At 41.3% G+C, this 72,089-nt stretch overlaps 1 protein-coding gene across 1 annotated transcript; it reads left to right on the top strand.

Moving 5' to 3' along the window:
- The first annotated feature begins 13,744 nt into the window (after window positions 1-13,744).
- Window positions 13,745-51,047, top strand: LOC126086721 (aromatase). Its single transcript, XM_049903307.1, has 9 exons — window positions 13,745-13,953; window positions 17,567-17,717; window positions 31,646-31,800; window positions 38,856-39,032; window positions 43,443-43,557; window positions 44,596-44,710; window positions 45,248-45,410; window positions 49,176-49,417; window positions 50,799-51,047. Exons 1-9 carry the CDS (start codon window positions 13,809-13,811, stop codon window positions 51,045-51,047), a joined length of 1,512 nt encoding a protein of 503 aa, XP_049759264.1. The 5' UTR covers window positions 13,745-13,808.
- Window positions 51,048-72,089: the final 21,042 nt, after the last annotated feature.

Here is a 72,089-nt window from a genome sequence, read left to right as displayed (position 1 = left end):
ACTTGGGCAAGTTACTTAATCTCCCCAAGCCACATCTGTAGAATGAATACAAGAATAGAACCTACTTTATGGGACTGCATGTGAAGTTGAGATGTAGTAAAGTAAAGCTCAGCACTCAATAGAAGGTAGCCATTATAATTAACAGCAACAACCACCATTGTATTGATGCTGGAGCAGAGAAAGGGGTGGCTGCTGCTGAAAGCACACTCGAGATGCATATATCATTGAAGCAAACATAAAGTTTATTGTCTAAACTGGGACACCTTGGATAGTGAAGGGGATGCTATTAAAAATGGCTCCAGGACAACAGGCATAAATTGAGGCTGTCCTGGGCAAGCAAGCCCATGACTCCCTACCCATCCCATCCCCTACCCCTCATCTCTAGAGCCAAGCCATCTGACTACACCTCTTTTTTTCTTCAAAAAAGTAGCTCTTACTGGAATATTTTTCTCCTTCTTGACATCTTTATCTTTTGAAATGTATTTATTTTACCATTAACTTTAGCTATCACTTATTAGGGAATGATGAGGTGTCAGCCATTCTACTAGGCACTTTGCCGAAATGAGCTCTGAAATCCTCACAAAGACTTTGAGAGGTAAGTGTTAGCTCCATTACAAGGCTGTGGAACCTGAGGCTCAGGAAGGTTAAGTAACTTGCCCAACCAAGGTTATAGGTCTATTAAACAGTATATTTGGGGTTTATCACATGTCATTTTTATGCCAAAGCCTATGACTTTTACCTAGACAAAATGTTTTAGAGGTAAGCCTTAGAATGATTTATGTGGGTCCCTCATTCCCACCTCACCTGCTGGACTCATGGGGTGGGTGCCAAGGTGTATATTTTCCTCCCATATATACACCACCAATGCCCAAACCCTCAGTGGGCTGAATAATCATTGGCTGTCCTTTGATTTCCAGAGAAATGGGAGCTCTACTAGCATAGGTTACTAAGTCTGCTCCTGGTCTCTTTGTAAATGGAATCTTGTGTAGTGTTACATAAGACCTAGATATTGTCTATACAAGCCTGCAGCAGATTTTCTCCTTATTTTTTCCATTTCAGATATTCCTAAGGTGGGGGGAGGGGTGAGCAGTCTCTCTAGCCCTGATACTCTTTATTGATAAGAGGTACAGAAACATTTCTTTCAGGAATGCTCACTTCTGATTCTGCCATGGTGACACAGATACACTGCCTTGCCCAATAAGCATTTGTTGGTGGAAAAATTAACTCTGAATGTGTGGATTCATGTGAACAAAACTACCTGTTGCCTTTGAGTTGATTCCAACTCATGGTGACCTCATGTGTGTCAGAGTAGAACTGCATTCCTTAGAATTTCCAGTGGTTGTAATCTTCACAAGTAGATCACCTGGCCTTTCATCTTCGCTGTCTTTTCGTGGATCCAAACTGCTAGCCTTTCCGATAGCAGTCAAGTGCAAACTATTTGTGGCACTCAGGGAACCAAGCAAAGCTAGGGCTTCCATAAAACTGCGGAATGATTCTCTGAATTCAGTTGAACTATTTGGGCAACTTTATCATTTCTGGGTCGTAATTTTCAGGAGCATGGTTTCCATGCTGTGAGAAAATGACTGGTATGAGCAAGAAAAGAGAGCTCTTTGGCAAACACATTACTCATTGTTAAAGAGCTTGTCACTTCCATGGTGCTTGCCCAGAAGTCATCTCATTACTTACATCAAGCTCTAGCAAATGGACTGTTTCCTTTGCACCCCCTGATGGATGTCTTATGACCCCTCTTATAGCTTTCATGTAAAACCTGGAATCGGTAGCAGACAAGTCACAACCTTCGTTTCACTAAACTGGGGCATCAGGGTCAGTTTCCATTCCAGGGAGCTAAAGTATTCCAAACTTTCAACAACTCCAGTTTCGAGGAGTGGGAACACCGTAACGCCTCCCACTCTGCCCTCTTGCAAACATGCAACTGGTTTTTGTATACACTGTCCCCTCTCCCAGGAATGCTTCCCTCTTTGTGATTCCTTCTCCTGGCAAACACCTACTCTTCTTTATGACTCAGCTTAATGGGGTGCCTGGCCTCACCAGGGGGATCTGGAAGAGCTTTTCTGTTACATACTTCCATGGGACTCCACAGGCTCCCTTTGATAGTCCTCATCTCATTATTGCCAGTTCAAGGCCTGCCTTCACTACTGGAGCCTGACCTCTAGAGACAGGGCCTCTTCTGCACACTTCTCACACCCCATCACCTGACATGGTGCCTGGCACAGAGACCCTCCGTGAAGGAAGAGTTACTTGAGGAATATATCTTGCCCTTTGGCTGTTGAAGTTTGGGGCCTTGCAGGGACTCCTGGAATGCTTACCTGGGGCTGGAGATGCTTTCTTTCTCTCTCTCAAGGTACTCTAGATTGTTTGCTCTTTGCTTCTAAACTCCAGGAGAGTTAGAATGAGCCTCAGGCAAAATCATGCCCGCCATTTGTATTATAGCTTCTTACAGTTCATATAGATAGTTCATCTATGTTATCTCCATTTTACTGGCAAAGAAATTGAAAGCTCAGAGTAGTGTAGTAACTTGCCTCAAGTCACACAGCATGTAGCAGAGCTGGAAAGTGAATTATTCTCCTCTATGATACAAAAAAAAAATTTTTTTTTTTTTATGATACAACCATTAACAACACAATGTTATAAAAAAAGACTATAGCACTGAGTATGTCTTACTTTCATGTTCTAGTTGGTCACAAATCATTCAGAGCTTTTTTCAAACCATGTCTATCACTCGTTCAAGGATTTGCCTCTTGCCTTCTTGCAAGTTTACTCTGCAGTAGAAATTTTTATTATTTTATTGCAATTATCCGGCCTGGCCAAAGCTACCTGTGTCCTCTATTTCACCCATTCCCTGGGAAGCCATTTTAATGTGTTTGCATTTCTGCTTGCTTCTCTTTTTCCCAGCTGGGTCACTGACTACAATGCCTGGCCCATTTGCTCTTCTGTGTGTCCAGGTGTGTCTTCTTTCCTTATTCATCCACCTCCTATATTTATCATATTCATCTCTGGACCCCTCCTCAGATGAGATGTAGAGCACCTTCTGACATCAGCAGTACTTGCTTGCTTATCACAGGGCCTGCCTCAAAGCTATGTGACTGATGAGTAATAAATACATCAAACACTAGGTGCCCAAGAAGATGATTCTTCTGTGAAGCCTAACTGCTCATTTCAATGTTGTCACCAAAACATTACCAGAACTCCTTCTTTAGAATTGCTTTCAGAAATCTGTGGCATCTTATTTTTAATATCCCCAGTGAACTTCTGGTTCAAGATGGTGGATTGATTACATGCTACAGTCTTTCCTTTTCACCCCAAATCTCTAGAATTAACAATAATAAAAAAAAGATATTGTAAAAATCCATGACTGAACAATAAAACCAGGCAGGGAACCCTCGTTGGATCAAAAATTCTAGAAGCATAAAATCTGCTGGGGTCACTCTGGAAGCAGGTCAAAATATACATAGAAGACAAGAATATCACTACAAAAGTGCGACAGAACCCAAGACGGTTCCACACCTGGAAACAGTGAATTCTAGGAGCAGGAGGAGATCAGTGGCAATTACCAGGTTGGCAAACTGGATTCAGTAGTTCCTGCACTTGCTCCTTCCCCTGACCAAGTAGCAGTTGCAATGGGAGCTCTGCACAAAGAAGCTCTGTTGTTGAAGCTGGAGAGGGAGTGTGTCCCAAGCTCAGAAGCCTAATTGCTAATACACTCTGACTAGTGGCATGTCCTACCCTCTCTCTATCTCCCTGAAAGCAGACTGGAGCACAAGCTGCAGCAGAACATCCTGCTTCTCGTCCTTCTCTCCCAAAAGGTGGGCCAACAGAGGCCACCAACTGACAGAGAATTTCAGCCACAAAAATGAGCACATAATTAAAAATCACCAAACATTTGATGAATGCCAACACCTGGAAAGGGAGTCACAAACTGTAAACAAAGAATTTGCACCTGAGGAAACAGACAATCAAAACAGGACTCTAGAATACATTGAATTAATAACCTCAGGGACACAAGCAGAATTTACATCCATGAAAAAATTAGTAGATAATGAATATTAACATTTTGATTTTTGAAATAAAAATCTGAGTGGATAGCTGAAAAGCTAAAAATTTTAAAGAGCTGGGACATCAATTCAAGGAATTATCCCAGAACATGGCACAGAGATAAAAGAGATGGGAAATACGAAAGAAAAATTAAGAAATATGAAGGACAGATAGATAAGACCCAATATTTGTCTGGCTGATGTTCCAGGAAAACAAAACGGTGAGAATGGACAGGAAGCAACATTCAAAGAAATATTAGCCAAAGAAATTTCTACAACTAGAGAATAAAGACTGCCTGAATTCTCAGCAGTATAGGAAAATCACACACAGGTATCTTGGTAGAGCCAATTCTTCATCCACTGAAGAAAGACTTGTTTTAGGAAGCAGTAACAATTCATTTGAAGCTAAGTATGGTAGAAAAGAGGAATAATCAAAATCAGTTCTTGTTGACAATGAGATATAAGTTAAATTAGATGAAAATTTAAAATGTTTTCCTTGAGACTCATAAATGGTTCTAGAGATTCTTGCCTCTACAATTAGCACCTACAGGCAGATTAAAATATATATATATATATATATATTTTTTTGGCTGGTAAACTTTGCTGTGTTTTCTCGAAACTTGCTCTAGTTTCCTTGATTCACAGCATAGGAGGCCATGAACAAACTAGAAGCCAGGAGGTCAAGTAAGAGAGCAACACCTCGCCTGTATCCTCTCCCATCATTCTTATCCCTACTTACAGTTCCACCAGTAGATATTAACACTTCCCAACATGAATCTAGCTCCTTCATTCTCCTTATCCCCAACTGTCTTACTTATTGCTACCTGTAGGGATTTGCCTCTGCTGTTCCACCAGTAAGCCTTCACCTCTCCTCACCGTCAAAATCCCAACCACATTTCAAGGCCCAGAAACAGTCCCACCTTTGGCACAAAGCCTTCTTTAGTCATAAGTCTATGCTAATATCTCTTTGTACTTGTCAACAGTACCACACTTATAAGTTCTTCTCTCCTGCTAGACTACAGCCTTCTCTCAAGCTGAAAGAGTGCCAAACATTTCTTTTGTACTTTCCAAAGAACTCCTCCAGGCACCTGTTAAAATGAAATTGTCTCTAGGGAGGATAATAAGTTAAAGGATTAGCCCCTGGCTATGAATGATGAACGTGGGTGGACAGCCAATGTGGGGCAATGACACAGCAAAGGCAGTGGGGTGAGGAGGGGCACTGAAGGCAAACATCAACTATCACACCATTCTGTTCCAGCCACTTCAGTGTCTCTCACATGATTCCCAGTAACCCCTTGATAAGAGAGTCAAAGGATCACAGAACTTCAGGCCACTAAAGGAGTTTACAGATCACCCCACTTCACAGCCTCCTCAGAGTAATCAAAGAGGTGAGGTGACCTGCCTAAAAGCACATGGTTCTTTAGTGACCCCAAGGGCACTACTCTGGCGTGGAGACTCTGTTCCTCCCAGCTGTTCTCAGGGCTGTCTCATTGGAGACCGAAGACTGATAACAACAATAATAAGTTTTACTCAACTCTTACTATGTGCCAGGCACTCCGATAAGGCCCTGACATGCTTCCTCTCATTTCCTCTGATAGTAACAATATCAAGAAGCACTATTATTTCCCACAGTTTTCTGATGAGAAAAAACTGAGGCAGAGCTGTAGCAGTGAACACAGTGAGAAAGGGTCCATCCGAACATGAGAAAGTGAATGGCTCTTAGAGGGACACAAGAATAGCTTAGAGTTTCCCCTGTTGACTCTTTTCTCATTCTTTCAGGCTGCAGTATCTTTCCCCCAACTTGATTCCTTGTGAAATAATGCTCCTTCATTAAGGCAAACTCATGAAGCAATCCCAGACCTTCCCAGGACAATTACTTTCTCCTTTCCTCATTAAAAAAAAAAAAAAAAAATTTTTTTTTCCTCATAGGGTGGTTTAGGCTTCTGGTTGAACATTATTGCAATTTGACTTATAGTAATTTGAGTGAATCTGTCTTGCCTTAATGACTAAATCCTGGAGGGCAAGGAGCCCATTTTGTTCATAGCTATATCCCTAGTGCCTAAAACAGTGGCACTGTTGTAGACATTAAAAACGAATTTTGGAATGAACACAGTAACCTGTCCATGCACACGCACCCTGTGAGATGAGACTCTCCATTGCAGATGCAGAGACCCTGTAAGCCTTGATACCCACTGCAGGGCTGAAGTACAGCTGTGGACAGTGCCACCCTAAAGGGGCCACAGATGGGATTTCTGTGTGTCAGTATGCCACTCAACCCATATCTCCCCTCAATTTTTCTAATTCCATGGGCTGCGGAATCTACTGCTCTATCGTCAAGCCTTCATCTGTAGATTTGGAATCCAGTTAAAATACAAAATTCCCATGGGAAATTTTTTTCATGTCGAACCTGGAAACTCCATTCTGCTGGGACATTGGGCACCAGAGGCAGAAAGTGGAGAAAGGAACTAGACCCAGGAGTTGCTAATTAAAGTCTGTGGCTGGGCCCTAGAACCCAGTGACACGGAACTGTATTTAAAGCTCTGCACGTTGATTCTTGAGTTTATTTCTACAGAGTGAGTTTCCGCAGATTTCACCAGATTCTCACAATGGGTCTGGGCCTCCAAAGAAAATGAGAAGAACTGGAGCAGATGGCCGAAGCTGGCTGTTCATACACAAGGAGGATGAAGAGGGCAAAGGAACCATGGAGGATTGCAGAGGAGGAAGCTAAAACAATGGGTAAGAATGTTGGACACTGGTCCACAGTGCTACAAGGGGTCTTGTGGCCCAGCGTCCTTGTTTTTATAGATAAGGAAATGGAGGTCCAGAAAGTTTAGGTAACCCCAGCATTCCAGGGCCAGCCAGTGGCTCCCTTGTCCGAGACTGCCTGCCTGGCCCTGCTCTAGGACATCTTAGTGGCCTCGTAGTTTGTTTATTAAACAGCAGATAAGCTCGCAAGAAAAGGCCATTAATCCTGCTGTTATCTGAATGTTTGGGTGGTAGCTATAGGCCACTCCATTGCTGGAACTTGGCATTTGGAATCACAGATAGGATAAGGAAAACATTCTTCTGGGGAGTCATGGATGCATCATTCTTTGATGACTCCAGGCAGAAGAAGCTGAACGTGCTACTCATTCGTTTCATTCACTTCTCCAGCATTTACTCAGCACATACTAAGTACAAGGTACCTGTGGCAGCCACCATGGGGCATATAGAGAGGAGATAGATGTGAGTCCTTATTCTGGGTTCACTTATGGTATGGTAATGACAAAAGTGGTAAATGACAAAAAGTCCTCACAACTGGACCAATAAGCAACATCATGATAAATGGAGAAAAGATTGAAGTTGTCGAAGATTTCATTTTACTTGGATCCATAATCAATGCCCATGGCAGCAGTAGTCAAGAAATCAAAATGACCTATTGCATTGGGAAAATCTGCTGCAAAGACCTCTTTAATGTGCTAAAAACCAAAGATGTCACTTTGAGGACTAAGGTATGCCTGACCCAAGCCACTTCACATGCATGCAGAAGCTGGACAATGAACAAGGAAGACCAAAGAAGAACTGATGCCTTTGAATTATGATGTTGGTGAAAAATATTAAATATACAATGGATTGTCAGAAGAATGAACAAATCCATCTTGAAAGAAGTACGGCCAGAGTGCTCCTTGGAAGTGAGGATGGCGAGACTTGGTTTCACATAATTTGGACATGTTGTCAGGGGAGTTCAGTCCCCTGGAGAAAGATATCATGTCTGGTAAAGTACAGGATCATGGAAAAAGAGGAAAGACCCTCAATGAGATGAACTGACACAGTGGCTGCAACAATAGGCTCAAACATGGCAACAATTGTGAGGATAGCGTGGGAGTGGGCAGTGTTTCGTTCTGTGGTACATCAGGTTGCTATGGGTCTGAACCTACTCGATGGCACCTAACAACAGCAACAACACAATGACAAAATACATCCCTATGCAGAGCCAGCTGGCTGTTTTGTACAGGAAGGGGGGGTTGCTATTGCTGTTACAAGAGATTATCCTATCCAGGTAGATGAATGGAAGCAAGGCCACTTGAAACTTCACAGTGGTAAATCTTGGATACCAAGGCTTGAGCATGGCTGCAGGTCTTGCCACAACAAAAAGTTTTGTGGCCTCTCTGGCTGGCAGAATCTGAGCTGCCCTAAGATTGTGTATTCACTTGGGGACATTCCACTGTTGCTCCCAGAGTAAGGGAATCACACAACTCCATGATCACAAAGGCCTTACAGCCAAGGAGAGACAATCAACAGCAGTGATGCACAGCTCTGGAGGTTTCATGAAGCCCTTCTCTCAGTGTCCTGAGACAGAGAGAATTTGCTTTCTCAGCCAGGTTTCGGGATGTCTGAAGACTGAACAGAGGTCACAGGGCTGGTCAGCCACAGCACTGAGGCTTGACTCAAGTTCCCTGATCACAAATCCTGCTCGTGTTATGCCATCACTTCTTCTTGGTTCCTCCTCAGGATGAAAGCCAAAATTGGGCCAAAAAATTCCTTTAACTTGTCCCCTTTGGTGCCAGACAATGTGTGTTAAGTCTTGTTGAATTGAAAACTGAAGTGGTGGGAAACATCTTAGAGAAAGAACTGCTGCTGCTAGAGTGATACCCAACCTAGCCCCTCCTACTTCCACTATGAGAGAGGGTCTAGCTGGTAGTGAGAAAGAGTGTGGCTTAGGTGCCAGCCAGTCCCTATGCAATAGAATTTGAACTCCCTGTGGTAGGCCACTGGTTCCAAAATGCCCCCTTCCCCTTGTCTCATGGTCTGAAATGCCACAGTTAACAATCAAGATCTAGAAGACTTTTCAGGAGGTAACTGCTGACTGTATTTTTAGAACAAAATCTCCTGGAGACATTATCAGATACAGCCCATTAGGAAGACAACATGGGGTATGTATATGAGGGACAAAAAACCCCATCAGAGGGGCAAAGACAAAGCCTGAGGTAAAAGAGCACCACAGAAACTTCCCTAAGCCCCACCAGGTCTGTTGGTGGTTGGCTAGTAAGCTATTGAGAAGAAAAGAAAGTTTCCTTAAAATGCATCAAGCACTTGTGCCAGGTATTGGTCTAGAAGTCATGGGACCTCAAAGATGATTAAGAAAGCTTGGGCCTGCAAGCTCACGTTAAATGTAGGTTTGGGTGGCACGCATTTAGTGGGAGAGGGAATCTTGCCTTTCATGCCCTGTCAGTCACTGGAACTCTAGTGGCTCAGGTCTCGCAGTGTCTTGGGGTTTTTACTCATTCCACGTGTATGGCAATATGTCATTTTGATTTCTTGACCACTATTGCCATGGGCATTGATTGTGGATTCAAGTAACATGAAATCGTTGACAACTGCAATGTTTTCTCCATTTATCATGATGTTGCTTATTGATCCAGTTGTGAGGACTTTTTGCCATTTACCACTTTTGTCATTACCAGACTGTAAGTGCCCCCAGGACAAGGACAAAGACTCACATCTCAAGTTATATTTAGCACTTTCCCTCTATACCAATGGATTTAAATCATGACCCAGTCATGTCAATTCAACCTCCAAATATCTCTTGAACCTGCCCACTTGTCTCCGTTTTCACCTCCACCCACCTCCCAACAGCACATTCTCTCTCCCACTTGAAAAACTATGGTAGCTTCTCAGCTGCTCTCCTTTCACCAACTCCCACACCTGCCACCCCCCATCACATTCTTCCTACTGCAGCCAGAGTGTTTTAGATTTTCAAAATGGAAACATGATTTTGTTGACCCCCTGCTTAAAGACCTTGAATGGTTTCTCATTGCTATTAGGACAGATTCCAATATCTTTAATGCGGCATGCAAGGCCTTGCATGGGGTGCCTCCTACCTCTGTCTCCCATCCTACCCACCCTACAATGCCTCCTGTTCTCTGAGCCCAGGTCACTAGCCTTTCTGTTCCTTCATTCTGCTTAGCATGACAACCTACATACCTGCTTCCTCCTGGCCCTCCAGTCCTACCCCGGAGTACTCCCTTGGCTGGAATTCTCCCAAACCACAGCCCCCTGCAGTAGGAAGTTCTTGCACTCGGGGAACCATTCTATGAGGGTCTGTACTACCTCCAAACCCCTGTCTGTCAGCCCTCCCTCCAAGCCACCATATGCCATCTCCCCCTAAAACCCTTGTCTGTCAACAACCTCCTGGAGGCTGAGGTTGCAGTAGCCCCAGAGGACAGTCTCCTGTGGAAACTCAGATCAAAGGGCAATGGCACGGAGAACCAAGGTGGCCAGGTCATGGGAGTGGGGGCGTGAGAGAGGGATGGAATGAGTTTGCTGGGGAGGATAAGAGGGATAGGTAGGCTCAGCAAACAACACTTGGACCCAGGCTGGTTGGGTCTGTCTTCCTGCTGCACAAGTCCCTCCTGTGCTGCTGCAAGGTAGGTCCCAGACAGGCCAGGTCAGGGAGGTAATTCTGCAAGGCTGGGGCCTGCCTCCCTATCCTGCAGAGGGTCAGGGCTGCACCAGGGCATCCAGGGGTTTCTCCTGGCACTCTGTGGGGCCCAGGGTGTGTCCTGCCCCCAAAGTCACCAGGACAGCCTGGCTTTGCTGCAGGTCAAGGGTGTTAGGACCCGAGGCTTCACACAGCACAGATGCACAGGCTTCAGCTGCAGCCTGGCTCATCAGGTGGCCAAGCTCCAATTTGGTGCCAGGCCAACTGGGTGGGAGACTACCCTGCGAATAATAATGTCAGGACCTAAGAAGGAGACCCTCAAAGGGCAATGGAGAGTTCCTTGACTGCAAACGGGCACTTGCAGGCAGAAGAATGTGTATGTACATGTATGTATTTGTGAAGGTGGCGGGGGCAGGGTGGGAAGAAGGGAGGAGGGCATCCTTGGCAGAGGGGAGGAATAAGCAACCTAGATGAAGGTCTAGGGTCTTCCTGTGTTTCTGTACCACCATTCAAAGGCCAATATTCAGCCTGCCCACGTGGCCCATCAGAACGTTGTGCCTAGCAGGAAAAACAATGCTAGAGGAGAGAATCTCAAAGAAGCATTCCAGGCCTGGCATTCAGAGATTTGTAAAGCTTAATCCTTTAAAGAGAGTCATTCTGAATTGACCACAAATGAACATAAATGATTGAAAATACCTGAATGTGAGGACCAAATAAATTCCACAATAGGCAGCAAAATAGCATGATTAAGAGCATGGGCTCTGGAGACAGACTGCATGGGATCCAATCCCAGCTCTGCCACAAATAAGCTGGGATTGGCAAGCTACTTAACCGATCATTCCTGTTTCCCCATCTGTAAAATGGGTATAATTATACTTAACTCATAGGATCGCTGTGAGGATAAATGGCTTAATATTTTAAAGTACTTGGAACAATATCTGCCACATAGCAAGTATGAAAAAAATTTCTCATCCTGTAGGGAATTTAAATGGCGTTCTTGTGGGGGTCTTTATGACATACTTGTGAAGAAAGTGATGAACCAGCCTTCTTAACCCTATGAAATATTTACACACACAGGCACTAAATATGACCATGGAAGCTGAAACCACAAAAAAGCAATCAGTGAGAAAAATTACAATTGTTCCAAGACCTTTAGAATTTTTGCCAAAACATTAAGAACTCTCTTACTGTAGGTTATAAGTAAATAGGGAAATGAAAAAAAATAGTAAAACTAGTATTTTAGTACACTGTAATTCAAAACACTAGAGACATTGCAATTTTTAAAGTGATTTCTTTCTCTGTAAAAAAAAAAAAAAACTTATCGAGAGTAGTTGGAACATTTCTTGCCTTCTCCTTGTGTGACTTACAATATTGAGCAAGTGTCTTTTCTACACCTTGGTGAATTGTCACACTCCTTCCTAAGTTTGGATCACTGTCCAACATTTCATCCTTTGTGTTTTAAATGTTGTGAAAGAGCTCTGAGAGCTCTCTTAATGTGAAGTTTTTTGTCAGCATCACTTCCTCTGGGACCTCTTCATCCTTTTGTCATACTTTCCTCATTTATGTTTTTAACATTGGCTTCAGGTTCCATCAGTACAAATACAACCTCAGGGGCCCTGGTTGTCAGCAAGTCACAAAACGCATAATCAGAATGATGTAAAATTCCACTCTAGAAATCAGGAATCTAAAAAAAATCTCAACCAGTTCAAAGTAACTAGAAAGTTTTAGTATTTAAATGGTGGAATAATAGAATGAAGCAACAAAATAATAAAGCAACTGAATGAATTAAACTATATTGTGAAATGCCTCTAGTCATTAGAAACGAGCCTGATTGGATGTTTAAAATCTCACTTAGAGAAATATAATCACATACTCTTTAAGAATCTTATGAAAATTCTGGCCTCTCCCTCCCCTCCTTCAAAGAGGCACATAAGACAATACATTTTGTACATTGTTTTGGGGGAGTTCACAGAGCCCCTGAATCCAGTTAGATGCAATGGCTAAGAACCTAGAATTTTATTACTAGGTAAAACCCAGCCAAAGTCATGCTTCAGAGCTGTTGCAAGTCCTTAAAACTTAGGACGTGTTCTAAGGGAAGGCAAACCTTGGGGCACATCCCCTGACAACAAAAAATGCACTTAATGGTGATTCTTTTCTCAGTGGTTCAGTGATAGAATTCTCCCCTTCCATGTGAGAGACCTGGGTTCAATTCCTGGCTAATGTACCTTATGGACAGCTGCCCTATCTGTCAGGTTTCATGGAAACTTCCAGACTAAGATGGACAGCGCTTCATTCTGTTGTGCATGGGGTCACCATGAGTCGGCAGCCAACTCAACTTTCTTCAGTACCAAGTCCATTAGACCCAAGCCTCTTCAATTACAGATCACCATCTCTAAACTCTTTTTATGAGTATAGGTGTTACAAAGCCTAACCGGAAAGACAGACTTACCAGTTATATTGTTGAATAACACAGCAGAACCAGCAGATCAAGCTGAAAATTCACTGCCCTGCACAGTAGATTAGCCACTATTGGCACTGAGCCTATTGCCGCTGGCAATTCTACTCTTCCTGTTCTTTCTTCCTTCCTCCCTTTGCTTTCCCTTTCTCCTTTTATTCTTTCTCTCATTATTCTTTTCACACTACCTTTGATGTATAGACACTGATTAATGTAACCTGTGGTGCAAGGGATTTTAGATCCTCATTAAGGCCAATAGAAACTGTCCTAAGTGAGTCACATTGAATTCAATAGACAACCCCCAATGGGAGGCTCTGAGAATACCTCAATGATATCCAAGAAACGTGTTCTTGGTAGAAGCTTATATTTTGGGGATGCAGTTTTGAGCAAGAAAAAGAGTTTGGGATTTTTTTTTTTTTTTTAATTGATTTGGCTTCAAGGGAAGGAGATTGCCTAAACAAATCCTGCTAAGGAAGTACTGAAATGATTCCACCACTGGAATGAGCTTCCCTTTCTTGTGTTTTGGTAAGAAACTTGGCTTTCAGTTGGGAATGCAATTCACTCTACGCACTCAAGGGCAACATGATAAAGTTCTATCAGACCAAGTGTCTAAATGAACCTGAGACTCTACCAAGGTCAGAAATGCTGTACCTCAAGCCAAAAGATCTCCCCTGGGCTTGTTTGTTTTGACTTGTAACCACACATTTGTCTTGTCTAAGTGTCCAATCACGTTATAAAACAAAGCACAGAGTTCTACAGTACAGCATCCTTCAAAGCAACGGGAGTCATAGATTAAACTTTTAGGGGATTCTTTAATTTTTCTGCCCCTTTGATTTCCACAGGACTTTAAGTTGCTTCCCGTGAGGTCAAAGAAAGCGAGATGATTTTGGAAATGCTGAACCCAATGCACTATAACATCACCAGTGTGGTGCCTGAGATCATGCCTGTTGCCACCATGCCAATCCTGCTGCTCACTGGCTTTCTTCTCCTGGTCTGGAATTATGAGGGCACATCTTCAATTCCAGGTAAACAAGTCATTTATTTCTGTACCTAAGGAGATTGCTTACTGAGGCTTTTGGTCAGTGGAGGTGAAGAAAATTGCACACAAACACAAAAGAGGCAGCTTGGGGACATCTGTGAAGACAACCCGTGTCAGGAAATTAGGGTACAGGTAAATATATCTTTTATACTAATTGTCCACATACTTTAAATGAAAATACATTTTTTAAATATCTTTGATAATAGCTCCCAGTCTGCACTTTGCTTTGGTAAAGTAGACTTGGTACAAGTATCTTTAAGACAAGCTTGGGATGGGGTAGAGCAAGGTAAAATTAAATTCCAGGGTTTTTTCTTTCTTTCTTTTAATAATTCCAATTTTGCTCTGAAAGTGAAAATGTCTCTGGAATGCCTTCTATACTCTTCTTCTCCCTCCTACTTTGTGTCATCCTTGCCCTCTCCCTTCCTTGTATGTTCCTCTTTTCTGTGTTCCACTCATTTTCTTTTATTCCTTGGGGGTTTAGTGATGGTGGTGTTGCCATAAGAGTGGAATGGAATACGGGCAGCAGGAGAAAACGGGGACCACTAGCATTCTCTTTAAACATCAAACCCTGATAGAATCTTCAACAAGGTCTATAGGTCAATCAAAAGTAAAAAGTATATAGCATTATATAATTATACAGATAATTTAAATAGAAAACACTACCCCTACACCACTAATGCTAGAATCATCACATAATCACCTCTGTTTATTTAGTTTTCAGTGAAAACTCCTTATGGTTAGGTATCTGTCCTAACTCCCTTAAAATACTGATATGGCTTTATTTCAAGAGAATAATTACTGTGCAATTTTAAGTGTGATTGTCCTCGTCACAGTGTGCTGGGAGCATGAGGGATTGGTACAAAATGCCCTGTGCCTGGATTCTTTTTTAAAATTTCCCCAGCAATTGCCTGTGTCTCTATTTGATTCAATCCAATATTTTAGGTTACATTAATGCCCAATTTAATAAGAATATTTAGTTAATTTTGTTCTCAATTACACCCTCTCCCTCGCCCCCAGAAGTAAACACTTTCCTGGATTTTGTGCCTAGCACTTTCTTGCTTTTTTAGAGTTTTGCCACCTAATTCTGCATCTCCAAACAACACAGTTTAGTTTTGCCTGGTTTTAAACATTTTAGCAACCGAATCATTTGTTATCTCTTTTGGTGCTTTTGCTCGATATTGTGTTGGTAAAATTCGTTTCATCCACATTGTGGCATGCTGCTGTGGTTTGCTCGCTTTCATTGCCATGTTGTAATCAATTACATGAACATCTCTTGGTTTGTTTGTCAGTTCTATTATTTATGGGCATTTGGGTTGCCTCCACTTTAAGGCTACTGTGAACAGTGCTGCAATGAACATTCATGTGCATGTATGTTCCTTGGTGCCCACATGCAAGCGGTTCTCTAGGGCATATACCTAGGAATGGGATGCAACAGCTTCTTGATTATGACTGCTGGTATGAGGTCTCAGCTGTTGGCTTGAAGGAAGGGTCTCTGCACAAAAATATAGTATTTACTTTTTCTCTTGGGGTATGAAGAGTTTCGCGCAATCCCTGCATTCTCCTGGATAAGCTGAACAGTTTAGTGCAGATGCAACCAGAATATTTCTCTAATATTCTACCAAACTTTCTCCCTTCCTAGAGCATTCTTCTCCTCAACCAGGGTATAAGGTACACAAGTAAATGAGAAGGTAACATTGTATTACAATTATTTTATAATTTTTTTTTCATTTACTTCCCATTTCTCCTGCTCCGGGACTCTAATGAGGGCCAAGTTATACTTGTCATACCATCTCCAGTCCCTAACTAGGGGTTAGTGTCTGTACCTAGTAGGGTCTTAGTAAATGATTAACTAAATTTACATACAACTGGTCACTAAGACCTAAAACTCTGTCTTCTGGCTAGAACTCTCAGGTTCTCAAACTAAGCCCAGAGTTCACAGCAGCCACCCTCTTTCAGTAGCTAATGCTCTTTACTGCCATATTTTCAATTTGATGGTGGTTCTCAAATATTCAGACTTTCTACATGGCACCAAAATTTTAGATAAAAGATGAAAAGTACAGCTTTTCATTTGTACATCTTTTGTTTCTCATAAAAAAATAGAGCTGGCGTATTAGGTAAATATTTGTTGAATAAATGTATTTCTAAATAGCCATCAATTAAAAAAAAATACATTCAGGAAACACTTATTGAACACCTACAATACGCCAAGCTGTAAATATTCAGCAAAGTATTTTTTTATTATTTATTTTGTTATTATGAGTATCTTAGTTGATTAGAAGTTGGTATACCTGATGACAGTTTAAGGAAATATATATGTTCAACCAAATCTGCTTGTTTAAATCTTTTTAAGAACTTAATGAAGTTATGTTAATATAAAATCAGTCATCTACTTTGAATTATAGCATTATCATAAGACTGATAACTGGTGATGTTTTGGTTGTACAGATATTAACAAAAACCTTCTCTTTAAAGAAAAAATAAATATAAAGCTGACAGTCTCACAGTCTCGACCACATTAACTCAGTTATTATAAAGTTAAACCCAAACATTATTTGCTGAATTTGGGACTAAATATCCAATTTAGATGATTCAGGCGAAAGCTTAGACTATCTGGTACAGATTATCCAGCACAACCTTCCCGTGGAGTCAGAGTGCTGTCTCACACAGTTATGCATATTTTGGCTTCACAAAATTTCACTGACAGCATGGAATCATAGGAGAAAGATTTAGAAGCTACTTCACAATAAAACTCCTAAAATCACTCCAAAAAGTTTTTAATTAAACTTTTCACCACCACCAGTCAAATGAAGCTACCAGGTTTGTTCTTTTCTGTAAAAGCAGGAACAAGTGCCCCGGTGGCTCCTGGACTTCTATTCTCGACAATTCTGCCATCATCTATAAAGCACTTGACCACTGCTCTCAAGTAAACACAGAGCACTGCACTCAAACTCTAGTTTGACAGGACTCATTGCTAATTTATCAGTTCTTAGCTTTAGCTTGTCTACTGAGATTTAGCTTAAGATTCTTTTCTTAAACTGGGTCCCTTTGGAGGGAGAAAAGAATTGGATGTTCTTTGTTTGGACACTATCTTTACAGATCTTATTTGTCTCAGTTAAAAGGAGTACACCAAAACTACCATCCAGTTTTAACCCAACTATTCCATCAAAGACAAAAGTTTTCAGGCAAAACCAAGCAGCCAAGCAGATCTGTCAGCTTGTCACATGTCCTGGTTTCCATGCTTGTCACCAGACTGATGATTGACTTGTACCTGAAACCTACTGGCACGATTAACATGGCAAGAAATTAGCAGACTCATGTCTCAGTTAACTCAGACTGAGAAGATTGAGACCAAATTGAACTAATGTGTTGTGAGAACTAACCTGTTTTTTATTCATTGAGGGGTGAAGAGCCTCATGCTAAGCTCACCCTATTACTATTATTTATTTTTTTAGGGATTCACAACTATACATCAAAAAATGTAAACAAACAACAACAAAAAAAGAACACTTAAATATAAAGAACAAAGACAACAGCAACCAAAAGCAGTTTCTACATTTGATGTTGCTAAAATGCTGACTGTAATATAATGGTTTTCCTAGGTCCTGGCTATTGTATGGGAATTGGCCCCCTCATTTCACATGGCAGATTCCTGTGGATGGGGATTGGCAGTGCCTGCAACTACTACAACAAGATGTATGGAGAATTCATGAGAGTCTGGATATGTGGAGAGGAGACACTCATCATTAGCAAGTGAGTTTGTTAATGAGACACTAAATTTTAAATCAAGGTTGGGCTTTTTTCTGTTACAAAAAAAAAACATTTTAATATACTGATGTAGTTTCTAAGGCTATGTTTTTACCACTGAAATGAAGGTGAGCAATTTCCAGGTAAAAACCTAACACTGTATACAAAAGGAGTGAATCAGGCTTTGCTTGAAGCCAGAGGCACATAGGCAAAGAACTCTGGAAAGCTGAGAAATTGCACAGTCTCTCTGGGCGGTGAATGTGGAGACTTAGAGTCCAGAGGATTTGGTTTTGACAGAATTCCTTGAGGGAGAGGCATCATCTTTTCTGCTTTCCTAAGATTTTGGTCTGATCTCTACAAATAAGCATTTAAAAAAAAAAAAAAAGCTGAGACAAAGAAATTTTACCATACCTGGCTGCTAATGTGTCTCCGATGCTAGGCTCCTGAGCACCTCTGGACAGGCAGGTAGTAGAAATGAAGCTTCTCACACACTGCAATCCTGCCGTGGCGTGTGCAGTGTGCCCACTGAGGGATCGCAGAGAAATCAGGAACAAAATCACATACTAAAAAAATGATTTCCCGCTCTCTGCATTGTTCCTATTTCCTGGATAATTTAGCAGACTGAATTCACTCTAGGGCTAACCTAATATGCGTTATCTGACTGTGAAGAACTAGCTTTGTGAAAAACTAGTTTTCTTATTTATTGGTCATAGAAAATGGAGAATTTCAAAGAGAGCGTATGTCACTAGACTTTCAGCTATCTTTACTAGACTTTTAGCAAAGCTATCTGCCAACACTCTCTCATTAAGGAATTTTTATATTTATCATCCCTCACAGGGCTTTACCCACAAACTAAGGCTGACTACTATGGTTTATTGATTTATTAGAATTATTCATTCAGATACCCAGATTATTACTCAGATGTGACACAATTACTTCTGGAAGCTACATTGATTTCTTCAGACCAACAATGTACATGTCATTCCATGAATCACAGTGATATCCTTAGAGCTCAGCTCTTTGAACTGAGGGGACAGGGGAGAAAAATTTGTTATACATCCAAATATTTCAGACTATCCAGGAATTTTATTTTGGAGCTACCGCGAATCTTGATTATCGCCTGTGTTCTTTCTGTTTCGATGGTGCTGTGCCACTTGTAAGAGTAGCTGCTAAGGCAGGCCCTGTGTATACAGCCATGTGTGACTGTGGCTTCAGGTGATGTGTTGCTTTGTAAGGTTTTGTTGTGAAACACTAGTGCAGTGGTTCTCAAAACGTGGTCCTTGAACCAGCCAAATCAGCATCTCCTGAGAACTTGTTAGAAGTGCATGTTCTTGGGCCCCCATTCTGATGAACTAAATGAGATGCTCTGGGGTAGGACTCAGCAGTCTATGGTCTAACGAGCTCTCCAGGTGGTTCTAATACCCACTCGAGTTTGAGAACCAATGCTCTAATTGCTAAGCCATAATTATTCTTTGGTTTTACTTTTTCTGGTCTGTTGAATGCTGGTCAGCCAAATCTAAGCGAATTTGGTATGATCTTGATGTGTTCTCATTGAAAAAGTCAATACTTTAGTCACCTTTGCAAGTGGCTATGGTTTCAAAAATGTCTAGAACTGATGGCATTTGGGCTGGGGACATGGGGACATACCCTCCTGCTTTTCCATCCCCCAGCATAGCAAATTGCCATATAGTCTTCCTCAGTATAGCATCTGCTTCCCTGTCATCTGTAACCGTCAGCAGATAGGTGAGCTGACCCTCAGGATATTTATCCAAAAGTACCTCGACCTACTGCTGAGAATCTAGAGCAGTAATTCTCACCCTGGCTGCATATCAGAGTCATCCAGGGACCTTTTAAGACCCTCAGTGCCCAGGCTGCACCCCCAGACATTTAGTTCTGAATCTCGGAATCTCTGGTGCTGGGAGCCAGGCATCAGTAGTGTTTAAAGTTCCCCAGGGGATCTCACCGTGTAGCGGGTTTGAGAAACTCTGGTCTAGAGAGAGGCGAGGAGGTAAAAGGACTCCGGGGCAGGAGGGCCTTTCCCTGGGTTTAGGGGAAGCAGCTAAGCATGATCGGAGCAGTTTTATCTTATTATCATACTCCTGAGTCCAGATAAGTTAGTCCCATACCCATTGTCATCCAGTTGGTTCTGACTCATAGTGACCTTATAGGACAGCGTAGAACTGCCCCATGGGGTTTCCAAGGCTGTAATCTTTACAGAAGTAGACTGCCACATCTTTCCCCATGGACATGACTGGTGGGTTTGAACTGCCAACCTTTCAGTAAGTGCCAAGAGCTTTAACCACTACGCCACCGCACTCCTGATAAGTTGGTGGTAGGTATAAAACTAGCATTGGAGTGAAGAATGAATGGATTTGAGAAAGGACCAGAGTCCCAGAGCAGAAATTGCTCTTTGGGACATCACCAGATAAATTCCCTGGATCCCAAAGAAGGATTCTCCTTGAGGAATTTAAGACAATTCCTCAAATAGAATCCCTGTCTTAGTGAGGGGTAGCTTCTGATCACTCTGCCTGTCTTAATTAAGAAAGTGATCTTCCCAACCCTGACCAAGTCAGGCACCCATTCAGGCTGGGGGTGTGGAGGCAGCCCATGGGCCCCCCTCATGCCCCAGTCCCCCCAGCTCCTTTCTTGTCCTGTCCTCTCAGGCTTTTCTCTTGTCAGAGTCTTTGTGTTTTCCTTAAGTGCCTCAGAGCTGCTCAATTTTGTTGTTAAAGGCTGATCCCCGAGGTAATAGGACATGTTTTTCCCAATCTCTTTTCCTTGCCAGCTCTTCAAGTCTCTTCCAGAACTCCCCGTACCTCTTGAAAAGACCCTATTGGACCTCAAAAGCTTTTTATTTTTATTTGAATGGTTTGCAAGATTTTTTTTTCTTTTGAAAAATTTGAGGTCTGTAGTCATTACAGCTGCATAGAGATTACAGTCCAACTTTGAGGACCTTCCCAACCAGCATGGTCCCGACATGGCTGGGGCTGCAGAGCTTCAGGGGAAGGTTCAAACACGAGAGCTGCGAGGATTCTGCCGAGCAACTCAGGGATGCAGCCATTAGCAGGATGAGCAGGCCAACCCAGTGAAACCTGAGACAGGCAGGCAGGTTTGAATGGCCTGAAGTGTGCACAATTCACTCGTGCCAGTACATGGCTATTCCTATGCCTGAGCTTGCTCTAAACCAGTGAGCATCTACTGCTGTATATGAGATTGATGTCATGTGTGCATATACTAGTATGTGTCATAAATACAAGAAAAAGAATTTGGGTAGCATCCATAATGGGGAATTAGCAGTTAACATGCTAATTAGGATCATATTTCCATGCCTGTTAGCAATTAACATACTAATTAGGGTTATGTTTGCACATCTGTTTTAATCATGTGTTAAGTTACAGGGGATTCATTCATCCATTCTTTCAACATACATTTACTGAGAATTTACTTTATACTAAGCACTGAATGATCCTAATTTATAATAGTCGTTACGGCTCTCCATTCATTCATTAAATAAACATTTATTGAGGATTTACATGTACCAGATATTATTCTAGACTCTGGGAATACAGCAATAAACAAATCAGCCAAAAACCCCTACCCTCACGGAGCAATACATTGTTAACATGCTAATAATAAATAAGTCAAATATATAGTACATCATCAGGGTGACCAACTGTCTCAGTTTGCCTGGGACTTGGGGGTTTCTCAGGAGGTGGGACTTTCAGTGCTAAAACTAGGACAGCCCTGGGCAAGGCAGAATGATTGGTTACACTTTTATCAGGTGGCTATTTGCTATATAGAAAACTAAAGTAGGGAAGACGGGTGGAGAGGGCCCGTTGCAGAGATGGGGTACAGTTTTAAACAGATAATTGAGGCAGGCCTCATTGAGTAGGTGGCACTTGAATAAAGATCTGAAGGAAGTGAGAGAGTGAGCCATGCAAAGATCTGGAGGAAAAGCATTCCATACAGCAGGAACAGCAAGTGTAAAGACCCTGAGGTAGGAGCCCGCTTGGAACGTAATAGACACCTGTGTGGCTGAGTAGAAGAATAGCGGAGATGGGGTCAGGGAGGCAATAGGGTACCTAATCATATTGGGCCTTGCAGGCCATCATGACAAGCTGGCTTTTACCCTGCATGAGGTATGAAGCCATTGAAGAGTTCCAAGCAGATAGTGATATATCTGACTAACTTACATTTTAGCAGCATCATTCTGGCTGCTCTCTTGAGAACAGGTTGTAAGCAGAAAAGAGATAGAGGCAGAGAGACCAGTTAGAAAGTTACTGCAATAATCCAAGCAACAGATGATGGTGACTTGTCCAGGTGGGAGTAATAGAGGTGATAAAGTGATGAGGTGAAATTCTGGATATATTTTTAATACAAAGCCAACAGGACTTAACCGACAGATTGGACGTTGGGTTTGAGAGGAAGAGAAGAGTCAAATTGATGCCACAATTTTCACTTGAACACCTGGAAGAATGAGCATATCATTACCTGAGATAGGGGGAGCAGGTTTGGATGGGGAGAAATCTGGATTCCGCTTGACACATATTAGACATATTAGGCCCGACATGTCTCTTAGACATCTGAGTAGAATGTTGAGTAAGGAAGACTGAGCCTTGAGACCCTCCAGTGTAAGGTGGTCAGAACCAGCAAAGGAGACTGAGAAGGAACAGCCAGACAGAGAAGGGAAAACCAAAGGAGTGTGGTGGTCTGGAAGCCAAGTGCAGAATGCATATCAGGAGGAGGGAATCATCAGCCATATCAAACACTGCTGACAGGTCAAGTGAATGAGCATCGCATTTAGCAATAAGAAGGTCATGGGTGACCTTGACAAGAGCTGCTTTAGTGGAGTGGTGCAGGCAAACGCCTGACCAGAGTAGAAAATTAGGGCATGAGAATCAGAGGCAGCAGGCGTAGACAGCTCTTCCAAGAAGCTTGCTATAAAGGAGGCAGAGAAATGGGATGGTGGCTGGAGAAAGATGAGGGGTCAAAGGAGTGTGTTTATTAAGATAGGAGAAACGACAGCATGTTTGTGATGATGAAAAGTATCAGCTATAAAGGAAGATGGTTGATGGAGGAAAAAGAAGCAGATGTGCTAGGTGTTACGTGAAAGTTCACTCACAGTAACAGGAGTGAAGGTTGAATACATGGACACGGATCCTGGTAGTTGGGCTTTGAGGAAGTTTTCTAGTGGTTTCTGTTTTCTAAGAAAAATAGGGATAAAGTCTTTAGCTGAGACTGAGGGGGAAAGAACTAGAAAACATTTAAGGAGAGAGGGGCCTAACAGTCATCTATAAGAGTGAAAGAATGAATGGGCTAGGGAAATAGAGTAGAACTGCCAACTATGCTGAAGGTCCACTTGAATTGAAACTGAGACTACTCAGCTTACGTGCGAGTGTGCAGGTAAGCGTGTGCGTGCATGTGTGTGTGAGCACCCATGTGCTCGTGTGTGGTTTTTCTCCCCAACCCCATTTAGCTACCAGGGCAAACATAGAATCTTCTAAGACTTGGATTTAATCAGGGTTGAGGCTCTTGAGCGTGCACGGATGGGAGTGTTTTAATGATTAACAATAAAATCTTCTTTCCAACTTTCTATTAAGAAAACTTTCAAATGAACAGAAAAGTTGAAAGACCAATTCTCCCACTTTTTTGCCCCATGAAATTGGCCTTTTGAAGAGGCAGGATTAGTTGTCTTACAGGAGGTCCCACATTATGAATTTCTCTCAAACTGTTTCATCTTGGTGTCATTTAACATATTTCTCTCTTCCCTGCATTTCTTGTAAACTGAAAACTAGGTCTAAAAGCTAGATTAGACTCAGATTAAACATTTTTGTAATAATACTTCACTGTTGGTTCTAGACACTTCGTATTGCATCACATCAGGAGATAAGCACCAGGTCATCTCACTTGGTTAGAGAGGTTACAGTCAGATCTCTCTGCTATAAAGATTTTTTTCTCTTGCAGTGACCCTAGAATTTAAGCTGGGTAAGTGAGGATATTAGAGGGGCAAAGGACAGTGAAAATGTGATAGAATTGACAGAGAATAAGCCTCAGGCATAGAACAGATCTACACAAGGCAAGTGTTTTTCAATATTTGGTATCATTATTCCATTAATTGCCTGATCCGTATTTCTAGCAGACATCACTCTTGTACCTGGCCACAAGTGTATGAGTAGTTTAACTCAGATCTGGAGGAAACCTTTCGCCTTATTGCCTAAGAGTTTACTTCTTGGTTACTTTTAATTTTTAATAGAAAATAAGTTTGCCATCTTTGGAGATGTTTTTTGACTTTGATCATGTTTAAAGGCAAGAATAATGACCCCAGTGACCAAACAACATGCACTACCCACTGTCACTTCTGAGCTTGGGACTCACTTGGTCTCTCCCCAGTGGTGATAAATCCTCTCTCCTGAGCAGTCAGTGTAACATTTCTCTAAAGCAGTGTTACAGACCTGTCCACACAGCAAGAAGAATCATCCTCCTGTGATTCTGAGTGCCAGCTGGAGTTCTAGGCTGAGTCCTGAGTGCTTCACCAACCTTCGCTTCTTCACTTTCCAATTTACTCTGGTGAGATAAATCCAACCTAGTTTCGCTCAGTCACCTTGTTTTAAATTGTTTTTCTGTGGCCAGTGACATTTTGCTTATTACCGTGTGTATTACTTCTGCTTTGTCTGCTTTGTCCCTTGCCTGGTCTGAGCCTCTGATTCAAAATAACTGAAATGTTGGCACCCCCTAATGGACATTGATTTTAAAAGCTCTTTATTGACCAAGGAACATTCGTCGTTAGTTGCCATCAAGTTGATTCTGACTTAAGGCAACCCCAGCTATGTAGAGTAGAACTGCTCCATAGAGTTTTTAAGGTTGTGATCTTTTGGAAGGATTTCCAAGCCTGTCCTCAGAGACACCTTTGGTGGTGGAGCGGGGGAGGGTAGGGGAAGGTGAGCTGACAACCTTTCAGCTAGGAGTCCTGCTCATAACCACTTGCACCACACAAGGACTCCTTAGTTAGGTTTATTCTGTTTGGAGTTTCTTTTTTCTTTTTTTAATTGGTCAGCAATTCCTCAAAAGAAAGTGACAGGTCAAATAGTTAATGCAATGGACTAAAGTTCTAGAGGTCAAAGCAAAAAAATACATTGTGTTCTGGTTGTCCTCCAAGTGTTTAAAAATTTTAGATAACAAATTTGTGAACAAAAATTATACAAATTACTTAGTCCCTGCTTTAATTATAGAATGAGATGGGAAAAGTCAGAAAAGCTAGCATTTTCAAATCTATTAATCAATTAGAATTTCAGTCTTTTCCTATGTTATTGTTGTTAGGTACCATTGAGCTGGTTCTGACTCAGAGCGACAGAACGAACACTGCCAAGTCCTGCACCATCTTCACAATTGTTGTTATGCTTGAGCCCATTGTTGCAACCACTGTCAGTCCATCTTATTGACAATCGTCTTCTTTTTTGCTGACCATCTGCTTTGCCAAGCATGATGTCCTTCTCCAGGGACTAATCTCTCCTTATAACATGTCCCAAGTATGTCAGACATAGTCTCGCCATCCTCACTTCTAAGGAGTGTTCTGGCTGTACTTCTTCAAAGACAGATTTGTTCCTCCTTTTGGCAGTCAGTGGTATATTCAATATTTTTCACTAACACTGTAATTCAAAGGCATCAATTCTTCTTCGGTCTTCCTTATTCATCATCCAGCTTTCACATCCACATGATGTGATTGAAACAACACCTTAGTATTGTTAAGGCACATCTTAGTCTTTCCTATAGCATGATTTTTCTCTATAGGACAAAATTTTGAGCTATTTTTCAGTCAAATTAATTCCCTGGAATACAAATCAAAGCATCTGGATTTTCATTTTTGTTGCTAGGGAGAGAAAAACATGTCCAAAACTTGGGATCACTTGATGAATATTGCCTGGAATCAAATCAAGAGAATATCTGACTTAATAGTGTTTTGATTTATTTGAAAATAGGATTTTTTTCTGAAATGAATATTATGCAAATGATTTATATAATAATAATTCTGTTTTTATTTATTGGCACTGGCATTATTTCAGGGGCTTGCTTTTGAAGTTTAAGTAGGATTATGGAAATCCTTAGCCCACAGCCTAATCCACTCAGCCAGAGCAAAGCTCTTTTGGTCCAGTGTCCTCTATGGGAATCTATTTTAGCAGGGATCAACTGAACAGCCTCACTAAGGCAAAGCCATCCTTTTAGGAGCCAAGTGTCCACTTTGAGAGGAAGGAGCAAGTATTATGGCAGCCATTCCAGCCCCATTTGAGAACCAATGTAATTAATATAGGAGCCACTCCCCATCTTGAGGGTTATGTGTTCTGGGGGGGGGGAAAAACAACCCATCATAGGAGAACTTGCAGCTGAAAACAAGATTTCAGTGAAAAAGAAGGGAGAACAAAAGTTGCAGTGAACATATAAACACTTGCATAAATAGTAAGTTCATCGAGATAAACACATAACAGCAACATCTGAAATAAAGATAAAACCAATGACATTTTATACATCTTGAAGCCCAGTCACTCTAAGCCTGCAATATTGGCAGTCATGAAAACAATGGACATGCAAGCACCCACACGTTCTACTTGTTATCCTCTCCATGCCCTGGTGATAGGACCATTCTCGTCTGCCCTCCCTCTCATTCACCATGCAGAGGGTTGGCCACTTAGCTTATGAACTCATGAAATCTTTCCAGTCTCCTGACCCTTAATCTTCATGGCAACGATCCCTGGTGGCACAAGAGTTAAGTGCTTGGCTGATAGCCAAGAGGCTGGAAGTTTGAACCCACCCAGTGGTTCTGCAGGAGAAAGACCTGGCAATATACTCCCATAAAGATTACACCCTAGGAAAGTCTATGGGGGCATTTCTACTCCATCACAAGGGGTCACTAGGGATTGAAATCAACTTGAAGACTTATAACAACAAAAGCAACAATATTCCTGGCAACAGCCATCACTTAGCCCTTGTCCAGGTTGTTGTTGTTGCTAGGTGCCATTGAGTCAGTTCCTACTCATAGCGACCCAATGTACAACAAAACTAAGCATTACCCAATCCTGCACCATCCTCACAGTTGTTGTTATGTTTGAGCCCATTGTTGCAGCCACTGTGTCAATCCATCTCATTGGGGATCTTCCTCTTTTTCACCGACTGTCTACCTTACCAAGCATGACATTCTTCGCCAGGGACTTGCCCCTCCTAATAACATGTCCAAAGTATGTGAGATAAAGTCTTGCCATTCTTGCTTCCAAGGAGCACTATGGCTATATTTATTCCAAGACAGATTTGTTCATTCTTCTGGCAGTTCATGGTACACTCAATATTCTTCACCAACACCATAATTCGAAGGCATCAATTCTTTTTCCATCTTCTTTATTCATTGTCCAGCTTTTGCATGCTAATAAGGTGATTGAAAATATCATGGCTTGGGTCAAGCATACCTTAGTCCTCAAAGTGACATCTTTGCTTTTTAACACTTGTAAGGGGTCTTTTGCAGCAGATTTGTCCATTGCAATGCGTCCTTTGATTTCTTGACTGTTGCTTCCATGGGCGTTGATTGTGGATCTAAGTAAAAATGAAATTCTTGATGACTTCAATCTTTTCTCCGTTTATCATAATGTTACTTATTGGTCCAGGTGTAAGGATTTTTGTTTTCTTTATGTTGAGGTGTAATTTATACTGAAGGCTATAGTCTGTGATTTTCATCAGTAAGTACTTCAAATCCTCTTCGCTTTCAGCAAGCAAGAGTGTGTCATCTGCTTATCACAGGTTGTTGATGAGTCTTCCACCAATTCTGTTGCCACATTCTTCTTCATATAGTCTTGGATTATTTGCTCAGCACACAGATTGAATATGTATGATGAAAAGATACAACCCTGATGCACCCCTTTCCTGGTTTTAATCCACAAAGTATCCCCTTATTCTTTTTGAATGACTGCCTCTTGGTCTATGTACATTTTCCTCATGAGCACAATTAAGTGTTCTGGAATTCCCATTCTTCACAATGTTGTCCATAATTTGTTATGATCCAAACAGTCAGATACCTTTGCATAGTCAATAAAACACAGGTAAACATCTTTCTGGTATTCTCTGCTTTCAGCCAAGACCATCTGATATCAGCAATGATATCCCTGGTTCCACCTCCTCTTCTTAATCCAGCTTGAATTTCTGGCAGTTCCCTGTGAATGTATTGCTGCAACCATTTTTTAATTTTCTTCAGCAAAATTTTACTTATGTGTGACACTAATAATTTTGTTCAATATTTTCATGTTCTGTTGGATCACCTTTCTTTGAAATGGGTACAAACATGGATTTCTTCCAGTTGGATGGCCAGGTAGTTGTCTTGCAAATTTCTTGGCATAGTTGAGTGAGCACTTCCAGCATTGCATCTGTTTTTTGAAACATCTCAGTTGGTACTCTGTCAGCTCCTGGATCCTTGTTTTTTGGCCAATGCCTTCAGTGCAGCTTGGACTTCTTCCTTCAGTACCATCAGCTCTTGACCATATGCTACGTCCTGAAATGGTGGAATGTCAGCCAATTCTTTTTGGTACAGTCACACTTTTTGTGTTTCTTCCATCTTCTTTTGATGCTTCTTGCATCGTTCAATATTTTGAATACAGAATCCATCAGTATTGCACCTTGAGGCTTGAATTTTTTCTTCAATTCTTTCAGCTTGACAAATGCTGACCCTGTTCTTCCTTTTTGGTTTTCTAACTCCAGGTCTTTGCACATTTCATTATAATACTTTACTTTGTCTTCTCAAGCTGCCCTTTGAAATCTTCTGTTCAGCTCTTTTACTTCATCATTGCTCCCATTTGCTTTAGCTACTGTATGTTCAAGAGCAAGTTTCAGAGTCTCCTCTGACAACAATTTTGGCATTTTCTTTCTTTCCTGTCTTTTCAATGACCTTTTGCCTTCTTTATGTTTGATGTCCTTGATGTCATCCCACAACTCACCTGGTCTTTGGTCATTAGTGTTCAATACGTCAAATCTATTTTTGAGATGGTCTCTAAATTTGGGTGGAATATACTCAAGGTCTTACTTTGGCTTTCATGGACTTTCTCTAATTTTCTCCAGCTTCAACTTGAACTTGCATATGGGCGATTGATGGCTCCTGGCCTTGTTCTGACTGATGATATTGCGTTTTCCATTGTCTCTTTCCATAGATTAGTTGATTTGATTCCTGTGTTTTCCATTCTGGTGAAGTCCATGTATATAGTTGCCATTTATGTGGTTGAAAAAAAAATTTGCAAAATTCTATCATGCAATCTCCGGTGTCATTTCTATCACCAAGGTCATATTTGCCAACTACAAATCTTTCCTCTTTGTTCCAAGTTTTGCATTCCAATCACCACTAATTATCAGTGCATTTGATTGCATGTTTGATCAATTTCTGACTGCAGGAGTTGGTAAAAATCTTTGATTTCCTTATCTTTGGCATTAGTGGTTGGTGTGTAAATTTTAATAATACTCATATTAAGTAGTCTTCCCTGTAGACATATGGATAATATCCTATCGCTGACAGTGTTGTGCTTCAGGATAGATCTTGCAATGTTCTTTTAGCCAGTGAATGCAACACCATCCCTCTTCAATTTGTCATTCCTGGTACAGTAGGTCACATAATTGTCTGAATTAAAATGTCCAATACCAGTCCATTTCAGCTTACTGATGCCTAGAATATCGATCTTTATGTGTTCCATTTCATTTTTGATGACTTCCAATTTTCGTAGATTCATATTCCATACATCCCAGATTCCATTCATTAATGGGCGTTTGCATTTGTGTCTTCTCATTTTGAGTTGTGCCACATCAGCAGATGAAGGTCCTGAAAGCTTTACTCCATCCACATCATTAAGTTCCACTCTACTTTGAGGAGGCAACACTTGCCCAATTGTATTTGGAGTTCTTCCAACCTGAGGCATCTGTCTGTTTGTCATACTGTGGTGGCTTGCATGTTGCTGTGATGCTGGAAGCTGTGCCACCTGTATTTCAAATACCAGCAGGGTCACCCACGGTGGGCAGGTTTCAGCGGAGCTTCCAGACTAGGACATAAGGACCTGGCAGTCTACTTCCAAAAATACTGGCCAGTGAAAACCTTATGGGTAGCAGTGGAACTTGTCCAGGCAGCCTGCCTTAATCTATTTTCTAGCCTCAGGCCCTTTCCTCTTTCTACAAGAAATGCAATCACACTCTGATTTCTCCATTTTTTTTTCTTTTGGTGGATGAACAAGGAGTTTATAACACACACCTCACAATTCTCAACTTCATAAATTCCCAACAGACATTCTTGTCTCCCAGATGCTTCTTTTGCTGAACTGTGCACCAAGAGTGCTCTCCTCCCCAAATCTTTTCTACACCTAGCTGTCATCTCAGGTCTTTCCCTTCCCCCCTCCCCTGGTGCCCCATGCACCCACCACCACCACCACCATTTATCATGAAGAGAAGCATTCTCTTCATTCAGGGCCTAAGCCTGTTGCTGTCAAGTCGATTCCAACTCATAGTGACCCGATAGGAAAGAGTAGAACTCTGCCCTATAGGGTTTCCAAGGAGCACCTGGCAGATTCGACCTGCTGATCTCTTGGTTAGCAGCTATAGCTCTTAACCACTACGTTTAGGGCCTAGAGGCTAACAAAACATCTCAACAAAGTGATTCTCTCTGCGCAGAGGAACTCTGTACTGCTGTCCTGAGAGGGGAGCCCTGGTGGTGCAGTGGCTAAAAGCTTGACTGCTAATCAAATGTCGGCAGTTTCAATCTACCAGTCGCTCCTTAGAAACTCTGTGGGGCAGTTCTACTCCATCCTGTAGGGTCACTATGAGTCAGAATCGAGTCAATAGCAACAGGTTTGGTTTTTTGGTTTTGTTTTGAGAATATATTATTTTCTTCACATGTACAGGCCCCTTTGACTTCTTCAGTTAGAATTTTATAATGTTTTAAAACTCTTAGTGCCTCTTCACATTCCAATTTAGACTGGCATGTGGAGGGTAGGAAGCAGCTCCTAGAGAAAGAAATGAGTGGGAGTGGACAAACAGAAGGAACTGCCCCTTCCTTTCTAGTTCCTCTGGGGGCTCCTCACAGGTAGCCAAAGCAATTGGTCAGGCCATAGAAGCCAGACATGGAAAACACTGGAGGAGGAGCTGGGAAGTTCGAAGGAGCCTGGATTATTGGCAAGGTCCCAGTGTCACCATAGCAAGGGCTGTCTAATAGCTCACTACTTCCTGTATCAGGGAGAACCTTGTGACACTGGAGACCTTGATGGGTCATACATGGCATACAGAGGCCCAATGCAGTGGCTGTTACCACCACAGCCAGGTCAGCCCAGCCAGCTGACCCTCGTACCAGAAGTACCCAAGGAGACAGACATTCTTCAAACCCTGAATGATACCCCATTAGAGGGCCAGGCCTGATTAGAGACTAGGGGGTGGGCATACTAGGCAAAAATGCTGGTTCCAAGTTCAAGACAGAAGACTTGAGGAAGTCCAGGAATGCCCAATTCTGAGGTTCACTCTCGCATGGGCGGCACTGTCTGCAGTGGGGCTAGATGGGACCTGTGAGGCTGGAGACTCTAACGACTCTGGTGGCATCGAGGGTTCAGCTTCTAAACAGGCTTGGAGCCCTGCACCGCAGTAGTGGGTAGTATTTTGGTGATTTAGAGAAGAGAAGGAAATAAGGAATCACATGTGTACGTGTGTGTGTCTGTCTATCTGTCTTTGATGATGCTCAATAGGGAGCTGGTAGGTAGAAACGTTTCAACTGGAAAAGGATGTCCTCGGGCTAAAAGAAGTGCTCATTTAACCCAAATTCTAGAAATCATGCATTTGAATCAACATGCGTCTGCTAAGAGAGGCACCTAGTAGTCAAAATGCATCACCATGAGTTCTCCTGGCCCTTAAAAATTAATGCTAAGGTTTTTCTGTCTTTTCAGGTCCTCAAGTATGTTCCATGTAATGAAGCACAGTCACTACATCTCCCGATTTGGCAGCAAACTTGGGTTGCAGTGTATTGGCATGCATGAAAACGGCATCATATTTAACAATAATCCAGCCCTCTGGAAAGTGATTCGACCTTTCTTTATGAAAGGTAAGCAGGTGCCTGGCAACATTCTGCTCTTTTGTCTATGAGTGTACCTTTTAAAAAAAAATGCTATTTTAAATTCCACTGCTTCATACTTCTGAATTAATAAGAATAGCTAACATTAATTATGTGTTTATTATGGGCACTGTTCTAAGTACTTGATATTTTAATCCCACAGTAACCTCATGTGGTAAATGCTCTTATTATCTACATTTTACAGATTGCAAGAACAAGGTATAAAGAAGTAATTTGCTCGAGGTTCCAACATTAGTGAATGTTGTCCAGGGATATAACCCCCAAGACTTTTTAACTACCACAAAGTCTGTTCTTCTTGTACCAACACATTGCTTGCACCACACAAAGCAATTTCTTGAACATGAAGAAGAAATGGAGTGCTATACTTAGGGTCATTTCAATTAAGACTTTAGTGTATCAATTATACTTTTGATTTAAACATGGCCAAAAAATGTGCTTGCTCAATCATTGCCTGACAGCCCAGGTGTTTTAGCAGAGAGAAAATTTGTGAATAAAATTAGAGACTTTTAGAAGTAGAAAGAACTATATGTGTTGTCTCTCCAGACTCTGAGTTTTATAGTTGAGGAAATGAAGTCATAGAGAAGTTGTGATTTTTAGCCAGGCAGCATAGCTCGTTGTAAAATAGCAGAGGCCCTCTCCTAAGCCTCCTTATCCAGTGATTTCCTCCCTTTACTATGAGATGCTGGAAATGAAGCTGTTGGGGGACAAACAACCAACCTTTGATGTTAGCAGCAAGGGAGACAACCATCCCCTGGAAACCTGGTCAGTAATAGAATTGGGGACTAGCTGGGTCTTCGGCCTGACCATGTACCACGTATTCTTTACTCTAGCCAGCCTCTGTAGTGTACCTAGTTGCCTCCTGTGTGGCTCCTAAGACAAGGACAAACTATGCCTGTCCCAGCAGGGTGCTGATCCCCCCGCACCCCCGCCCCGTGGAGCTGCCCATCACCAAGACTCAGGTCAACTCCAGTGCATACAGCCTCATTTTACTAGTTATCTATAGCTGCAGTAACAAAATAGCACGAACTTAGTGGCTTAAAACAATACATTTATTCTTTTACAGTTCTGTAGATCCAAAGTCTGACGTCAATCTCAATAGACTAAAAATCAAGGCATCAGCAGGGCTGTGTTCCTTTCAGGAGACTCTTGGTGAGAATCTGTTCCCTTGCCTTTTCCAGCTTCTAGAAGCCACCCACATTCCTTGGCTCAAGGCCCCCTTCCTCCCCCCTTAAACTCAGCAATGGCAGGTCAAGTTCTCACATCACATCTCTCTGACCCTCCTTCCATTGTCAGCATATCTTTCTGACTCTGACGTTAGACTGGAAAGTTTCTTTGCTTTTTAGGACTCATGTGATTAGTTTGGAGCTACCCAGATATAAATAAATAAATAAATAATCCAGGATAATCTCCCTATTTTGAGGTCCTTAATCTTAATCACATCTGCAGAGTCCCTTTTTCTATGAAAGGTAACATACTCATAGGTTCAGAGATTAGGACCTGGACAAATAGGGAGGGCATTATTTTGCCTATCATTCATGCTTCAGTAGATCAATCCCCTTATGCCTTACAAAAATGCAGAATATCTTAATGGAAATGATACCGCTGAGGGCACGGGGCCCTCTGGACTCAATGGATCCTTGTCTTTTCTCTTGTAAGAATACGGAGAGGAGACAATTTTGGATTCAACTCTAACAGGTTTATCTTACTTGTGACAAGTAAAAGGAGTCAAAGCACATGCTGCTCCAAAAATCTGGCTCATAAAGCGGGGGCAAGGCTAAGGCTTATACAGGTTCGGTGGAGACTATAATAATGACTATTTAGTGGGTTTCTTTCAAGGGGCGGGTACTTCTCGGAATGGCAGTACATACTAATTAGGTTGCACATGCATCTGGAACCCGCTGACCTTCAGAATGGGGTCCTCTCAGCAGCCCTTGGCGTCACTTATTATGGGATCTAGTGCAGGCACACCACCCTCTTCGGCACTACATCACACTCTGCGGAGGGCTAAGGAAGGTCAAACAGCAATCACGCTTTGTTCCTCTGTGCACGTGGAGCCTGTAAAAGGGGGAAGAGACTAGAAAAACAATAAGAAGGAAGTAGTAATTCACTGGTTGTTTTAATCTTATTTCATGTTGGCCGAGTGTGGTTCTTGTTTACTCAACTTTTAGACGGTACTCTTTTAACAGCTTCTTTGTTCTGCCAGCCCAGTTAACCCTATCTGCCTCAGAAAGAGTATAGGACTAAGGTAATAATTGTGGGTTCAAGTCCCAGCCCTGCCACTTACTAACTAAATATGACCTCAAGCAAGTTACTTAGCCTCTCTGAGCATCAATTTCCTATTCCACAGAGGTGATAGGACTTGCACTCTAGGGTTGTTGTGAAGAGCACATACTAAGATAATGTTTTAAAGCTGTAAGATCCTGTAGAAATGTAAATTTTATTTTGTCATTTGGCCCAGGTGTATTAGGAATATATGCACTTTCTCATGCCACATTTTCTACCCTGATATAAAAGAGCCAATAGAATCTTTAAACTTGTCCATTTGTTTAAAACAATTACTATGTTCTCATTATCTTACTAGGTGCCAAGAATACAATGACAAACAATACGTGGTCCTTGCCCTTGAGCAACTTATATGGGGCGAAAGGGAGCATGGAGTGGCAGACAATACATGACCAAATACAGTACTAGGTGAAAGGGATGAGTTATGCCAGAGGTGTGTACAGAGAGTTTCAGAGCAGAGATAAATGGGCCATCTAAACCTCACGAAGGCTCAGGGTGCTTTTTAGAGCAGTTGATGCTTAAGATGAGTTTTAAAAGAAAAAAAAATAAAGAAAAATAAGCTACCTAAAATAAGGAAGTGTGACCATGAAAGGCATTCCAGGAGGAAAGAGCAGGACATTCAAAGGCAAAGAGGAAAGATTAGCACCAAGCAACCAGGGAACAAGTAGGCCCTAGGGAAGGAATGTGGGACCAGATAACCAGACCCCTGTGCCAAGCCAGAGAGCTTATCTCCAAAGCGCAGTAATCACTGACAATTGTAAGCAGAATGACAGGAACACATCTGTGTTTTAGAAACCGCCCCCAGGCAGCGAATGAAGGATAGAATTAATTGAAGGAAGCATGGCTGTGAGCGGTGAGAATGGTTAAGAGCTACTGCCATGATGTAGGCCCTAAACGGAAGTGGATCAAGGGCAGGGCACAGATACAAGAGAAGGTCACAAAGTAGAATCTACCAACAAACAAACAAAAAAATCCAGTTGCCAAAGAGTCAGTTCTGACTCATGGCTGCTCCCTGTGTTTCAGGGTACAACTATGCTCCACGGGGTTTTCAATGGCTGATTTTTCAGAAGTGGATCACCAGGCCTATCTTCCTATGGCGCCTCTGGGTGAATTTGAACCACCAAACTTTCAGTTTGTAGCTGAGTGCTTAACCATTTGCACCACCCAGGGACTCCAGAATCTACAGTACTTGGAAATTAAATTAATTTTTAAAATGTTGTGCTGCTTCTTAGATTAGCCCTATATATGGAAGTTCAGATTAAAAAAAAAATTAAAACACTATCAAGCTTGACCTAAATTAAAAGCCCAAAAATAGTGGGCTACTTGCTTACTGAAAGTTCACTGTGATCTCTGACATTTGTAATGATCAGTGAGAGGCCAAAGTATTTCTTGACGAATCTCCTTTTAGAATTAGACTCGCTGGTTTTCCTGATATAGTAGAATTTTGAGATAGGATTTGGTATCTAAAGTAGTAGCATTACTGGAAATATTGATTTGCTGGGTGTGTCCGTGGAGAAACAGATACGTGCAATTTAAGCAAAGACCCATGGGTGGGGGAGGCTGAAGGAACATGTTTCCTGAAGCTATCAAGGAAGCTGTCTATATTGATGCAATTTGCCAATTATCTGCTCAATTCTCTTTCGAACTTTTGAAAATAGATTCAGACTCTTTTAATGATTTTTTTTTTAATTAAGATTATGTCTACAACACGCTACTGTCTATAAGAAATGATCTTCCATTTTGCTTACACATTTGAAATGTGACTTAAAGCTTCTGGACAAAGGGACAAATCATGCATCAGCCTGGAAGAAAACCACCAGTGATATTTGAAGCCAACCGTTTCATGCAAAGGGTTGAGTCATTAAGGAATCATTTGTTCCACATGTAGATGTGGTAGTCACCTAGTGAACAACATCACAACATCCTGGCCTTTCATATGTGCCAAATCCTTCCTACAGTCAGAAAATGTGGTCCCACTCCAACCTTCCTTTGTGTGTAATGGAAATCATTAAGAAATCTAGGACCACTCCTCTGGCTTCCTTTCTAACCCTCAAACCCGGCTTTCTAGCCTTGGGGTTCTGCAGCTCAACTGATTTTTTTTTGGCGGGGGGATAGAGGAGGAGTGGGCAAGAGAGTAGTGCTCCAGAATAGTGCCTACAAAGTTCCCCAAGGTTTTTCATTTAATTTCAAGGACTCGGAGTTCAACGGCAAGTCTATTTGTCACCTGATTAGGGTCCGTGCCCTGGAGCAGTCGAGCCAATGAAACATACTCCAAGTCAGAAACAGCGAGAAAGCTTATTAAGGAGATGTCTATATCACCGGGGACCCAGCAGCAACACAGGCTGTCTCTATAGAGTCCCCAAGAGCAATTTTACATTAGAGTTTATATAGAATCTTATAAGGGTTACAGGTGTCTTTGTAGTCCCCCGCCAGATATTTCATTAAAAAAAAAAAGGCTAAAGATATTCATATCAGATACCTGGGCTCTGATTTTCCTGTGGGGGTTGTATGTCACAGGTATTAGGACATAAAAAAAGGTTATTTGCATCAGTTTAAAACAAAGAACAAAGTCATTAATGTCCTGGTCAAAATAAACTCATTAACGGAGGTATGTGAAGGAGGAGGCAGGCAGAGCAAGCAGAAGAACTTACAGGTTTGTCATGGCCTTAGTTATGATAAGCTCTCAGTTGCCCATTTTGAAAAAGGAGAAAACATGCTGGGGGTATGGGGGTCACATATTGAAATAATGAAAGACATAAGAAACTATTCCTAAAGTGTTACCTGATTAGGGTCTGTGCCTTGGAGCAGTCAAGCTAATGAAACATACTCCAAGTCAGAAAGACTGAGAAAGTTTATTAAGGAGATGTATACATTACTGGGGACCGGCAGCAACTCAGGCTGTCTCTATGGAGTCCCAAAGAGCAATTTGACATTAGAGCTTATATAGAATTTTTACAAGGGTTAGAAGTGTCTTTGTAGTGTGCACATGGCCTGGCCGGAGGAGTTATTCATAACAAGATAGTGACAAAAGACTCTATCAGACTGAAGAGATACATAGCAGAACAACTCTTTATCAGGCTGAAAACATACATGTCAGACACCTGGGCTCTGATTTCCTGTGGGGGGTTGTAAGTCATAGGTGGTCAGACAGAACAAAACAAAGTTATTTGTATCAGATCAAACAAAGAACAAAGTCATTAACATTAGGTCAAAACAAAGTCATAAACAAAGGTATGCGAAGGAGGAGGCAGGCAGAGGAAGGAGAAAAACTTACAGGTTCATCCTGGTGTTAGTTATGTCGAGCTCTCAGTAGCCCGTTTTGAAAAAGGAGAAAATATGCTGGACAGTGTTAAAAAAAAAAAATTTTTTTTTTTTTGGAGAGTGTTAGGGTCACAAAAATGAACCTTAAAGAAACGTAGAACAAGAAACCTAGAACAAAGAGATAAAGAGGGACCCCTACTAGTCAGGACTTACAGATCACTCTGATTGTAACCGAACAAGGGTTCTTGTCCTGTAAAGACTGACGCCATACCACCAGTTGCAAGGGAAACACAAAGTGGAAACTTACACTGTCTGCGCAGACAAGGAGCAAGGCAGGATCTAGTGACCCTAAGGCCACGTGCTCGCTGTCTAAGGGGAATGGGGAGGTTTTTATTTCCGATGGCGTCTGGGGGTTGGGTTTGGTGCCCCGAACTCTCCATCCTTAGCCCTCCCATGTCCACATCTGGAGGTCCGGATGTTGAATAATGTTGGTGATGTTCAGGTCCAAGCACAGATTGAGGTCACAGCTCTTCAGGTCCTGCGAATGCGCCAAAATCTTGGTAAGCGCATGTGTGGGACTCTGGAATCAAATTCAATCAGCAGTTAGGGTTAGGGCTGCAGCATGATCGGGCCCCCAAACCGCAGGTAGATGCTGTGGCTTGGTGGGCTACTAGGGCGGTGGGGAACCGCGGGGGACTTGGGGGACGTCTGGGTGGAGGCTTTGAGATGGTCTGGAGCATGGCAAGGGCAAAATCAGAGCCAGCTCACTGTAGCTGCTTTCATTGTTCGTTCATTTCTGTATTTGACATGCTCTGTGGACTTGAAATACAATGGAAATAAGAAGCCGTCCCTACCCTTATAGAGTTCCCAGTCCAGTGGAAAAGGCTGCTAAGCAAACAAGAAATTATTTGACTGTTATGCCGTTGGCTGAGTAAAATCTAGAAGTAGTTTAAAGAGAAACTGAAATTAAGAGAAGGACACTTTTAGTGATTTATAAGACTAGAATTTTACAGGTAGGACTTACAATTAAACCAAGAATCGTCTTAGATGAAATAATTAAAGTCCCCTTTGACTAATTCTGTAATAATATCCTGCCACCTGTTGAAGCATAAAATATTACCCTGATTCAATCCAAATCATCTTTAGAGTGAAATGTATACAGTGAATATGAAAAAGCACTGGTTTGTGATTTGTCATCACAAGTTCTAAATGCTTCCCCACAGATGATTTGCCAAAGCGTGAAGAAAATTTGATTTTTGAATCATTTTTTAAAATAAGATTTATTTTTACTCTTAAAGGTAATGCATACTTCTAGAAATTTGGGAGAATACAGAAAAGTATAAAGAAGAATATAAAAATTCTCACCCAGTTGTTGAATTAAAAATTGTGGATAATTAAGCTGCACACATAAAAAGCCATCCTAACCTGATTGTTTGTGCCTGGAGTTTGAGATGGCTCACTGTCTGATGTGTATCCTTCAGCTTTGTCTGGCCCTGGCCTTATGCGGATGGTGGCGATTTGTGTTGAATCCGTCAAGACGCATCTGGACAGGCTGGAGGAGGTCACCAATGCATCAGGCTATGTAGATGTGCTGACTCTCATGCGACGCATCATGCTGGACACCTCCAACATGCTCTTTTTGGGTATCCCCTTGGACGGTACTGAAATTTTGATTTTTGTGACTTTACCAAAAAAGGGGACAAGGGGGATAAAAGACTCATACTGTTTATACATTGACTTTGTTTAAGCATTTTTTTCTAAGTGCCCCTAAATTTTTTTTTACCTAATGCCTCTGCCTTGTTCACTACTGAGATATAAATTTCCAAAATTTATGGACCATCTTGTATTTCTTTTGTTACCTCTCCTGATTGCTCTAGGATATAGAATTCTACCCAGAGTAGAAGCTTATCAAATGTGATCAGTTTGTTTGGTCATTAGTATATCCTACCCCCAATCATACTGATATATTTCCAACCATTCTTTTGGGCATGAAATATACATATTACATACATGTATACACATTCCTTCCTCAAAGCTACTAAGTATGAAAACTTTGAGTCTGTATGATTATCATAGTGATGCTACTGCTGTTGCTGCTGGTGATTTAAATGGTGACAGTGTCTACCACTAATTTAGCATCTACTAGGGTCGCTATGAGGCGGAATCGGCTCGAGGGCACTGGGTTTGGTTTTTTTTTTTTTTTGGGGTTTAGGGTCACTATGAGTCGAAATCGACTTGATGGCAGCGGGTTATGTGGAGCCCAGAAAAGCTGGTGGCATAGTGGTTAAGAGCTATGTCTGCTAACCAAAAGGTCAGCAGTTTGAATGCACCAGGCACTCACTGGAAACTCTACGGCTATGAGTCAGAATCCACTCGATGGCAATGGATTTGATTTAGGGGAGACATGGAAACCTCATCTGATTGTCCTTTGGATGGGAGCTCACATTCACTCCAAGAATTTGTAGTCAAATCCTCTCACCTAATCCCCTTTCAGGCAGGAACTCCTCCTAGGTTGCCTGTTTTACATCTCTCTGCTAAAATTAAACCAAAAAAAACCCAAACCTGTTGCCATCAAGTTGATTCCGACTCATAGTGACCCTAAAGGACAGAGTAGAACTGCCCCACAGAGTTCCCAAGGAGCTCCTGATGGATTCAAACTGCTGACCTTTTGTTTAGCAGCCATAGTTCTTAACCACTATGCCACCAGGATTTCCCTGCTAATATTAGGCAGCCACATATTTTACAAGCACCTTCTCCTTGATTCCTTTTACCCTTGATTGTTAAGAAGGATCATGTAAGAGGAATTATTGACCACTCCATTAACTTACAGATGAACACAAAAAAAGACCGTGAAGCTACAGAACCTGCAAGGCCTTGACAAAGTTTTGTCGTTTCCTTTCTCCTCACTGGGAACTTGTGAAACGCTCAATTTGCCTGAGGGACCCAGCACAACAAAGAAGAAAGAATATCGCCTGAGTTCAGAGAGGATCAGGCTCCAGCTAAAGGCCTTCCTGCATCTTGGGCTGTATAATGTTGGGTAAACCAGTTGTAGTGGAGTAGAATCTGACTCACAGAGACCATATAGGACAGAGCAGAACTGCCCCATAGGGTTTCAAAGGCCATAATATTTACAGAAGCAGACTGCCACATCTTTCTCCTGTGGAGCGGCTGGTGGTTCAAACCACCGACCTTTCTATTAGCAGCCAAGAGCTTAATCACTGTACCGGGAGGGCTCCTCTGGTGTTAGGTGAGGTTCTGAATTTCTCTGAATTGCGATGTCTTCAACTGCAAAGTGAAGACATTCCTCTGGCAAGATTGTAAGGATCTTTTGTAAAACACCTAGCACAGTGGCTGGTATTGAGGAGTTAAAAATCAATATCTCTTTCCCTTTCGTGTATTGATATGATATAATTTGAAAAAATAGGGGTTTTATTTCCCCTTGTACTCAATTTAATTAAAGAACATTCATTAAGAGCAGACTATGCACAAGGCATCGAAGGCACAAAGACACGCTCTATACTTTGGACTGAAAGTAAGTGTGAAAGTTGTGTGATGGGTACTGTGAGAATAACATGAACAAGGCACTGTGAGATGAGAATGCAATCAAAAGCTACAATTAGCTGTGTGATCCAAAGAGAGTGTCCACTTAATAACTCTGCTTACCCAGCACCGAATAAAGTTAAAGTGTGGCTCTCGGCTACCAAGTGGCAGAGTTGACATGGTTTTTTGCTCTGCCTAGGTGCTAGAGTTGATGCTGTTTCAGCCATAGTTATTAGTCCCCTTCATCTTCCCAGTTGTCCAGAAGAACAGAACAGAGTTAGAGACTCAGCCAAAGGTGGAATTGGGAGATTTCGATGGTACAGAAGGAAGAAGTTCAAGATGCACTGAAGGCATTGGCCAAAAACAAGGCTCCCAGAATTGATGGAATAACCAGTTGAGATATTTCAGCAACTGGATGCAATGCTAGAAGTGCTCACTCACCTTTGCCAGGAAATATGGAAGACAGGTACCTGGCCAACTGACTGGAAGACATCCATATTCATGCCCATTCCAAAGGAAGGTGATCCAACAGAATGCAGAAATTATCGAACAGTATCACATGCAAGCAAAATTTGACTGAAGCTACTTCAAAAATGATTGCAGCAGCACATCTTCAAGGAACTGCGAGAAATTCAAGCCAGATTCAGAAGGGAATGTGGAAAGAGGAATACCACTGCTGATACATATAAATCATGGCTGAAAGTAGAGAATATCAGAATATGTTTACCTGTGTTTTATTGTCTATGCAGAGGCATTCGACTGTGTGGATCATAACAAATTATGGATAACATTGTGAAGAATGGGAATTCCAGAACACTTAATTGTGCTCATGGAGGACATGTACACAGATCAAGAGGCAGTCGTTGGAACAGAGCAAGGGGACACTGCATGGTTTAAAATCGGCAAAGATGTGCATTAGGGTTGAATCCTTTCACCATGTTTATTCAGTCTGTACGCTGAGCAAATAATCCGAGAAGCTGGACTATAAGAAGAAGAATGAGGCATCAGGATTGGAGGAAGACTCATGAACAACCTTTGCTTGCTGAAAGTGAAGAGGACTTGAAGCACTTAGTGATGAAGATCAAAGACTACAGCCTTCAGTATGGATTATACCTCAACATAAAGAAAATAAAAAACCTCACAACTGGTCTAATAAGCAACATCCTGATAAATGGAGAAAACATTGAAGTAGTCAAGGATTTCATCTTATTTGGATCTACAATCAATGTCCATGGAAGTAACAGTCAAGAAATCAAAAGATACATTGCATTGGGCAAATCTGCTGCAAAATACCTCTTTAAAGTGTTAAAAAGCAAAGATGTCACTTTAAGGACAAAGGTGCACCTGACCCAAGCCATGGTATTTTCAGTTTCCTCATACACATGCAATGAATAAGGAAAATGGAAGAATGATGCCTTTGAATTTCGGTGTTGACGAAGAATATTGAATATGCCATGGACTGCCAGAAGAATGCACAAATCTGTCTTGGAAGAAGTACTGCCAGAATACTTCTTAGAAGCCAGGATGGCGAGATTTCATCTCAAGTACTTCAGACATGTTATCAGGCAGGACCAGTTGCTGAAAGAAGGGCATCACACTTGGTAAAGTAGAGGGTCAGTGAAAAAGAGGAAGACCCTCAAGGAGATGAACTGACACAGTGGCTGCAACAATGGGCTCAAACATAGCAATAATTGTGAGGATAGCACAGGACTGGGCAGTATTTTGTTCTATTGTAAACAGGGTCCTAACAACAACATCTAACAACAGACTGTGTCTCAGACACAAATTTAGACACTGGAAGCTCTTTGGTAATTTGGCTGATTTAGTTGCCAAATAGAATATATTAGTGTTTGATTCATCTAATGGCATTAACATGGCTGTTATGTGTGTCAACTTGGCTAGGCCAAGATTCCCAGTATTGTGTGATTGCCCACCATTTTGCCATCTGATGTGATTTTCCTATGTGTTATAAATCCTGCCTCTATTATGTTAATGATGCAGGATTAAAGGCAGTTATGTTAATGAGGCAGGACTCAATCTACAAGATTAGGTTGTATCTTGGGTCAATCTCTTTTGAGATATAAAAGAGAGAAATGAGCAGAGAGACAGGGGAACCGCATGCCACCAAGAAACAAAAGCCAGGAGGGAGCACGTCCTTTGGACCCAGGGTCCCTGTGCTGAGAAACTCCTAGACCAGAGAAAGATTGATGACAAGGACCTTCCCTTAGAACTGACAGAGAAAGAAAGGATTTGCCTGGAGCTGGCGCCCTGAATTTGGACTTGTAGCCTCCTAGATTGTGAAAGAATAAAATTCTGTTTGTTAAAGCCATCCGCTTGTGATATTTCTTTTATATCATCACTAGATAACTAAGACAATGGCTACAATGCTCACAAAATGTGGAAACTTGTGCTGTGCAGAACCCCAGGGTGATAGGAGAAGCTACAGGGAATGTTTTTGCTCAGAGCACCCTTCTTGGGCTCACACTGGGCTCAACTGCTCAGCTCTCTTTTTTCTTCTTCTTTTCCAGAAAGTGCCATTGTGGTTAAAATCCAGGGTTATTTTGATGCGTGGCAAGCTCTCCTTCTCAAACCAGACATCTTCTTTAAGATTTCTTGGCTCTACAAAAAGTATGAAAAGTCTGTGTAAGTAACACAAGTTTAGAAGATTTGTAAGTTGTTTTTTCATGGTGTCTTTGCTATTGCTGACCTCTTTGGTAAGTTTTCTGCTCTCCAGAGCCCATAAGGGAGCTGCTGATTAAGTTGGTGATGAAATATTTCTTACAGATATTTGGTTGCATTTGGCCTGGCCAAAGAGTAAAAGAAGCTTGTGGCTGGGCCACCTTCTCAACAAGGGGGCCAAGTGTGTGGTCTAAGAGCTTCATCTCTGGAACTAGGATACTAATTATATTCTGAGTTGAAGAGAAGGGTTAGCCGACTGTATCAAACTTCTCTATCTAAACCCTCTATGCATATCTGGAAAAATGGAATCACAGAATCAACTTACAGTTGTGTTGCTTTTGAAGGGATTTAACATAATTCAACGCAGGAATTTACAATAGCCTAAAAGAATTTTTTCATAACGAACTAAGTCTTTAATAACGTGTGTGGTATTTTGTAAGGAGCCCTGGTGATACAGTGGTTAAAGCTGTTGGCTGCTAACTAAAAGGTCAGTGGTTGGAACACATCAGCCATTCCACGGGAGTGTAGCAGTCTGCTCTGCTTCCCTAACAATTTACAGCCTTGGAAACCGTATGGGTGGGTGGGGGAGGGCAGTTCTATTCTGTCCTATAGGGTCACTATGATTCAGAATAGACTAGATGGCAGTGGGTATGGTGGTGTTCTGTTTTTGCTTTGTTTTCTTATTGTTTTTGTCATCGTTCAGTTATATATAGTATTCTTTGGAATCTTGAAGCTGTCATTAAATAGCTTTGTTTTAAGGTCACAGACTTGATTTTGGTACCAATACCCAAAATTTTACCTACTGCTAAGTCATTAGCACAAAGAATAAAATGTATGTAATTTAAGAAAATTTGTGAAGAAATAAAACATAAATTTACTAATTCATGAGCCTTAATGAGTAATTAAAGAAAGTCATTTTATTTAAACAAATGGATAATAAACGTGCTTTGCTAGATGTCTACGCTGAGCACAAATAGATTTCACTTTCACTTATTTTTCCAGCAAGGATTTGAAAGATACTATAGAGATTCTAATTGAAGAAAAGAGACACAGGATTTCTGAGGCAGAGAAACTGGAAGACAATATGGATTTTGCCACTCAGTTGATTTTTGCTGAGGTACTGACCTGGACTAACCATAACTCCCACACAGCATATGTGTATGATGTGTATGTACCATATTTTTACACAAATAACACATACCTTCTACATTTGTTTGCCAGTCACGGCCTTCCCAACGGAGAATATGGTATGTGTGTGAAGATTCCCTCTTGTAATTGTTGCATATTTCTGCTTCTAAGTACTTTCTGTAGTGCTTTTATAATACCCAAATCAAATAGCCCACACATTAGGGGTCGTTTTAAGACTGGCCTTTAAGCTTGAAACTAGTCTGCGTTTACATAACACAAAAATATGAAAACAGGTGGAAGGGAAATTGGAGAGATGGGGGTGAGTCGATGGAGTTCAAAGACACTAAATACATGGATGATTGTTAAATTGTTCAGTTTTCAGCTAAAGATTGTTATGTAAAATGTGCATAGTCAATTTCTATGATTTCATTTTGTTGAGGTTGTTGACTCTTGAATGTTACCTCCCCTCCTTTCGTGAAACTTTTACTTATTTTTCCAATTTTTATCTCCTCTTTTGATTGTTCAGAAACGTGGTGACCTGACGAGAGAGAATGTGAACCAGTGCATATTGGAAATGCTAATCGCAGCACCTGACACCATGTCCGTCTCTGTGTTCTTCATGCTATTTCTCATAGCAAAGCACCCTAAGGTTGAAGAGGCATTAATGAAAGAAATTCAGACTTTTTTTGGTAATAATTTATCAAATAAGTAATATTTGCTTAAAAAACAATTCTTTCTGAATGCAATTTTTTATAATCCACTCAGAGATCAATAAAGCAAGTCATTTTGTCACACTTTTATCATGCCAGGTAGATTGAAAAGATATTTCTTACTTTTTTAAAAAGTTATATAAATAACACATGTTCATTGAAAAAATCTGAATAATAGAGAGATGTATACAGCAGGAAGTGACATCCCCTAATCCTGTCCACCCCCTTTCCCAGCCTTATTCCCCTCCCTATGAGTAACCACTGTTATTCGTTTACTGTGAATAGTTCAAAATCTTTTTCTGTGTGCACACAAACACATATACATGGTGATGTAAACAATTAATGCACTTGGCTGCTAACCAAAATGTTGGAAGTTCAAGTTCACCCAGAGGTACCTCAAAAGAAAGACCTGGTGACCTACTTCTGAAAAATCAGCCATTGAAAACCCTATGGAGCAAGTTCTACTCTGATACATCCATGTGTGGTGTGGGATCACCATAAGTCGGAGTTGACTCAACGACAATTGGTTTATTGCCTGATTTACAAAAATATGGGATTATGTACACTGTTCTTCCTACCTTATGAGTCAAAAAGGGCCCACCCAGGAAATTGACTGTCATTTATAGCAGTGTTTCTGGGTTTCAAGCAATCCATTCACAAATGAAATTCTAGTTGGTGGCAGAAGAAGGAGGAGAAGGCTAATAGCAAAGGTGAGGAAATGATCAATTTTCCTCTTCCCTCCAAATCCAGTGATGCTGACCCTTTTCCTCCTCTGTCCTCTCCTCCTCTCCAGGGGAGCTACCAGGTCTCCACTGAGCTCTTTCCCAACACTACCTCTTCACTGCTGTGCCTCTGCTTCTCTCAGCATTGTTCTGCCCAATGCACCCTGACATCACCTTCCTTCCGAAGAAACATTGCCAAATTTGTGAGAAATCAGAACAACTTTCTGGGAGATAACAAAATTACTTGTTTGGAATACCTTCGTAGGAGCACATTTCTTACCTATGTGAAGAGATATCAGTAACGATGTAAATTTTCTCTCTTGACCTTACACAGTCCCTTTGAACAAGTTATTTGGTTTTTAAACTCATCTGAGTGCTGCTTGAAATAGTTGACAGTAAGAGGAAATTTCAAAGAAGGGTTAAATATGTGAGAGAAAAGGCCTAGAGATGAGTCAGTATAGATGGGAAATTGCGTGACAGGGCAGATGGCAAATAACCAGAATAATATCCAGGCTTCAAATTCCAGAATGTTTTATCGAATGCCTCCTACCAGGTTCTGTGCCATTCCTGCACCTGTGGAGCTCACAGGTGATGGGGAGAGAGAATTCAACAAGCAACCTCAGTGGAATGAAGAGAGATTGAAGAGTGAAGGTGGAGTTCAGGGAATAAGGCAGAATTTGCTTTTTTAAAAAAAATAATAATTAAATTTATTTTATTGTTCTTGTTGAATGATAAAATATACTCCAACAATTTCTACATGTACAATTTAGTGACATCGATTATATTCTTCGAGTTGTGCAACTATTCTCACCCTCCTCTTCTGAGTTGCTCCTCACCCATTAACATAAACTTAGTGCCCCCCTAAATTTCCTATCTAATCTTTCAATACGCTATTGTCAATTTGATCCCATATACATAGATCTTAAAAGAGCACAATGCTCAAGGCAGATATTCTCTATTAAGCTAAACTACCGTATTTTTACACAAATAACATGTATCTTCTACATTTGTTTGTCAATTGCACCCTCCCCCCATGAGGAATTTTCATAAGCGCAGTATGCTAGTTTTTTTTACATTGTGTAAAAATATGGTACTGTTTGATTTTAAGAAGACTTCAGCAGATGTTTTTGGTTTAAGATTTAAAGATTATCCCCGGATAATATTCTCAGGGGTTTATCCAAACTTCATGGCTCCAGAAAGATTGGGTTCCATGAAAATTTGAAATTCTGCCTGCATTTTCCCCCTTTTGATCAGGATTCTTCTATAGAATCATTGAACAAAATCGTCAGTAATGAGCCAGTTCTTATGGTCTCATGGCAAAGGAGGCAGTTGTTCATGGAGGCAATTAGAGACACATTCCACATCCTCCTCCTATTCCTGACTCTCCTTCTTCCTTTGTTGCTCCAGGTGAATAGAAACCAACTGGCATGCCTTCGATGGCTGCTTGTAAGCTTTTAAGGCTACACAATGAACTAGGAGGTAGAACAGAAGCACTAAACACATTATTAGGCCAATTAACTGCAATGTCCCATGAAACCATGAATCTAAACCTCCAAACCAAGGAACCAAATCCCACGAGGTGTGGAAATTCGCTTTTGAGGCCGTAAGCCTTTAATACAATTTTAATACACTGTCCTTAAGAAGTGAAAAGTGTGCCCCCTTGATACTCTCCTATACTTCAGCAGACTTCTGCAAAGATGGCAAAACAGAAAACCGTTCACAAATGTGTATGTTCTCCCTCCATCACCTCCCACCAGATATTCAGATATGGTAACTACTTCAAATGCCTTTGGCTGCCTTATCCAACATCTTCCCTTCTACCTCCCCGCCCCAGACCCCATTAGACACTTGAGTATGCAAACAGCAAGATGTGGCAGACAAGACTCTTCAAGTTCTCTGGCCAAACATTAAGAGGTTCTCTTTGGTCACTGAAAAGCTGTAGCACAAACTAGACCTCACCTGAATGGCTTAGTTGTACAGGCAACAATGCTACCTCAGGACCCTGGGCCATTTTTGATTCTGCAAAGTGGAAGCCCATTTGAAAATGTCCTGAAATTTTATCAAGTCTAGGAGTAATTCAAGACTCGGATTAGCATCAGGTCAAACCAAGATGGTGGGGATATCCATCACTTTCACTCTCATCTAGGGCTGATCTGAGGCACCTATTTTGTTGTGGTGGACATAGGCGAATTCTTGCCAATCTACCTCAGTAGGGTATTCTCAGTGAGATGGGGAGGGACGATCAGTGACCCATTGTGGTCAATCTGTTACCGTACCTGTTCCCGTTGAGTCAATTCCAACCCCTAGTGACCCTATAGAACAGAGTAGAACTGTTCCACAGAGTTTCCAAGGAGCAGCCGGTGGATTCAAACTGTCAACCTTTTGGTTAGCAGCCAAGCTCTTAACCACTACATCGCCAGAGGAGGAAATTTTCATTGAAACTGATTAAATCTGACTTTGACTATACGGACCCAGCCTAGGCATCCATCCCTGGGATGGTTATGGTGCTATTTTGCTTACAAGTCAATAGAAGGATTGAAAGGCCCCCTACAATTTGGAGTAGGGGGCAAAAACTCAAGTACGTCAGAGGCCAGGTAGATAAGGTTGATTTTGAAGTGGGCTGGGGTGGTTCTACATGGAACTGCAGAGTGAATGGGGTCGTCAGCTTCTCAACTCCAGCCCACCGTTGCCATGCAAATGTGGGTCCAGTGTTGCCCCGTTTACTGATTTTTCTGGAAATCCAGACTTTTCTATGAAATCCTCTAGGTTTTAAGATAATTGGCTTCAAATTTGATTTTTTCAAAAACACTCTGTGCATAAAACATGACATATTTGGGCCAGGTTGCTGGTTTGCAACCTCTAAATTAGGGCCTGTGTGTGGGTCTGGTGTTAGAATTACAGATCTTTTTTTTTTTTTTTTCAACCAAGAGCAAAATATTCTGTGGAATCTATAGGAGCTCTAATGTCTATCACATCCTGAAACTAACGTCATCTTCTTTGTCCTTTTTATCTGTTCCCACAGGTGAAAGAGACATAAGGATTGATGATGTACCAAAATTAAAAGTGGTGGAAAACTTCATTTACGAGAGCATGAGGTACCAGCCAGTTGTGGACTTGGTCATGAGAAAAGCTTTACAAGATGACATCATTGATGGGTACCCAGTGAAAAAGGGGACCAATATTATCCTGAATATTGGAAGAATGCATAGACTCGAGTTTTTCCCGAAGCCCAATGAATTTACTCTTGAAAACTTTGCGAAGAATGTAAGAGAGCCTTTCCTTAAAACTGAGTCTTCCACTCTTGAAAATGTCAACTGTTAAATTCTTTCTGGGCCTGTGTGTTTGCACCTGTACATTTCATTCCTTTTACTCTTTCCCCTCTGCCCACCTCCTCACCAGGAGCACACATTTCCCCTAGCTTGGATACCATATTTTTCCTCAAGCTCAAGATGCTGAGTCTCTAGCTCTGCAAAGTGTCTACGTGGTGGCCACACGATAAGTCAAACTGTGAAACATCAAGGCCATTAGTTTGGCTCAAACAAGGCTAATATTTTTTAACCCAACTTTTTACTTTTCCATTTAAACATGTCATTTTGCCATCATGTAAACTCAGCATAGCATCACCTAAGTCAAGGAAAGTCCACTTCTGCTTCAGAAGAAAATCAAATGAGACTAAAATATTCTGTTTTTGTGCAGTCTGTCTTGGTTTGGAAACCATGGTGGCGTAATGGTTAAGTGCTACGGCTGCTAACCAAAGGGTCCACAGTTCAAATCTCCCAGGCGCTCCTTGGAAACTCTATGGGGCAGTTCTCCTCTGTCCTATAGGGTCGCTATGAGTTGGAATCGACTCAACGGCACTAGGTTTGGTTTTGGTTTTTGGTCTTGGTTCATCAAATGGCCCCACGAGCAGTAGGTCCCAGTTTTTTTCTTTTCCAAATATACACTGGATATTCTGCATTTGTTATATCAAATTTTAAACAACAGAGTTTCTAACCTGAATTTTCCATATGAATCCCAGTGCCCTCTTTTCCATTTGCATGTGGTGTAGAAACATAATCTTCATTAATCCGGTTCTCTGACTCATTTTGTTTCTACGCAGGCAATACAGACAATTGCACATATGGCCAGTCAATTGGTCAACAAGAACTTATTGAGCATCTATTATGTGCTATGTAAGTCCAGATGTGGGCAAGACAGATGTGGTCCCCACCCACAGGGACTTTATAATGTGGGCCAAAAACTTAATTTTTGCATTATTAAAAATCTTTAGATGCTTGGCAATGATAAGCCAAAAATCTGTCCCTTTTTATCAGGTTATGTGGGTATCACATAAAAATAGTCTTTGCCTTTGCCATTCCACAGAGCTCGCTGAGCCGTACTAGCACTGGCTATAATACAGCGATCTGCATTACTTTGGCCAAGCACATTTACATGAAAAACAAAGTTGGGGACTGTCTGAGGTTGGGTTTGTATGACAATGGGGAATCAAACTGGACAGAGAAAAGGGTTTATTTGAGTGACAGTAGTTCATCTCAGTGAAGAAGCAATGCAGCTGAGGCCCTGAAAGCTGTGTTTTCAGAGTGCATCAGAGACTGTATGACGCTAGCCTTTAATACCCTGGCTAATTGTCTGATCATTTTCATAGGTTCCTTACAGGTATTTTCAGCCATTTGGTTTTGGGCCCCGTAGTTGTGCAGGCAAGTACATCGCCATGGTGATGATGAAAGCCATCCTGGTTACACTTCTGAGACGGTTCCACGTGAAGACACTGCAAGGAGGGTGTATTGAAAACATGCAGAAAAAAAATGACTTGTCCTTGCACCCAGATGAGACTGGTAAATTTCTGGAAATGATTTTTACCCCAAGAAATTTTGACAAGTACCTGAAACACTAAAGAAGGCTGGTCAGTACCTACTCTGAAGCATTTCTCAACAGTAGTTCACACGGTAGCCATCCATTCTTGCCCAGGTAGTGTCAACTTTGCAGTGAACATTCGGTGGCATTTTATAGGCATACTTCCTACTAGCTGTCAGCAAACCAGGACCTATCGGTCATCCAATCTTGCCTAAACAAGGGAATCAGGCTGCGAGAGAAAAGACAGAGGCCAAAAGTTTGCCGGGGAAATGGTCAGTGGACAAACCGTAACCCTAAAGACCCAATTCCACAAAAGTACTTTTGGAAAGAATAGACCATCAGCAAAAATGTATGCCCAACTTCCTATGGGAGCGCCATTGCCCTCCCTGATGGCATTTTAACCCAGGATAGAAACATTCAAGTCAAATGAAGGGCCAGGCAAATGTCTGGGTAACTGAGGCCAAACACACCTGCTAGTGTGGATAAAAGTGCTTTGATTTGGTTTTGGAAGGTAGGGGTCGCATTATTCATAGTCTTTGGAGAAATGCGTACAAAAATAGCATTTGACTTTTCCCAATGAATTGTACCCAATGAACTCTTGTTTATGCACCTGTGACTTGTCTTTGAAAAAATTTTAAATTTGACTATACCCTTTTCTAGTTTCTCAGTTCATTCCTCAGCCACTTACCTCTGCTAAAATGTGTATAAAAAAAATGTGTATAGATTCAGGTAATTCAAGCTATTTTAGTAATAGCCTGTGTAACATATAAATAGGCCCATATGTCTGCTGTAGGGAAGAAAATCACATGATGCATTTTAAATTCAAATAAAAATTGTTTTTGCATATTTGCATTGTTGCTTAGCTCCATTAGTGCAGCTAACAAAGAAATGACTTTAAATAGTGGCATCTATCAACCTTGCAGCAGTGCCAACGATGTGGGGAGGGGAAGTCCTCTGATCTATATCTAATTCTCCAGCCCAGTGGGTTCAGATTTCTAAGGAATGTTCCTCCCATCCCATTATCCTTCTCCATCGACATTGTCCTCCTGTCTTTCTTTCCATAATCCCAAAGCCAAGGACAACACGTTAGTATTGAATATGGTGAGAGTTGAACCCCTTTCATCCTACCTTGGATCTTACACAGCAAAAGGCAGTTTAGAAATGTAACGGTTATCTAGTTTATGGAATCACAGTATGTAGCCATAAAGAAAATGCACACTTTGGAATTGGCTCTCTCGAGGGAATCAAATAAATGGGCTAATTTTTCAAACACCACTTTAGTGTCATATAGCCAATATGGCAAGATCTATTGAATCTCATTTGTAAAACTGAAAAATTAAACTCAGCTACCTGGATATTTGGAAACCCTGGTGGTGTAGTGGTTAAGAGCTACAGCTGCTAACCAAGTGGTCAGCAGTTCAAATCCAGCAGGTGCTCCTTGAAAACTCTATGGGACAGTTCTACTCTGTCCTATAGGGTCGCTATGAGTCGGAATCGACTCGATGGCAGCAAGTTTTGTTTACCTGGATATTTACAAATATGCAAGTGTTCACTATTGATTCAACAGCCATCCTGACATTTCAATATCTTTTTCATCATAATGTTTGACAATATAGAAACAGCTGAGTATAAAACAAGAGTACATGTTCCTTGAAAGCAGGGGCCATTTTCTTTTGTAATCCACCCCTATCCGCCTTGTTCTGACTCCCAGGTTGACTCTTAAGATCGGCACTGAATAGACACTCTTGCTCATAGATATTCTCAACTGACTTCAGAAACTAAGAAAAAACAAACCAAAACCAGCCCCAGTGCCACTGAGTTGATACCGACTCACAGAGACCAATGTGCAAGAGGCAGGTGTTCTAAGAATTCAAGGATAAACCAAAAACCAAGCTTGTTGCAGTTGAATCAATTTTGACTACTTGAACTTAGAATTTTTTGGATCATCTATATGGCCTATAAGTATTTAGAAATATGTCTGTGTACTTGAACATGTCTGTAGCGAGCTCTAGACAATCATTGAAATAACCCAGGCCACTGAAAGCAAGGCTAGAATTTTATATTTAATATATCCAGGTTAATTCACTTGATAATTGTTAACATGCTTTTACTTTGCCTCTACTGGAACTACTTAGTAGAGGGAAACAAACATTAGTACAAATATTAGTGTACTCCATCCATCTAATTCTTTTGGAACATCTACACGTATTTTCCATGTATATATGTAGCCAAGGCCTATTTCTATACAGTCAAAGTAAAATGGAAGGTTTATTAAGTTGTGTATAGACAATGTACATACAAAAATATGCTGGGGAAAAGTAGGGAATTGGAGGCGGGTGTGCAGGACAGGAAGAAGGGAAGTGCTGGTTTGAGTGACCCAAGGAAACTCTCCCAACCCAAACCAAACCCAGTGCCGTCGAGTTGATTCTGACTCAGAGCGACCCTATAGGACAGAGTAGAACTGCCCCATAGAGTTTCCAAGGAGCGCCTGGTGGATTCGAACTGCCGACCTCTTGGTTAGCAGCCATAGCATTAACCACTACACCACCAGGGAGGAAACTCTCCCAGAATCAAATTAAACTGGGTAATTGTTTGATTTATTGCTCTGCTTGGCCTGTATAGATAAACCCTGTATGTTTGTACAAGCTTGGCCTAAGGAATTTGGAATACCACTGACTTTTCAGTAGACTGATAAACATATGTTTGAAAATCCTGTTTTTCTCTTCAGAATTTTGCCTCATTGTTAAGTACTTGTCACCTTTGAATGTGCTGTGGATTCTATTTTGTAATCTGTTCTCAAAGAATTGGAATGTGTAAATTATCAGTGAAATGCATGCATACACAACATTGTCAAATTGTGAGGACGATTGTACCCTTCTATCCTCAGGTGTACCAGTTATCTCCCTATGCCTTCATCAGCATCCCACTTTTCCCTCTCCCAAGGGGAAAAGGATCACTTTCAGAAAGTCTCCGTGTTGTTAAGAACTGCTCGTTGGGGATTGCCACGTTTTATTTCTAAGCAGCACCTCTCATCACCCATGGGGCTAATAGTCCACTGAAGTGTGTGGCATTGGCCCTGGAAAGGAGGCTAGATGGATTCCCTCCCACCTCCTGTATCAACTGGTCTGTGGGACAGAATCTCTCATTCATACTTGCAGAAAGGCCATTGCTAAATTAAACTTTGTCTAATTAACGAGTTGACTGTGATTTGTGGTACGGTCAGTTGGACTTAGCTCACAATGTAAAGCCACAGGCATAACCTTCCAGGGCTCAGCCCAGAATGGGCTTCCCTGACTGAACTCTGTCATTTCCTTTCTGCAGCTATTAACAGGTGTTGGCCCAAATCTAGGGAGTCGGTGGCACAACCTTGTTTCCATCAGGTCAACAAGACAAGTGGAATGTGTTTAGCCTGGGCAACCTGGTCATTAAGCTCAGCCCATTAGGTATATTCTGCCCCTTTGTCTACCATCAAGAAAGCTTTTCAAAGAATTGCAAACAAATGAAAATCATTGTAAGAATATAGTTATAAGAATTACTATGAGAATAGCCTTAAATACACTCTAGTTAATAACCAAAAGCAAATGACTGACAAACTTCAGTATTTTAACTTATTAGTAAGACATTTCTTGTAATGAAGGTCATAAGTGATGAAGGCCCAGGTGATTTTTAAAGTTCCTTTCAGCTCTAAGACTCCACAGGTAGGGAGGCAATGAAGCCTCAGATCTGGGCTCAGCCTTTTCTTAATTACATTCTTTGGACAAGCTGTTGGATCTCTCTGTGCCTCAGTTTTCTCATCAATCCAATGGGAATAATAATTACTTCAGAAAGTTTATGCGAGCATTAGAAGAGAAATTATGTGAAGCTTTTAGCAGAATGCCTGGAAGTCAAGCTCTCAATAAGCAGAGGGCATGAAAATGATGACACTCAGTAATTAGGCTGACTCATGATTCCTCAAAATTCCATTCAGACAGTTGTTGCTGCTGTTGTTAGCTGCTGTCTCACCAGCCCCCAGCTCATGTGACCCCATGTACAACAGGAAGAAACATCACCCAGCCCTGCACCTTCCCCATGACTGGCTGTGGATTGGGCCATTACAATCCATAGGTTTTCATTGGCTGATTTTTGGAAGTAGATCACCAAGCCTTTCTTTCTAGCCTGTCTTAGTCTGGAAGCTCCACTGACACCTGTTCAGCATCATTGCCACACACAAGCCCCCAATGACAGACAGGTCCATTATTTCATTTTAAGCTTCATGACAACTCCCACATTAATATGATCACCCAATAATCTCCACATTGTATGGATGAGAAGACAGAGGCTCAGGCATTTTGAGGGACTTGCCTCAGGCACTCAGCTAGTAAAGGAGCAAGTAGAATTTGCATATACCTCTTATGCGACCTCTTTGCAACAGGACGAACTGTTGAAAGGCTGGAGGTTCTAGTCCCAATTCCCCACCCTCCAGTCATGTGATGCTGGATAAATACTCTCTGTTTTATCTATTTCCATGCACATTTTGGGGATCTTTCTAAAAGAGGTAGTGTGAGGATGTGCTGTAAAGGGCACTAATGTAAGATGGTAGTAATAAGATATGGATTCCAACGGCTGCCTCAGAAGGAAATTATCAAGTTCTATTATTATTTTTTTTTTATTAGGCTAGTCCCTAACTGCTAGTTCATTTCAGGCATGGTACTTGCAATATATATTTATTATAGTTTAAAGAGGTCTTTTGCAGTAGATATAAATATATATTTATACACCTATATAAACGAAAAAACAAACCCAGTGCCGTCAAGTCAATTCCGACTCATAGTGACCCTATAAGTCAGAGTAGAACTGCCCCCTAGAGTTTCCAAGGAGCCCCGGCAGATTCGAACTGCCGACTCTTTGGTTGGCAGCTGTAGCACTTAACCGCTACGCCACCAGGGTTTCCATACACCTATATATAAGTATATATTTGTTGTTGTTAGGTGCCTTCGAGATGGTTCTGACTCAAAACGACCCTATGTACAACAGAAGGAAACATTGCCCAGTCCTGTGCCATCCTCACAATCGTTGTGCTTGAGCCCATAGTTGCAGCCACTATGTCAGTCCATCTAGTTAAGGATCTTCCTCTTTTTCGCTGACCTTGTACTTTACCAAGTACAGGGACTTCTCCAGGGACTGGTCCCTCCTTATAACATGTTCAGCGTATGTGAAACGAAGTCTCACCATCCTCACTTCTAAGGAGCATTCTGGCTGTACTTCTTTCAAGACAGATTTGTTCCTTCTTTCGGCAGTCCAATATTCTTTGCCAACACCATTATTCAAAGGCATCAATTCTTCTTTGGACTTCCTTATTCATTGCTCAGCTATCACATGCATAAGGTGATTGAAAATACCATGGCTTGAGTCAGGAGCACCTTAGTCTTCAAGGTGACATCTTTGCTTTTCAACACTTTAAAGAGGTCTTTTGCAGCAGATTTGCCCAATGCAACGTGCCATTTGATATCTTGACTGCTGCTTCCATGGGTGTTGATTGTGGATCCAAGTAAAATGAAATCCTTGAAAATTTCAATCTTTTCTCTGTTTATTATGATGTTGCTTATTGGTCCAGTTGTGAGGATTTTTGTTTTCTTTATGTTGAGGTGTAGTTCATACTGAAGGCTGTGGTCTTTGATCTTCCTCAGTAAGCGCTTCAAGTCCTTTTCACTTTCAGCAAGCAAGTTTGTATCATCTATATATTGCAGGTTGTTAGTGAGTCTTTCTCCAATCCTGATGCCCTGTTCTTCATATAGTCCAGCTTCTTAGACTATTTGCTCGGCATACAGATTGAATAAATATGGTAAAAAGATACAACCCTAACACACACCTTTCCTGACTTTAAACCATGCAGAATCCCCTTGTTGTGTTCGAACAACTACCTCTTGATCTATGTCCAGGTTCCTCATGAGCACAATTAAGTGTTCTGGAATTCCAATTTTTCTCAATGTTATCGATAATTTGTTATGATCCCCATGGTCAAATGTCTTTGTATAGTCAATAAAACACAGGTAAAGGTCTCTCTCTCTCTCTCTAAATATATATATGAAGTAGAGAAAAAAAATTAGTAATTTACTCTAAGCACATAGTGGGCCAAGCAGACCTCATGATAGCCATAAATTACCTTCATTTTGGCCAAATTAGCAAATGCTAAGAAGTCCATTATAATGAATAGCTGTTATGTGATCTCTTCGTTTGGCAATGATTCCAAATATGAATGAAATATTCAGTTCCTCCTCTAGTTATTTCCAAATTGCCAGATGTTTGGCATGGAGAAGACACAGGCAGATATACAGGTACATAGGCTTCCTCCTCTAGTCTAGTTGATCCTGGATGGATGAGTAGCTGAGAGTATGTCACCTATCTGCCTCTTTCCCATTCCAGTTAGTTGTGAACGTGTGTTCAATCTTTCAAGCCAGGAAACTTGTAATAGTAACTATGGCCATTTCCTTTTAAGCCCTTTACATAATAATAATCTCTTTTAGTTCTTCCAAAATACAGTTAAAACCTGTAAGAGCAGGAACTCAATAGGGCTTTGTTTCTCTGGGTCTCACAAGTTTTCTGCCTTTGACAGGGTGCAGTCTTACCACTTTTCTGTCCTATTAGTGGAAAATACCTGAGTTTTCCTTCTCTGACAGGTTTCTGCCTTATACAGATTCTGGCTTTCGCAGGTTTTGCTGTACTATGAGATAGGTATTATTCCCATTTTACAGATGAAGAAATTTAGGCTCAGAAGAAGGTCTAGTCTTTGGTGCAATCCCACCTGTCCATTTTTATTCCTTCTCTAACTGCTTGGTGATCTCCCTTTCCTACCCAAACATACCCCGACACACGTGGCTGGTGGCTGAGGTTCTCTTATCAAAGCCTTTTTTCAAGTTATTTTTTTTAATCTGCTGAATTTATCTACCTAAAACTAGAATACATAGCTAAGGCTCAAAGTGTTATCCTCTCTTCCAGCAGAAATTTTTGTTTTCCTAGGGAATTGCACAAAGCAATAATAAGGGTCAGCAAGCTGGGCTTGCGAAAGGCAAGAAGGAAAGGAGGTGGGTGCCTTCCAGGTATCCTAAAAGGAAACCACCAACTTCACCCAAACATAAGGCTGACTCATCTATACAGCTTTGTTTAGGTTGCAAGGGCTACCAAACTGAGACTGTATAGTAGCCAGCAGGTAACATAAATCTAATGATCAGTGAGTGAAGTGTTCTCCCCTTACGTTCTCACCCTCCCTGAAGCAGTAAGTTAGGGATACGCACACATATTCATGTTTGGGGGCTTGCAGTCTGTCAATTGATGCCCATGTGGCCCAAATCATCTGATGTAAGTAGAGCCTGCAGGAGAAATGGAGAATGCCTGACCTGAAAGCAGTCAAAATCACTGTTTTTAAAACACAGTGCCAACCAAACCAAACTCATCCTTGATCTGGATTGGGTCCATGGGCTGCCAGTCTGAGTCCCCTAATTTACCAGCCCGGACAGCAATTCCTTTCACATCCATCATTTCATTTTCACCCCCACCCACCTGCCCAGCAGTGAGGAAGGCAGAGAAATCCCCAATTCACCAATAAGGAAGGTAAAAAACACAGGCAGACTGAGTGATCTGTCCAAAGTCACTCAGTGGGGGCCACATCCAGGACTTTCCCAAGCTCAGGGCTCCTCGCTCCCAGGCTCAGGGCTCCTCGCTTCCAGTCCAGGAGCTGTGTGATTTCATCTGGCTGACTTCCCTTCATAGCTGTATGTGTTCCAACACATATTTGGGGATCACACAATTTAATCCAGAATAGTTCTTCAGCCTGTCTCTGCAATCAGCAGCCGAGGGCAATTCAAACTAGTTATATTGATCTGGCTATATTAACGAGTCAAAGTAAATTGATCCATATGTTTTCTCTAGCCATCTATGTTTCATTCGTCTCAGTGTCTGGCACTGAGTGCATACCAAAAATTTTTTTACTGTACTTTAGGTGAAAAATTTATACATAAATTGTTTTGTGACATTGTTTGTGATCCTTGCAATGTGTCAGCACTCTCCCTTTGTATCCCGGATTCTGCATTCATCCAGTTTTCCTGTCCTTTCCTGCCTTCTCGTCTTTGCTTTTGGGCAGGTGTTGCCCATTTGGTCTCCTGTATTTTTTTTTGGCGGGGGGGTTTATTTGATTGAACTAAGAAGCATGTTCCTCATGTGTGGTGGTGGTTGTTTTTTAGGCCTGCCTAATCTTTGGCTGAAAGGAATAGCTTCAGTTCTGAATTAGAAGATTGTCCAGGGGCCATAGTCTCGGGGATTCCTCCAGTCTCTATGAGACCAGTAAGTCTGGTCTTTTCTGTGAATTTGAATTTTGTTCTACATTTTTCTCCTGCTCTGTCCAGGACCCTCTATTGCAATTCCTGTCAGAGCAGCCAGGCACCATCTACTAGTTCTTCTGAGCTCAAGCTGGTGGAGGTGGTGATTCATGTGGTCCATTACTCCTTTGGACTAATATTTTCCTTGTGTCTTTGGTTTTCTTCATTTTCTTTTTCTCCAAACATGATGGGACCAATAAATGTATTTTAGATGGTTGCTCACAAGCTTTTAAGACTCCAGACGCTACTCACCAAAGTAAGATGTTGTCATGGATTGAATTATGTCCCCTCAAAAATGTATGTGTCAATTTGGTTAGGCCATGATTCCCAGTATTCTGTGGTTGTCCTCCATTTTGTGATTGTAATTGTATGTTAAAGAGGATTAGGGTGGGACTGTAACACCCTTCCAGGTCACATCCCTGGTCCAACGTAAAGGGAGTTTCCCTGGGATGTGGCCTGCACCACCTTTTATCTCTTAAGAGATAAAAGGACAGGGAAGCAAGCAGAGAGTTGGGGACTCATACCACCAAGAAAGCTATGCTGGGAGCAGAACGCATTCTTTGGACCTGAGATTCCTGCATTGAAATGCTCCCAGACCAAGGCAAGACTATGAGAAGGACCTTCCTCCAGAGCCAAAAGAGAAAGCCTTACCCTAAAGCTGATACCCTGAATTTGGACTTGTAGCCTACTCAACTGTGAGAGAATAAGCTTCTCTTTGTTAAAGCCATCTGCTTGTGGAATTTCTGTTATAGCAGCACTAGATGACAAAGCAGATGTAGAACATTTTCTTTTTGAACTATGCTAGTTGACCTAGATGTCCCGCAAGCCCATGGTCCCCAGCCCTCAGCCCCAGTAAGTGCTACTACAACAGAAATACCACAAGTGGATGGCTTTAACAAAGAGAAATTTATTCTCTCACAGTCTAGGAGGCTAGAAGTCCGAATTCAGGGCATCAGCTCCAGGGGAAGGCTTTCTCTCTCTGTAGGCTCTGGCGGAAGGTCCTTGTCATCAACGTTCCCCTAGTCTAGGAGCTTCTCAGGCTCAGGAACACCAAGTCTGCAGGACACACTCTGTTCCGGACCTTGCTTTCTTGGTATGAGGTCCCCCTGTCTCTCTGCTCGCTTCTCTCTTTTATATCTCAAAAGACATTGACACAAAACACAACCTAATCTTGTAGATTGAATTCTGCTGCATTAACATAATGGTCTCTAATCCTGCCTCATTAACATCATAGAGGTAGGATTTACAATACATAGGAAAATCACACAAATGACAAAATGGTGGACAATCACACAGCACTGGGAATCATGGCCTAGCCAAGCTGACACACATTTTGGGGAGACACAATTCTATCCATGACACAGGGTGTATGGATGTGTCTAGGAAGCTTCTATGACTGTGCCCCCTTTGTGCTTATGAATATACATGCTGTACATATAAATATGTATGTAAAAATACCCACAGCCTAACCTATATATATGTATGTGGGTATACCCCTCATTATGGATTGAATTGTATAGGATCATTGTGAGTCAGAATCAACTCAATGGCAATGGGTTAATGGTTAAAGATCCTGAGCATCTTTTCATGTATTTGTTGGCTGCCCGAATGTCAACTCAACAGCACACAACAACAGCCTCAGAGAGGCCATCTTACAGAAAAACTGTTCTTGGCTGAATAATCAGCCCATATTCATAACGACCATGGCATTCTGTGCTTAATGATCACATCTGATACACACTGGCTACCAGGAGAGGTAGCACAATGCATAGCTTATTTTCAAATAAGCCAAAAGAAATTCATTTCATCATATATCATTATAATTATACCAGGTCCTCCTTCTTAAGTCTCCTTCTATTCTCTCATAGTTGCCTGTATTTCTATTTCCTGTAGGTCTTTTTGTGGATCCTTCCATAATGACTCCTGTTGCATTTTCCTTCCACCTGTCTCAGGTACAGCTCAGAGGACTCTGCCCTGGGACGCCCCACTCTGTCTCTCCCCGTACTGTCATTGTCCTGGTGTTTGCTTGCTTTTTGTCCTTCTCTTTCTTCTAACTCCTCAGATTCACCTTCCATATTTCCTTCCTTCCTTCCTGAGCCTCCTGTTATCTATATCCTTTCTCTTATAATCCCAGTCAACTCCCTGCATTGCCCTGGGCAGAGTCACCAGTTCAAAGTTTTCACTAGCTCTTTTATCCTGAGCGGCTGCAGCTGAGACAGCCCACCTCCCCTTTACCACAACAGGCTCTCCCTTTTAACACAACAGCCCTTCTTCCCTGTATTTGTTTCCTTAGACTGCCGAAACAAATTATCACAAAAAAGAAAAAAACAGAAAATTTTCTTTTTTTAGGTGGCTTAAAACAACATAAAACTATTCTATCACAGTTCTGGAAGCCAGAGTCTGAAATTAAGGTGTCAGCAGGACCACATCCCCCTGGAGGCTTTAGGGGAAGAACTCTTCCTTGCCTCTCCCAGTTCCTGGAAGCTGTCAGCATCCCTTGGCTTCCTTGAGTTGTAGCCACATACTCCAATCTCTGCCTTCATGGGCACATTGCCTCCTCGTCTGTTTGTCTCAACTCTCCCCCTCTTTCTCTTATAAGGAAACTTGTCAGTTGGGTTTAGGGGCCACCTGGATTATCCAGAACAATCTCATCTCAAAATCCTTACCTTAATTACATCTGCAAAGACCTTTTTCCAAATAAAGTCACATTCATGGATTCCAGAGATTTGGACATGAACATGTTTTCTGGAGGGGGCACTATTCAACACACTATACTTGCCAAGATGTGACTGGCAGTTCTCACTTTCTAGAGCAGTCCTTCCTGAACATTAATGTACAGCTGAATCACATGTGGGTTCTGACTCAGTAGGTCTGGAGTATGGCCCGAGAGTCTGCATTTCTAACAAGTTCTCAGGTCATGGTGATGCTGAGATATGTGGTCCACATTTTGAGTGGCAAGGTGTGCAAAATGTGTAGCAGGGCGATCCACATACCAGCAGCATCAGCACCACCCAGGAGGTTTTAGAAGAAAACTCTCAGACCCCACCCAGATCTACTGAGTCAGAATCTGCATTATAACAAGATCCCCAAACATTGTACCTTAAAGTTAGAGAAGCACTGATCTAGACTAGAAGGTTTTTATCCTCATACTTTACACTCAACACCTCTCCCAACTACCCTCTATAACCTGTGCTTGGGGAGTCTCCAGCCCTGTTAGAGCAGGTCTTCAGCTGTTCCATGCACTGGCTATAACTCCTCTCTGCCCCTAAGCTGAAGCCCTGACTGGAAGTTAACCCTGCCCTGCCTTCTACTCTGTTCCATTCCACAAACACTCATACCCTAAGCCCCAAACCAGGCAGCCATTTGTCTCAAGACTATTAACACCTCATAGTGTGATTCCAAAAAGCTACAGCAGTTGTGACATGCACAGAAGCTAACAAACAGGACTTTGTCCTGCTCAGAGAAATCACTACTAAATTCTCCCAGGAATCCTGGTCTTTCTTCCTGATATGTTACAGTTATTGTGTGCCCTTGGATCAATTTGTACTCATATGGGCCCTATATGACAGGGTAAAATTGCCCCATAAGTACGGTTTCCTAGGCTATAATCTGTATGGAAGCAGATGACCAGGTCTTTTCTCCTGCAGAGCCACTGGTGGGTTCAAACACCTCACCTTTCGGTTAGCAGCCGCATGCTTAACCACTGCACCACAAGGGCCCCTTTCTTCCTGATACACCAAAAAAAAAAAAAAAAAAACGAAACCCACTGCCATCGGTCAATTCCAACTCATACTAACCCTGTAGGACAGAGTAGAACTGCCCTGTTGAGTTTCCAAGGAGCGCCTGGCGGATTCAAACTGCCCACATTTTGGTTAGCAGCCATAGCACTTAACGACTATGCCACCAGGGTTTCCTCTTTCTGATATACAGAGTAATTATAAGTGATTTCTTCACTCTTTGGAAGTTCACATCAAACTCCTCCCTTTATTTATCCTGATGAATTAATAACAGAGGCTTGCACAACAAAAATCTTCTATTAGATATCTGCCAGCATGATTTCTACGGTTTCCTTGCTCAGGTAATTTACACTAAAAGAGACCTACCCACCAGCCTGCTCCCTTCACGTTAGGTGCATAGCCAGGCAAAGGTTGAACTTCAAAGTCAACCTAGAATTATATCCTGACTCTGCTATTTACCAGTTGTGTATCCTTGGGCAATTTCCTTGATCTCCCAAAGCCTACTTTTTTTTTTTTTTCAATTTTTATTGTGCATTAAGTGAAAGTTTACAAATCAAGTCAGTCTCTCACACAAAAATCCATATACACCTTGCTGCATACTCCCGATTGCTCTCTCCCTAATGAGACAGCCCGCTCCCTCCCTCCACTTTCGCTTTTCATGTCCTTTCCACCACCTTCTAAACCCCTCCACCCTCCCATCTGCACCACAGACAGGAGATGCCAACATAATCTCAAGTTTCCACCTGATCCAGGAAGCTTATTCCTCACCAGTATCCCTCTCCAGCCCATTGTCCAGTCCAATCCATGTCTGAGAGTTGGCTTTGGAAATGGTTCCTGTCCTGGGCCAACAGAAGGTCTTGGGGCCATGACCTCCAGGATCCTTCTAGTCTCAGTCAGATCATTAAGTCTGGTCTTTTTATAAGAATTGGGGGTCTGCAACCCGCTGCTCTCCTGCTCCCTCAGGAGCAGTCTGTCTGGGCAGTCATTGATGGTAGCCTGGGACCATCTAGCTCTTCTGGTCTCAGGCTGACATAGCCTCTGGTTTATGTGGCCCTTTCTGTCTCTTGGGCTTGTAACTACCTTGTGTCCTTGGTGTTCTTCATTCTCCTTTGGGCCAGGTGGGTTGAGACCAACTGATGCATCTTAGACAGCCGCTTGCTAGCTTTTAAGACCCCAGATGCTGGTCTCCAAACTGGGATGCAGAATGTTTTCTTTTTCAAAGAACCAGCTTTTGGTTGCATTAAATCTTTCAATTGTTTTTCTGTTTTCTATTTCATTTAGTTCTGCTCTAATTTTTATTATTTGTTTTCTTCTGGTGCCTGAAGGTTTCTTTTGTTGATCTTTTTCTATTTGTTCAAGTTGTAGGGACAATTCTCTGATCCTGGCCCTTCCTTTTGTATGTGTGCATTTATTGATATAAACTGAACTCTGAGCACTGTTTTTGCTGTGTCCCAAAGGTTCTGATAGGAAGTGTTTTCATTCTCATTGGATTCTATGAATTTTTTCATTCCATCCTTAATGTCTTCTATAATCTAGTCTTTTTGAGCAGGGTATTATTCAGTTTCCAAGTGTTGGATTTCTTTTCCCTGCTTTTTCTGTTATTGATTTCTACTTTCATGGCCTTATGGTCAGAGAAGATGCTTTGTAATATTTGAATGTTTTGGATTCTGCTAAGGCTTGCTTTATGAGCTAATATGCGGTCTATTCTAGAGAATGCTCCATGTGCACTAGAAAAGAAAGTATACTTGGTTGCTGTTGAGTGGAGTGTTCTGTATATGTCTACAAGGTCAAGTTGGTTGATTGTGGCATTTAGATCTTAGTGTCTTTATTGAGCTTCTTTCTGGATGTCCTGTCCTTCACCAAAAGTGGTGTGTCGAAGTCTCCTACTATTATTGTGGAGCTGTCTATCTCACTTGTCAATGCTGATAGAGTTTGCTTTATGTATCTTGCAGCCCTGACATTCGGTGCATAAATATTTAATATGGTTATATCTTCTTGGTACATTGTCCTTTTAATCATTAGTGTCTTTCTTTATCCTTAATGATGGATTTAACTTAAAAGTCTATTTTGTCAGAAATTAATATTGCCACACCTGCTCTTTTTTGATTGTTGTTTGCTTGATATATTTTTTTCCATCCTTTGAGTTTTAGTTTGTTTGCATCTCTAAGTCTAAGGTGTGTCTCTTGTAGGCAGCATATAGACGGATCATGTTTTGTAATCCAATCTGCCACTCTGAACCTTTATTGGTGCATTTAGTCCATTTACATTCAGGGTAATTATGGATAGGTATGAATTTAGTGGTATCACTTCGATGTCTTTTTTTTGTGTGTTGTTGACAGTTTCTTTTTCCCACTTGATTTTATGTGCTGAGTAGATTATCTTTATATATTGTCCTTTCCTCATATTTGTTGTCGTTGATTTGTTTCTGCTGAGTATTTTTTTCTTGTATTTTATTTTGATGTGTAGGATAGTTTGTCTCCTTTGTGGTTACCTTATTATTTACCCCTATTTTTCTAAATTTAAACCTAACTTTTATTTCTTTGTATTGCCATTTCTTCCTCTCCATATGGAAGATCTATGACTACATTTCTTGGTCCCTGTTTATTGTTTTAATGTTGTCTTCTTTTACATAATAACATCACTGTTACCCTGTTTTGAATGGTTTTTTTTTTTTTTTTCAATCTTGCTTTGTTTTTCTGATTTCCCTGTCTGAGTTGACTTCTGATTGCTCTGCCCAGTGTTCTAGTCTTGGGTAGATACCTGATACTATTGATTTTCTAACCAAAGAACTCCCTTTAGTATTTCTTGTAGTTTTGGTTTCATTTTTACAAATTCCCTAAACTTCTGTTTATCTGGAAATGTCCTAATTTCACCTTCATATTTAAGAGAGTGTTTTGCTGGATATATGATTCTTGGCTGGCAATTTTTTTCCTTCAATTTTTTAAATGAAGTCATCCCATTGCCTTCTTGCCTGTATGGTTTCTACCGAGAAGTCCGAACTTCTTATTGGCTCTCCTTTGTAGGTGACTTTTCGTTTATCCCTAGCTACTGTTAAAATTCTCTTTATTTTTGGTTTTGGCAAGTTCAATTATAATATGTCTTGGTGACTTTCTTTTAACATCTACCTATGTGGAGTTCTATGAGCATCTTGGATAGATATCTTCTCATCTTTCACAATATCAGGGAAGGTTTCTGCCAACAAGTCTTCAACAATTCTCTCTGTATTTTCTGTTATCCCTCCCTGTTCTGGTACTCCAATCACTTGTAGGTTATTTCTTTTGATAGAGTCCCACATGATTCTTAAGCTTTTTTCATTGTTTAAAATTCTTTTATCTGATTTTCCTTCAAATATATTAGTGCCAAGTGATTTATCTTCAAGTTCAGAAATTCTGGCTTCCACTTGCTCAATTCTGTTCCTCTCACTTTCTATTGAGATGTCTACTTCTGTAATTTTATTGTTAGTCTCCTGAATTTTTGATTGCTGACTGTCTATGGATTTTTCCAGCTTATTAAAGTTTTCATTATGTCCCTGAATAATCTTTTCAATTTCCCCAATTGCTTTCTCTGTGTGTTCTTTGGCTTGTTCTGAGTATTGCCTCATTTCATTCCAGATGTCTTGAAGGGTTCTGTATATTAGTCTTTTGTATTCTGCTTCTGGCAATTCCAGGAATACATTTTCACCTAGAAGATCCCTTGATTCTTTGTTTTGAGAGCTTGTTGAGGTGATCATGGTCTGTTTTATTATGTGACTTGATATTGACTGTTGTCTCAGAGCCATCTATAAGTTATTGTATTAGTTTTTTATACGTTTGCTTACCGTGCCGTAGCTTCTTGCTTTGTTTTGTTTTGATATGCCCAAATGGGTTGCTTGAGTGAGCTAGCTTGATTATTTTCACCTTTGGAGCTCTGACGTCCTGTCCCCAGATGGCTAGAGCTGTTATCAGGTATATCAGTCTAGGAGTCCATTCACTTTTCTTGTATGAATTCAGCTCAGGTGTCCAGGTAGCTGATCATCAAATGTGTGGTACAGGCTCTGTCCTACAGTCTTAGAGGGGCAGGGGTGATTGGTGTAGGTACTGGTATCTGGTTGCAGCAGGGGGACACACTCTGAACAAGGCAGGGGGTGAGAATTGTCCCCCAAGTATCTCTGAGGAAAGCATGTCCCTGGTCCCTAGAGCATACAGATGTGTGGGTCCTGCAGATGGACCATGGCCACCCAATGCTTTTCGTTTCAAGGACTGGGAAGTACCAGTTATCCTTGGACCCCTGTCATGGGTGGCTGGGTGACCTGAGTGGAGCTACCAGTCCTCAGCCCCCTGATGTGGGTAGGTGAGGACCCTGTTTAATAGGCAAAGCAATGTGAAACATCAAACACTCAACTTTCCACTGCACAACTGGAACGGTTGGAGCCTGCCAACAACGGTCTATTCTCCTGAAATAGGCCCACGCAGGCCCATGCAGAGAGGAAATGTGCTCCAAGTGCATGGACCGTTTATGCCTGGACAGGAGCTGCTTTTGTCCTGACACTCCCCAGGTTAGTAGAGCTGGTAAATTATCTTTTCCCCCCAGTTGCAAATTTATTCCTTCTCCAAGGCTGGGAGGATGGCTCTAGGCACTCAACAGGGCCTATCTCAGGCCCAGGGAATTCACCCGGTGAAGCAGGCTTGGAGACGGGGGTCCATGGTAAAATATATACAAGCACTTAGCTTTTTCCAAGAGCGCCATTCTTCTCTAGTTACGAAGGTGTGAGTGGGCTGTGTGGCTGGCTGCTTCTGCCTGAGGAAACTGCAGCTGAATGCTAGTACCAGCCCGCAGCCGCCACTCCTGGGAATGGTGCCCGAGGGCTCCCTGTGATTCAGGTCCAGTAACTCCTCTCTGCTTCTGAACCGTCTCTTCCTCCCCCTGCCCCTCAGTTTGTTCTGTAAGCTTGCCGTTGATGCTTATGGCTCCTAGCTTGTCACAAATACACTGGTTTCTCTTGTTTTTTCTGGTCTTTGTTGTAAAGAGGGCTTGCCGGAAGCGTCTGTCTACTCCTCCATCGAGGCTTCGCCTCCCCCAGGACATTTTGGTAATGGATTTTATTATGCCAATTGGCTTAGATGTCCCCAGAAACCATGGTCCCTAAACCCCCTCCCCTGCTACGCTGGCCTTTGAAGGATTCATTTTATTCAGGAAACTTCTTTGCTTTTGGTGTTTAGTCCAGTTGTGCTGACTTCGCCCCTGTAAAATGTGTTGTCTTTCTCTTCACCTAAATAGTTCTTATCTACTATCTAATTAGTGGATACCCCCTACCACCCTCCCTCCCTCCCCCCTCTAGTAACCATCAAAGAATATTCTCTTCTCTGTTCTATTTCTCAAGTTCTTGTAATAGTGGCCTTATACAATATTTTTCCTTTTGCAACTGGCTAATTTCACTTAGCATAATGCCTTCAAGATTCCTCCATGTTAGGAAATGTTTCACAGATTCATCACCATTGTGTGAATGTACCATAATTTATTTATCCATTGACGGGCACCTTGGTTGCTTCCATCTTTTTGCTATTGTAAACAGTGCTGCATTGAACAAGGGTGTGCATGTATCTGTTCGTGTAAAGGCTCTTATTTCTCTGGGATATATTCCAAGAAGTGGAATTGCTGGATCTTATGGTAGTTCTATTTCTAGCCTTTTAAGGAAGGGCCAAATCGATTTCCAAAGTGATCGTACCATTTTACATTCCCACAAGCAGTGTATAAGTGTTCCAGTCTCTCCACAACCTCTCCAACATTTATTATTTTGTGTTTTTGGGATTAATGCCAACCTTGTTGGAGTGAGATGGAATCTCATTGTAGTTTTGATTTGCATTTCTCTAATGGCTAATGATCGTGAGCACTTCCTCATGTATCTGTTAGCTACCTGAATGTCTTCTTTAGTGAAGTGTCTGTTCATATCTTTTGCCTATTTTTTAATTGGATTATTTGTCTTTTGCAGTTGAGTTTTTGCAGTATCATGTAGATTTTAGAGATCAGGCACTGATTAGAGGCTTCATAGCTAAAAACTTTTTCCCAGTCTGTAGGTAGTGTTTTTACTCTTTTGGTGAAGTCTTTGGATGAACATAGGTGTTTGATTTTTAGGAGCTCCCAGTTATCTGGTTTCTCTTCTGCATTGTTAGTAATGTTTTGTATACTGTTTATGCCATGTATTTGGGCTCCTAGCATTGTCCCTATTTTTCCTTCCATGATCATCATACTTTTAGATTTTATATTTAGGTCTTTGATCCATTTTGAGTTAGTTTTTGTGCGTGGTGTCAGGTATGGGTTTTGTTTCTTTTTTTTTTTTGCAGATGGATATCGTTATGCCAGCACCATTTGTTAAAGAGACTGTCTTTTCCCCATGGAACAGACTTTGTTCCTTTGTCAAATATCAGCTCCTCATATGTGGATGGATTTATGTCTGGATTCTCATTTCTCTTCCATTGGTCTGTGTATCTGTTGTTGTACCACAACCAAGCTGTTTTGACTACTAGGGCAGTATAATAGGTTCTAAAATCAGGTAGAGTGAGACCTTCCACTTTGTTCTTCTTTTTCAGTAATGCTTTGTTTATCCGTGGTCTCTTTCCATTCCATATGAAGTTGGTGATTTGTTTCTCCATCTCATTAAAAAGTGTCATTGGAATTTGGGTCCAAATTCCATTGTGTCTACAGATGACTTTTGGTAGAATAAACATTTTTATAATGTTGAGTCTTCGTATTCATGAGCAAGGTATGTTTTTCCACTTATATAGGTCTCTTTTGGTTTCTTGCAGTAGTGTCTTGTAGTTTTCTTTGTATAGGTCTTTTACACCTCTGGTTAGATTTATTTCTAAAATTTTATCTTCTTGGGGGCCACAGTAAATGCTATTGATTTGTTGATTTACTTCTCCATGTTCTTTTTTGTTGGTGTAGAGGGATCCAACTGATTTTTGTGTGTTTATCTTGTATCCTGATACTCTGCTGAACTCTTCTATTAGTTTCAGTAGATTCCTTGAGGATTATTTAGGATTTTCTGTGTATAAGATCATGTCATCTGCAAATAGAGATACCTTTACTTCTTCTTGCCAACCTAAATGCACTTTATTTCTTTATCTAGCCTAATTGCTCTGGCTAGGACCTCCAGCACAATGTTGAATAAGAGTGGTGGTAAAGGGCATGCTTGTTTGGTTCCCGTTCTCAAGGGGAATGCTTTCAGAATCTCTCCATTTAGGATGATGTTGGCTGTTGGCTTTGTATAAATGCTCTTTATTATGTTGAAGAATTTTCCTTCTATTCCTATTTTGCTGAGAGTTTTTGTCATAAATGGGTGTTGAACTTTGTCAAATGCCTTTTCTGCATCAATTGATAAAAACATGTGTTTCTTGTCTTTTGTTTTATTTATGTGACAAAAAAATTAATTCTTTTCTAATGTTGAACCATCCCTGCATACCTGGTATGAATCCCATTTGGTCATGGTGAATTATTTTTTTGATGTGTTGTTGAATTCTACTGGCTAGGATTTTGTTGAAGATTTTTGCATCTAGGTTCATGAGGAATATCGGTCTGTAATTTTCTTATTTTGTGGTGTCTTTGCCTGGTTTTGGCATCAGGGATATGCTGGCTTCAAAGAATGAGTTTGGGAGTGTTCCATCCTTTTCTATGCTCTGACATAACTTTAGTAGTAGTGGTGTTAACTCTTCTCTGAAAGCTTGCTAGAACTCTGCAGTGAATCCGTCCTGGCAGGTGCATTTTTTGTTTGGGAGTTTTGATTACCTTTTCGATCTCTTCTTTTGTTAAGGGTCTATTTAGTTGTTCTACCTCTGTTTGTGTTAGTTTAGGTAGGTAGTGTGTTTCTAGGAATTCATCCATTTCTTCTAGATTTTCAAATTTCTTAGAGTATGATTTTTGATAGTAATCTGATATGATTCTTTAATTTCAGTTGGGTCTGTTGCAATATCACCCATCTCATTTCTTATTCAGGTCTTTTGCTTCCTGTCCTGTTTTTCTTCTGTCAGTTTGGTCAATGGTTTACCAGTTTAGTTGACTATTTCAAAGAACCAGCTTTTGGTCTTGTTAATGCTTTCAATTGTTTTTCTGTTTTCTATTTCATTTAGTTCTGGTCTAATCTTTAATATTTGTTTTCTTCTGGTGCCTGAGGGTTTCTTTTGTTGATCTCTCTCTATTTGTTCAAGATCTAGGGATAAGTCTTTGATTTTGCCCTTTCTTCTTTTTGGATGTCTGCATTTATTGATATAAACTGACCTCTGAGCACTACTTTCAATGTGTCCCAAAGTTTCTGATAGGAAGTTTTTTCATTCTTATTGGATTCTATGAATTTTTTCATTCCATCCTTAATGTCTTCTATAATCCAGTCTTTATTCAGTTTCCAAGTGTTGGATTTCTTTTCCCTGCTTTTTCTGTTATTGATTTCTACTTTCATGGCCTTATGGTCAGAGAAGATGCTTTGTAATATTTGAATGTTTTGGATTCTGCTAAGGCTTGCTTTATGAGCTAATATGTGGTCTATTCTAGAGAATGCTCCATGTGCACTAGAAAAGAAAGTATACTTCGCTACTGTTTGGTGGAGTGTTCTGTATATGTCTACAAGGTCAAGTTGGTTGATTGTGTCATTTAGATCTTCCGTGTCTTTATTGAGCCTCTTTCTGGATGTCCTGTCCTTCACTGAAAGTGGTATGTCGACGTCTCCTACTATTATTGTGAAGCTGTCTATCTCACTTTTCAGTGCTGATAGAGTTTGTTTTATGTATCTTGCAGCCCTGTCATTGGGTGAGTAAATATTTAACAAGGTTATATCTTCTTGGTGTATTGTCCTTTTAATCATTATATAGTGTCCTTCCTTATCCTTAATGATGCATTTAACTTAAAAGCCTATTTTGTCAGAAGTTAGTACTGCCACTCCTACTCTCTCTCTCTCTTTTTTTTTTTTTTTTTTGCATTGCCTCCACTCCTGCTCTTTTTTGATTGTTGTTTGCTTGATATATTTTT

The sequence above is a fragment of the Elephas maximus genome, chromosome 12 (assembly GCF_024166365.1).
Source record: "Elephas maximus indicus isolate mEleMax1 chromosome 12, mEleMax1 primary haplotype, whole genome shotgun sequence".
Lineage (NCBI taxonomy): Eukaryota > Metazoa > Chordata > Mammalia > Proboscidea > Elephantidae > Elephas > Elephas maximus.
Note: the sequence above shows the minus strand (reverse complement) of the source record. Positions and strands in the feature narration are given on the sequence as shown.

Bases quoted from the DNA above. Each gene is read 5' to 3' on its own strand.
- LOC126086721 (XM_049903307.1), top strand. From the start codon at position 13,809: ATGATTTTGGAAATGCTGAACCCAATGCACTATAACATCACCAGTGTG. The intron at 17,718-31,645 runs GTGAGTTTGTTA...CTGTCTTTTCAG, and splicing joins GAGACACTCATCATTAGCAA to GTCCTCAAGTATGTTCCATG. The intron at 49,418-50,798 runs GTAAGAGAGCCT...TCATTTTCATAG, and splicing joins TTGAAAACTTTGCGAAGAAT to GTTCCTTACAGGTATTTTCA.